At 35.5% G+C, this 69,619-nt stretch overlaps 6 protein-coding genes across 6 annotated transcripts; 2 read left to right on the top strand and 4 right to left on the bottom strand.

Moving 5' to 3' along the window:
- Positions 1-9,554: 9,554 nt before the first annotated feature.
- Positions 9,555-13,942, bottom strand: LOC125188822 (peptide methionine sulfoxide reductase A1-like). Its single transcript, XM_048085880.1, has 2 exons — positions 13,401-13,942; positions 9,555-10,012 (listed from the first exon to the last, which is right to left on the bottom strand). The coding sequence occupies exons 1-2, from the start codon at positions 13,905-13,907 to the stop codon at positions 9,761-9,763; spliced, it is 759 nt and encodes a 252-aa protein (XP_047941837.1). The 5' UTR covers positions 13,908-13,942; the 3' UTR covers positions 9,555-9,760.
- Positions 13,943-17,790: 3,848 nt separating this feature from the next.
- On the bottom strand, positions 17,791-20,323 carry LOC125190708 (protein mago nashi homolog). Its single transcript, XM_048088078.1, has 3 exons — positions 20,058-20,323; positions 19,785-19,961; positions 17,791-18,093 (listed from the first exon to the last, which is right to left on the bottom strand). Exons 1-3 carry the CDS (start codon positions 20,274-20,276, stop codon positions 18,034-18,036), a joined length of 456 nt encoding a protein of 151 aa, XP_047944035.1. The 5' UTR covers positions 20,277-20,323; the 3' UTR covers positions 17,791-18,033.
- A 3,832-nt stretch (positions 20,324-24,155) lies between these two features.
- On the top strand, positions 24,156-25,916 carry LOC125186507. The gene is made up of 2 exons (XM_048082878.1): positions 24,156-24,489; positions 25,581-25,916. The coding sequence occupies exons 1-2, from the start codon at positions 24,231-24,233 to the stop codon at positions 25,709-25,711; spliced, it is 390 nt and encodes a 129-aa protein (XP_047938835.1). The 5' UTR covers positions 24,156-24,230; the 3' UTR covers positions 25,712-25,916.
- Positions 25,917-27,310: 1,394 nt separating this feature from the next.
- On the top strand, positions 27,311-31,338 carry LOC125187782 (ras-related protein RABD2a). The gene is made up of 8 exons (XM_048084415.1): positions 27,311-27,471; positions 28,183-28,255; positions 29,288-29,335; positions 29,410-29,457; positions 30,281-30,352; positions 30,440-30,595; positions 30,678-30,781; positions 30,914-31,338. Exons 1-8 carry the CDS (start codon positions 27,458-27,460, stop codon positions 31,008-31,010), a joined length of 612 nt encoding a protein of 203 aa, XP_047940372.1. The 5' UTR covers positions 27,311-27,457; the 3' UTR covers positions 31,011-31,338.
- A 15,231-nt stretch (positions 31,339-46,569) lies between these two features.
- LOC125186379 (probable transcription factor At5g61620) lies at positions 46,570-48,659 on the bottom strand. Its single transcript, XM_048082738.1, has 5 exons — positions 48,371-48,659; positions 48,080-48,282; positions 47,960-48,010; positions 47,821-47,877; positions 46,570-47,735 (listed from the first exon to the last, which is right to left on the bottom strand). The coding sequence occupies exons 1-5, from the start codon at positions 48,612-48,614 to the stop codon at positions 47,592-47,594; spliced, it is 699 nt and encodes a 232-aa protein (XP_047938695.1). The 5' UTR covers positions 48,615-48,659; the 3' UTR covers positions 46,570-47,591.
- A 16,703-nt stretch (positions 48,660-65,362) lies between these two features.
- On the bottom strand, positions 65,363-66,029 carry LOC125186720 (oleosin L-like). Its single transcript, XM_048083152.1, has one exon. The coding sequence runs from the start codon at positions 65,990-65,992 to the stop codon at positions 65,564-65,566; it is 429 nt and encodes a 142-aa protein (XP_047939109.1). The 5' UTR covers positions 65,993-66,029; the 3' UTR covers positions 65,363-65,563.
- Between the last annotated feature and the right edge of the window lie 3,590 nt (positions 66,030-69,619).

The raw sequence follows: 69,619 nt of genomic DNA, 5'->3' as shown, positions 1-69,619 counted from the left end.
TTATTAATTCCAAGAGTGGACTTAGCATGAAACGCTTATTTATTATTCATAGAGTAATCACACTCCAACTAGCTAGGTTCCGAATAATAAAACCTTGTTTCGCGCTCCTCTTGAGGACATTATCAAACGAGACTTAGCTCGCGCACGATTCAATATAATAGCAATCCTAGCACCGCTAGATATTGATCACCACTACCCAATATATCGGGATAATTGGGTTATGAAAAACCCGCACCATTTGATAAGTCAAAGCAATGCATAATCAATACCGTATGCTCAATGCTAACCTACATTGATTAAGAAATAAATATTTATCAAGACCTCGCCTTTCGGTAGATAGCCTAAGGCAAGTCTTGCTGTTAGATCCGTTCAGTGCTATACCACACCAATGTCATCTTATTTCAGTAAGGCTTAGAAATATGCGGACTGACATTGCAACCTTTCTCGTTGGATAGTCAAATTCCAACTAGGTTGTGAAATTCATCTTTTTCTTTGTTTAGAACTGACCGTATTACCTTAAAGTGGACGACGCCCACAACCGGTCTACTAAAACAAAGACTTAGACTTTGTTAAGTTAACTTATACATTTAAACATGCATTAACATCCATTAAATGTAAAATATAACAACATTATGACAAAAAATAATCTGTTTTATTTATTGGAAAATAAAATAAGAGTTTTACAGTATTCAATCACTCGAAACGTGATTTCTAGTATACAAACTCTAACAATAACGTACCAAAGCCGAGAAGGGGACTTCACAATGTTGAATTGGCCTTGAAGGACACCAAAAGCTCTTTCGACGTCTTTCCGAGCAGACTCTTGACGCTGCGCAAAAAGAATCCGTCTTTGCTCTTGTGGATTGCTGAACGACTTCACGAAAGTCGACCACCTTATGTAGATACCATCGACGAGATAGTAACCCATGTGGTATGCATTTCCATTGACGGTGAAGTCGATCGCCGGTGCTACACCATTTAAAACATCATCGAACAGTGGTGAAGAATATAACACGTTCAAGTCGTTGTTGGATCCGGCAACACCGAAATATGCATGCCAAATCCATAGGCGGTAGTCGGCGACCGCTTCAAGGATAAGTGTTGGGCCGCCGCCTTTGTGGCCGCTTAAGTATTGCCCCCTCCAAGCAGTCGGGCAATTCTTCCACTTCCAATGCATGCAGTCAATGCTGCCTAGCATACCGGGAAAATCGTGGACTGTTTCGTGAAGACGAAGCAACCGTTGACAATCGTCGGTGGTGGGTGCCCGAAGGAATTCCTCGCCGAAAGCAGAACGAACGTCGTCGCAAAAACTCTTGAGGCATAGGATTCCAGTTGACTCACCGACATGCAAATACTCGTCGAAAAGGTCAGCCGTTTGCCCAGTAGCAAGTTGTCGGATGGCACAAGTACACTTTTGCAACGCCGAGAGACATTACCGACCGGTTGCGTCTGCACCTTCTTGAAAGTATTCAACACGGGTGGACGTTGACAATACGCATAAACAACCGTCTTGACATGCGAAAACGGCGCCGAAAGTAATCTTCTGGATACCGCGGCTGGTCGAAAAAATAGTCGACAACGAGCCTTTCGTGGGCTCCCTCTCGATCACGAGGGATGTAGCGACGTTTTGCTCTAGTTGGTTGAGGAGGAGGGGCGGGGGTATTGGCGGTGATATAGGCTTCATAGGCGGCACGATATTGTTCATAATATTCTTGTTCTTCGCGCTCCGCTTCCGCAATGAGATTGGTGAAATCCATTTTTGAATTTTTTAGAGAGGGTTTGGGTGAGAGAGGAAGATGTAGATGATTTAGTATGAAAAAGTATGAATGAGAGATAATTTTATGTGAAAAGTGGATGATGAATGTGTGTATTTATAGATGATTTTGGGATTTAAAAAAAAATCACAAAAATCCAAAAAAAAGTCCATAAACGGATCTATTTTTTGGGAATCCAAATTTTTTTTAAAATTTTTGGTATTATATCGAATTATTTATGATTTTTTTTTTTTTTTTTAAATCGAATTTTCCAACGGCTAAGCCGTTGGCCAATCAGGATGTGCCACATAGGGCTGCTCAGCGGCACGGACGTGCTCTTATCTAAGAGCAGCGTCGTGCCGCTGGCACGGACAGACGAGCTCCAGCGGCTGTTTAGCGGCACGGACAAACGGACGGCGACATTTCAACCGCTGCGGATGCTCTAAAAGTGGGTCCGGGCCCACTTCCGTGCTCTTAGCTAAGAGCACGGATGGGGATGTTCTTATATGTTACTTAACGTATGAACGGTTAGCCTTTATCGACATTGTGTTCGGCTTTGACCGATAAAAATGAGTTTTGTTTAAAATATGTTTACAAGAAAAATGAAACTTTGAAAGTTATATCAAGCCAGGATTTGTTTTGAACTTTGCATATCTGATTGATTGTCTAGCAAGGGTGATGTCCCTACTAGACCAGGAGTTAGTGAATTAGGTTCACCAGGAGTTTTGTGAATTAGTTTCACCGAGAGTTTTGTGAATTTATTTCACCAGGAGTTTCGTGAATTCGTTTCAAGGAGTTTTGTGAATTCGTTTTACCAGGAGTTTTGTGAATTCATTTCACCAGGAGTTTCATGAATTCATATCACCAGGAGTTTTGCAAATTCATTTCACCATGAGTTTCGTGAATTCGGTTCACCAGGTGTTTCGTGAATTCATTTTACCAGGAGTTTTTTGAATTCGTTTCACCAGGAGTTTCGTGAATTTATTTCACCAAGAGTTAGTTCACATACGACATATGTTCTAGGAAAATAGATCAGCAGATCGCCTGTTATAAAGGAAAATAAAAAATGTTTTAATGTTCTCGGATCTTTTACTTAAAATCCCGAGTTCAATCAGGAGTGGCTTGACATAAACCAATTTTTATGAAAATAAAATATATTTCGGGACGTGTCCACTATGTACACCAAGTACTCAACCCTGCATATGTTTTAAAAATGTGCAGGTTGAGCATTGATGACGGTGGACGGTGTTGAGCACAGATAAATGAAGATCCTTCGATAGAATAGTACTTGGATGCGTCGTGTCTCCATACACGATGTCATCTACTCTTGACTCTTCCGCTGCAATGTAATGTCGAGTTTACATTCGTTGTATCATGCACTCTGATATATTACTCGAGTTATTCAGGTTATGTTTAGTTGTGCCATAGTTTTCCCCTTTCTTCCCCGCTTCTTTCATCCTCCCCTAATCGCGATCAACCGAGATTTCTATCCTTAGAAAGTGTGGTCGTGACATAATAATTAATCAATAAATCGTAGTGAAATTTTAAATTATAAAATTTATTTAATTATAATATCCATTAGTATTATATTTATTATTATTATTATTATTATTATTATTATTATTATTATTATTATTTATGATTATAATGCTCCATGTAACTATAATAATAATTATATTATGATGGATGATTCATATTTAAATTATGCATCGTAATAATAATATAATAATATAATTATTATCATTGGTACGTTATAATTAATAATATATTAAAAAATTTATATTATTTTTTTATAAATGAAAAAAATAATAAGTATATTTTTAGATTGTTGTTTAAATCAAAAATAAAAATTAAAATCTTGATATTTTTCAAACACATGAAAGTGAAGTTATTAGGAATCATATTCCTGAGATTTATTTTCCAAGGAATCATTTTCCTTACTAATTTTACTTTCCTGTCAACCAAACATAGCCTAAACTCAAACCTATTTTAGTGTAAATGTCACATCAAATATGATTTTACTCCAACCATTTACACTAAACTCAAATTTAAAAGAATATTCTCCATATTATGCCATTTTACTCACAAAATTTGAAAAATTTTATGGTTTTGGTTTAGTGTTAACCTAAATATAGGTATTTGTTACTCAAAAACTAAAAATGAGATTGGGTTTTGAGTACCATTGGAGCTAGTTACAATCTCATTTTGGGTTCTAGTGTACCATTGGAGATGGTCTTAAACGTCAATCTTGGATGCACTAAGAAGCACTTTTAAATTAGTACTCCCACCGTCTACCATTCAATGTTTCATTTTTACTTTTTCGTCCGTCCGCTAATAAATATCTCATTTCATTTTTACTACATTTAATAAGTGGACCCTACATTTCATTAACTCATTCCACTCACATTTTATTATAAAATCAATAGATAAAAGTAGGACTCTGACAGGACTAGAGTAGACGTGCAGTGCGTGTTGTGTGTGATATATGTCACTCGATCTAACAGGTCCAGAGGATTCGACTAGACTTCAGAGGCTAGAAGATCATGAAACTATCAGAAAGGGGTCGTTGGATGCACTTTATTCCTTCAAAAACCTCAACCCACTATACTACAACTTAGCACATGGAAGTAAAGGATCGATCCCACGAGGACGAAGGTGTTACGAAACTGCATTTGAGGATGTTTTGGGAAAAGGGGTTGGCTGCTGCCACGCAATTTTGTGGGTCGAGAACTTAAAACTACTGGGTCTGAGAGATAAGAAAACTTTATTCTACCTACTGGGTCTAAGAAACGAGAGCGTATGGAACATGCATGACTTAGAGAAATGAGATATTTTAAAGTTCTAAGACGACTGGAGTAAACTTAACTAGACGGACTTTCCTAATTTGGACAGACAAGCATAAAGCGAAAAGTAAAGACAAATTTCCTTAAACTACCAGGGTCTGGAAAAGCATGCAGAAAAGTAAAAAGACAAAGCAGATCGTACTGACAGGGTCTAGGGGACAATGCAGAAAAGTAAAGTACATGCTGAAAAGTGCTGACATAAAGCAGATCTGGTTCTAACTACCAACAACTTCATCTTCTTCGGGAATCAAACGAGAATAGCAGATAAAACAGAGTATTAAACACCATGAAAACAGAGCAAACTTTAGATCTAAACTTAAAACGAGAAATTAAAGCCTAAACTAACAGATCTACGCTACTGGACCTAAAGGATGCAGAAACAAAAAGTAAACGGCCATAATCATGCACAACGTAAACAGCAAACTCCATATACGCGAAACTCCAACTCAAATACACCATGATTCAACAACTCCAGACATCTCCATATGCACATCCCCAACCTCAAACAACAAACCAACAGATCTCAGCTCCAAACATCCAACAATAAACAAGAACGAAAGTAAAAAGCAAGAAATAAACGTCAACTCAGCGAGATCCAACAAAAGCAAACATAAACTTCCATAATAACTAGAAATAGGTCTGAATCCAGTAGATCAAAGTAAGAACTAGAGTTATGAAACTTAAAACCAACAAGTTCTAAACGAAAGCAAGTAAAGATTGTTTCTTCGCCTTCACAAGGCGGTGTTACACAGCAAAATAACAACGATGAGAACCACGGTGGCCAGAATCCTCCATCTCCAAGTGCGCAGCAGACGAAATGAGAAATTTGAAGTGTGGAACTAAAGCATGGAACGAAAGCTAGAGCTAAGAAAGTGTAGAAGTCTTCGTCTTGTTCTTCAAGGTTGAGCTCCTTATATATGTGAGGCTCCGATCCCTAGGGTATCCCTCTGGTGATTTGACGCTCTTGCCCTTGAGTAAGACTCTTTAAAATAATCTGCTCTCGCTCCATTCTGCTCATGTCGCCAACTTTTGATTCTCCCAGGTCCGAACGATGACTTCTGATTTTTGCTTCAATTTCATCTCTTTTGCATCTACCAGGTCAGGTAACAGCAACTCCTAGGCTCCAGCAGATTTACTACGCACCTGAACTCATAAACGCACATTAGCGCCCCAAATGCACAGAATTTTAACCCTAAACCAATGCATGAAATGAGCCTTATCAGACTCATATTCCACTAACTTTTTGTATCCACTTTACTTTATAAAGTCAAACAATTTATTAAACTCATGTTGGTCATGGGACATTCAATCATGGACGAGGGGAGTATTATATTTTGATACCCAATGTTTTTAGATGCCAGACCAGATGAGTTAATTCATTCGATTATGGAAATACTCTGTCAAGTTATTCAAGCTTAAAATTTTCTCAACTAAAGTTCATAATCTCTAAATTTTCAGCTTTCGGGCTAACCTCGGAATAATCAGATTAAAAAAATATGCTAATGTTAAGTGATATTCCCTCCGTCCTATAAAAATAGAGACTTTGGAGATGGCACGTGCCAAAAATAGAGAGGGGCTATTTTTGTGGGATGGACTAAAATAGCAAAAAAAAAACTATTTCTTATGGGACGAAGGAGGCAGTACTATATTCTCTTGATGATTGTATATTTGTAAGAAATAATCGATTACATCAATAAATGAGTGTCATTTTAATATCAACTTACATCCATCTATTGACTAGACTGAAATGTCCTTCAAAGACTTAAAGATATTTTTCCAAAAAAAAACAAAACAGTAAATACGTAGTTCAAATGATATTAAATTGAAGTTAAAGAACATCAGGTGATATTTTTAAACGTTATGAATTAAAATCGATACCTTGGCAAAGTTTACCGACTAAAAAATGTCCCTTCTTTACAATAATGTCAACAAGCATTTATTATAGAGTTATTTGACGTATAATATTAAGTAACTTTTCAATATTTTAATTTTTCCAAGAAATTCAAGCTTGATAAATAATATCACAAACTTTGATCTTGGTGTCAGTTTCCCACTAACAGTAGATTCTCGCTTAATAAAAATGATATGGAAGACGAGTTGGCCTTTAATTGATGACATGGAAGATCACTTAATATTTTTTTAAAATAACAAATGACATGGCCTACTTCTTTTCTATCTCATTCTCTTTAATCTTCATCTCAGTCATTCTCTTTCTCTCTCTTCAATATAGTTATCCATAGTCCACGTCAACTTTCCAACAAGTCCGACAACCCACCAACACAAAATTTTTCCACATCAGCTAACGGGTGGAAAATTGATACATTGGTCAAACTCTTGATATTATTAGCCAGTTTGAAGTTCATGTAATATTAGGTGTCAATAACCCTTTACTACATCCGTTTTTTAAAAATAAAATTTTTTGAAACGATATGATTTTTAATGCACAATTAGTAAAGTAAAAGGAAGATAGAAAAAAACGTGATTGAAGTTGTAAGTGACATTTGGGAAATAGATTCCACTTCATTTGAGAGAATTTTTTCTTCCTAAAATAGAAAGTTTCTAATTTTAAGAGGTAGACTTAAATGTAAATAGTTTCTATTTTTAAAGAACAAAGATGATACTCTCTCTGTCTCTTAACATACTCGGATAATGACACGAGATTTTAGAATATATTATTTTGTGTTTTGGGTAGAGAGAGAAAATAATATAAAGAAGATGATAAAAAAAACAAGACATATTTTGAAGTAAGGATCGATCCCAAGAATATGGCTCATGACCAGCGCGAAATGCCCGACAACTAAGGTAAAAGACTCGCCTGCTTATGCTCTTATATTATCATATCATATTTCTCAAAATCAAGTACTCCTTCCTTCTGCCATTAAATGTCTTATTTTTTCTTTTTCGTCTGTCCGCCAATTGATGTCTCATTTCATTTTTACTATATTTGATAAGTGGATCATACATTCCACTAACTCAATTCATTCACATTTTTTATATAAGCTATAGATAAAAATAGGCCACACATTCCACTAGCTTTTTTACCCATTGTATGTTATAATGTCAAACAATTTCTTAAGACCTTGTCAGTTAAATATGAGACACTTAATTTGATAAAAAAATATATAAATATAAAATAGGTAGTACTCCTCTGTTCCATAAAAATAAAGACACTTTCCTTTTTTGTCTGTCCCATAAAAGTGTCTAAGAGTATATTTTTATTTATGGAAAGTTCTCCTAGACTTATTATATATATACATCAATTTATTTACAATTTATATGATTATATCACTAGGGTCCACCATTAAATACTAATAATAATGTGTGTCAAACTCTCCATTAATGCTATTTTAACTATCATTCTCTTCATCTTTCTTGCTTCACCAATTACGCATTAATTCTCAAATCGTCTCAAATATCATTTTTTTGGGTTGGTGGGAGTATCAAATGCTCCATCCGTCCCATAAGAGTATGCATTATTGGTTGAGCACGTGTTTTAATGTATAATTGATAAAGTAAGAGAGAAGTATAAAGAAAAAATAATTCAAGTATTATTATTGAAGAATGAATTTACTTTATACAAAAAAAAATTCAAACCTAGAAAGTGCACAATTTTATGAGTCAAACTAAAAATAAAATAGTGCTATCGCTCATTGAACAGAGGGAGTAAACAATTAAGTTACAGCCACAATGAATTAGGACACGAAGATGTACAATATCAATTCTTATATGTCAAAATAATTAATTATTTATAATACTCTTCCCGTTCCTAAGAATAAAACAATTTTGAAGTAGGGCTGGGGAAAAATACCGAAAAAATGATATATTGCTCGTATCGTATTAAAAAATATCGAAAAATTATCGAATTTTCGATATATCGTAATTTTCGATACGATACGATATCGTAAGTTTTCGATATGATAACGATATGAATTTTCTTATATCGCGATATATCGTTTTATATCGAAAATACGATATATATCGAAAATTTTCGATATATCGATATTTTATTTTCGATAAATATCGATATTTAACGATATATCGAATTTCGGTACGATATATCGTATCGAAAGTTCGATATATCGAACTTTCGATACAATAACGATATGAAATTCTTTCATATCGATATTTTTGATACGATACACGATACAACGTTTTCGATACGATATATCGTATCGACCCACCCCTATTTTGAAGTGACACTAATTTTAGTGCCTAATTGATAAAATAAAATAGAGATAGAAAGAAAAAATAACTCATCAATGGAGATTAAAATCCGCCTTATGAAAGAGAAAAAAAATTACTCCATTGATTCCATAATAGATGACACACTTAGAGAATGTCATGAGATTTTAGGAGATGATTTTTATGTGTTGAGTGAAGTGAGAAAATAGTATATTTATATTAATGTGGGAGAGAACTTTTAAAAAAAAAAAAAAGGAAACATGACATCTTTTGCGTGACAAACGAAAAAAAAAAGTGTTACATCTATTACTCCATCTGTCCCGCTTTAGGAGTCCCGGTTGATCAATTTTGGGTGTCCCGTTTTAGAAGTCTCAGTTGAGATAAATTAATAAAAAATGTCTACAAAGTGTTAAAAGTGGATCCCAACATCCACTGCAATTAATAAAAAAGTGTTAAAAGTGGATCCCAACATCCACTATAACATTTATTTATTGGACACTCAATTAAAAGTGGGTCCCAACATCCACTACAATATTTATTTATTACACACTCAAACATTTTTTTCTTAAAACATGTGCCCGACTCAACTGGGACTCCTAAAGCGGGACGGAGGGAGTATAAGACTGGAGGGATATTTAAAATTGATCCAATTTTAAAGAACCTGCTCACAATGATAAAATATAATCTATTATAAAATAAAATCTATTAGTATTAAATAATACTCCTTTAATCTACAAGTCTTTATAGAACATGATTAGCTGATAACACAACTCGATAACCACACATATTACCAACCTCATAATTAATTGCGTCTTTCATCACATGAACTTACACAACGGTAATTTAAGAACATATACAACAAATGACACCGAAATTGGTAGTTGACAGAGTGTTCAGATTCTTTTAAGAACAAAAGCAAAAGAGACAAATTATATAACCAGTAGGACCTTGAAACAATACACAATTTACATCTTTCGCACCTCACCCGTAGCAACGAATTGGATCGTTGCAGCCTTTCTCAGATGATTGCCTGAAACCGAATCGGCCACCCTTTGCAAGGTATTGCTGGTGATACTCTTCAGCTCTGTAAAACTTCTTGGCAGGCAATATCTCACTCACTATCTTCCTGTTCAGAAGCTTTTGTTGCCTGTCCCTCGATTCCAATGCTGCTTTCTCTTGTTCCGGTGTGTAGAAGTAAATCCCAGATCTGTATTGAGTTCCTACGTCGTTCCCCTGAATTTTTACACCATAATGTAAGAAATCAATCATTTTCAAACAAAAATTAAGATAGCTTAAACAAGCAAAACCAGCAAGGGTGTGTTTGGATAGAATAATTCGAGAATGGATTTGTACAGTTGATTAGGAATCCACAGTTAAAACCATGGGTTCAAATTGAGTTTTAGTAATGCAAACAAATAAACACTACACAACAACAAATGCATTGCACACGATGTACATACACACTGCACAAATTGTACCCGCACACATTTACATACAAAACACATCACGTATAACATATACAAATACACAGACCATCACAATAGACACAATACACGTACACACATTGCAAACCCTATGCACATAGGGCATATAAACTATGCACTACATACATAAAAGATTGCCGAATTGTATAATCATGTTATGCTCATATTTAATTATTAATGGAGTATTAAATAGAGTCCTTATCATTTCGTATTGAAATCAACATCATCATGTTTTTTATCAGGTCAACAAAACAATTACATAAAAGATAATTCTAAACATTAACCCTACACCATTTCTGGTGTATCAGGGAACGCGTCAATGTTTAAAGCATTAACACATTTATGTATGGAATTCTATGACCAAAAATCTCATTTTTTGTCATAGAATTCCATACATAGACCCTACCAAACATACCCTTAGGGGGGGGTAAGGGCTTGGCTAAAATGTACACTAATAAATTGGGCTTGTTGGGCTAGGACTAGAATCTATTTTAGACTGAAAGTTAGGGCTCGCCCCAGCAACCCGCCACCTAGCCAGCGCCCCTTGAATCTCGGTCTCCCCAGCCACCTTGGGACGATTCAAGCCTGCATCAGAGAGACCTGCGCCCTAGGCGTAAACTGCTGAAACTTAATTAAACTGGACAATGCGACCAACAAGAATAAACTGAACTCCTGGAATAGTCAAATGGAAAATAAATACAAACGTAATGCCACCTCTGAAGAAGGCCACACCTCCGCATAGGGCCTTAACAGCTACTAGTTGGATTCAACTATTACTTTCGACGTCCCCATTCCAACCTCCAGGGAACAGCTTATATAGACTCCAAAATCTAATGACAATAGGATTCCTAAAGATAAACATGATCCAATTTTAAATAAAAGATAAATTCTAACTAACTACCACTAAGATAGATGTATCAAGATGGTAAACATGCCACAACTCCTTTAGATTTGATCGATATCAATTCCTCCCATTCCGAAAACAGCCAAGTCCGGGAGTCAGAATCGTCCTTGGAGGGTCAAACTCAATGCTCACCGGCATGAGCCAATATATAAGCACCACAAAATAATAAGAGGGATAAAAGAAAACACATGCAAGCCAAATGGATCTGTAAACCCATAGTTGCAAAGCCGTGCGACGATCCAAAGAACTTGTATGTATCCCTTGGAGAAAACCGTTGCACCAGAAGGAGCATGGATTGGGACGGCAACGGTTGAACAGCGGCCAGCTGTAGTAGGTATAGGGGCTGGGATTGTGTGGGCGGATCATCAGGGCTGGATGAAAGCATGTGCGATGTCGCGGCAGACTTAGAATTTGTAACAGTAGGGTGGGCTGATGGCATAGACACAGGAGGCACCGACATAGCAGGCTTAATGGACAAAAAGGTTATACTCTTTGGTTAGATTCAGCCGAAGAGGCAGCTACGGTCTGGTTGGCTGGTGGATTGAACAGCGGTAAAGATGATGAGGGACTTGAAGGAAACTGAGGAGCTGTCGGAAGCAGGGGCGTGGCCTCGGGCTGGGTAGGAGCAGGGGTTCTATTCGCTGTGAGAATAGCTCGAAGGCTGCCCTAAATACCTGCATCTCCAAGAACAATTCTCTGCATCGGTGCTATTGATGCCTTCTCTGAGTCAAGGTTCGTTCGTTCACACACCAAATTGTTACAGATAAAAGGCGGGCTGTTGGAAATTGATTGAACAGAACAGAGAATGCGAATAACAAAACTAAATTGTACTACTTGAGTAATCAAGCAGAAAATAAATACAATCATAACGCCACATCAGTAGAGGGTCTTAACAGCTACTCGGTGAACTCAACTATCATTCTCGACGCCCATTTCAAACCTCCAGGGAACAACTTATATAGACCCCTACACCTAATCACAATAGGATTCCTAAAGATAAACGTGATCCCAAAGATAAACAAGACTCAATTTAAAGATAAACATGACCCCCACAGATAACCATGCAACAACTCGTTTATATTTGATCGATATCACTCTACCTCTCTCCTAGTTGACCAATTTTGCATTAAAACCAATGTCATCCACTACCAAGACTATTCGTAATGGACAGAGGGAGTATCTAATTAAAAATGCAACTTGCCCCCAAAGTATTTTCTAGATGGATCAGTTTCTTCATTCATCAAGGAGTTCCAAGCAGGAAAATGTTTTTATTTTATGGTTGACATGCAATTTATGATGAACTAGACACTTATGATGTTCAATTTCATAATACTAAAGATTGATGCATACAAGTCACGTATGACACTAAACTTCACAGTTACTCCCTCTGTCCCAAGAAAGTTGAGTCATTTCTTTTTTGCACTCCTTTTGAAAAAATTGTATAACAAATAGTTAAAGTGAATATATATTAAAGTAAAAACGAGAATAATGTAGCTAAGACTCTCCTTTATATTATTCTCGCTTTTACTTTACTATGTATCCACTTCAACTATTTATTACGTTTTTTTTCAAAACGAGTGCAAGAAAAGAAGTGACTCAACTTTCTTGGGCCAAAGGGAGTATGATATTTCTTTAATACTTGCATATGACTTAAAAATGAGAATAGCAATTTATATAGGTCAAACTGTACCATATAGCTTATTTGTTAGCTACAATGCCATATAAGGATTTAACATTTGAGGAACCAAACACATTTTTGGTGATTTAGATAAAATAAATTGGCTTGATTTCTATCAGAGGATGTATTCTTTGTGATTCATTATGGCCTATTACGTTTCATGGAAGTTCTGGGACTAGAATGGAATATTGATGGAGAAGTGGGAGCCAGAGTATGTTCAAGGTGACAAGAGATGATTCGTATCTTCAGTATGCAGCTATAATGCACAAGATCTTCCTCCAAGTCCCAATCCAAACATTGTAAACAAGATCTCACACACACACCTAAACATCACCACACAGCTCTCTCCCTCTTGTTGTGAAAGTAGCGAACACAGGCCACTCTCCTAACCCGTTGTAGGCCCGTTTATTAGAGTTGGATTAGGTTTAAATTGTTAACACAAATGGACATCATGTAATTGGATTTGTAACTAAACTCAAACCCAATTCCACATAAACTCAATGAAGAATTGAAACTGAATTCAGCAATTAAACGGAGAAGAAAGTGAAAAGGAACCTGGCGATTGGGAGTAGTGGGATCATGCCTTTCCCAAAAAACATCAAGCAGCGTATCATAGCTGCACTCCTTGGGGTCGTACTGAACGCGGACGACCTCGGAGTGATTGGTGGTGCCGGAGCATATATCCTCGTAGGTCGGATTATGCAAATAGCCCTGCGTGTAACCAACCTCCGTCTTGGTCACACCTGGCACCCTCTGATAGGCAAGCTCTGGCCCCCAGAAGCAGCCCAATCCGAATTGGGCGAACTGCTGGCCAGGAGCGGGGATGTCGTCGTCGGGGCCCTGCGCGATGGCGGAGGAGGAGGAGGAATCGGCGGCGGAGCGGAGGCCGAAGCCGAGCTTGCTGAGCCAGCTCATTCTGAGAGGAGAGGGTTTGAAGGTGTGAAATTTGGGAGGCGAATTGAAGGGTTTGAGATTGGGGAAGGAGAAAGGAGGTTTGAAGAGGGAGGAGAGTGGGGGTGTGGCTATGCTCATGGTGGCTGTAGCTGTCGTTTTGAGCACCATTTTTTTTTTTGTGAGATGGCGTGTTGTTGTACGCGTCGATTTTGATTGAATTGCTTTTTTTGTTGACATCACAAATTTTTGTTTTCTCTTTTATCTCTTTATTTGTTTTTTTCTTATATTTGGGTGTTTTCTTTTTTTTTTTCTAGACAATTATTTTATTCACCATTTTCTTTTATTACAAAAGTTCACCGCCAATAAAAGTTACTCTTTCAATCCCTCACTAAGTTAGGCATTGCTTTCTCAGTCTCAAATAATTCGTCATCATTTAATTCAGCACGGATTTTCAAAAATGTAATAAAAAGTGGATTGAAAAAGTTAATAACATGTGGATCTTATTTTTTATATATTAATTTTAAATAAAATGTGAATGTAAATAAATTAGCGGAATGTTGTGTTAACTACTAAAATTGGTAAAAATGAAAAGTGATAAATTTTTACTGATGGAAGAAGTACTTTTTTAGCATGGATTTTAAAAAAGTGGAGTTTTGTTAATTAAGTGAAAATAATAAAGTAACATAACAAAAAATTAAAAGCAAAAAATAAGAGCCTGTGTGAAAAAAAAAGAAAAAAAAGGAATAACCTAATTAACTCGGGATATAAAAAATAATATGAATCACTTGACAATAGATATAGATTTTATAATAAAAACGAAGAAGGGGAAAAAAATACATATTGTATTTAAAGTTATGTTCATTCTTCTATGTAAAGCAAAGAAGAAACTAGAGTAGTCTACATACTTAGCTGCAAACGTGGACATAAGTTATCCAGCAATTTCTATAACTCTGTCCAAATTAATAAGAGAATTAGGTGGCGTTAACAATGGTGGCCCCAAATCTAAGATTTTCAGGTGCCAAAAATAATTAGGGCATCCACGATGGATGCCCTAGTGGAAGCCCTAGTGATTGCCACGTCAGCATGCTCTATCTTTCTGCAATGGTGGAGTCCTAGTGCATGCTCTATCTCTTATCCACTTTTCATTTCAATTTTAAATCATTGTTTTTTAATTTTATTTTTATTTAAACTAAAATATCAAAATATATTATATTAAACACCACAAATGCAAAAAATAAAAAACTACATTACTTAATTTAAGTGAAACTACATCATATACTTAGCTTAAAAAAAACTACATTAAAACTAAAATACTAAATTAAAAAAAATCAAACTAGTCATCTAAATTTGGTGTGTGAAAAGTGAAGAAAAATGGAGTATTTATAGTGTTTTTAATTAGGATTTATATAATTTATAAAAATTAAAAAATTAAAAAAAAAAAAGGAAAATGATAGGGCTCGGGCTCGGGCATCGGCCTGCAATGGGCGCCCGATCTCACGCCCGATCGATCGGGCTCGGGATCGGGCGCGATCGAACTATCGGTCGCGCTCGGGCGTGACCGAGGGCTGCAATGGATGCCCGACCACGCCCGAGCCCGATCTCGGCCGATCGGGCGCGCGATCGGGCATCCATTGTGGATGCTCTTATAATGATGGAAAGCTTCAAAAATCGACTAATCCTCTCTTCATACCGTTTTCTCAAATATAATCTCTTATTTTTAATAAAAAGTTTCATTTTAAACAAAAATAAATGATTCCCTCCGTCCCACATAATTTTTCCCAATTTTCCATTTTAGTCTGTCCCACATAATTTTACCCATTTCACTTTTACCAATTTTGGTAGAGGACCTTATATTCCACTAACTCATTCCTATTCACATTTTATTATAAAACCTATACTTTAAAAGTAGGACCCACATCCCACCAACTTTTTCAACTCACCTTGTATTACATTTCTTAAAACTCGTGTCAAGTCAAATTGTGTAAAATTATATAGGACGGAGGGAGTATGTTATAGTATAGATGTTCTGTTAGTTAGGAATATACATAAGGTTAATTTTATAAATTATTACTAATAATACTTAATTAGTCATATCTATTAAAGCAAGTAATTACCAAAAAATTGAATATAAAGGAAAAATAAATTACATTTAAAAAGAGCATGTCAGTCTGTATTGAATTAATACTACAAGATTCAAGGAAATGGTGGGATAAGTGCATGGAAAATATATACTCCACCATATATCGAATAAAAATAAAGTACTCCGTAACTAACAAAAATTAACTGAGTTGGGCAAAATTAATACAAAATTCTTGGAAATAGTGGGAGAAATGTATGGAAAAATATCTAATAATAATAAAGTACTCCGTAGCTAACAAAAATTAAATAGGAATGAAAACAAACTGGGAACTGAGTTGCATAAGAGAATGTCCTGTGTATTGAAATACTAATATTCTCTCGATCCTATTAAAGATAACTCACTTTTCTTTCTATATTATCTCAACCAAAATAATTCATTATTAAAAATAAAAACATTTTTTATCTCTACTTAACACATAAAATAAAACTGCATAAAATTCCGTGACGCCCAACCAATAGGTCATCTTCCTTGTGCCGAGGGAATACATAATTCTAGAAGCGGGAGACATCAGACACGCATCAAGAGGAACAATCCCAAGCCTCCACACAAACGAAGTGCATTTTGATCATTGAGCTATTGATAAATTTTATTTATAGAAGCATAAATATAGCATTAAGGATCACACGTTTGGGGGTATGGTTTGTATGTAAACACACCGTTGTCGTTAAGTTGCTCGCTATTTTGGAGGAAGAAGCTGACGTCTCGAGCCCCGTGCAAGGCTCGTTGGCCATTATCTAATGTGTAATTTAGAGTGTGTATTTCAATGCACATAAATTATCAAGTTTGATCTATTACTCCATAAATTACTTATGTATTATTGTTCGGTTGCTATGAATTATTATTAGATGATTATCTATATAGGTTTAAGTTGTGAGATTGTTTTAATTGTAAGGGTGACTATAACTCATTATCATAGGTTCATCTAGCTTAATTTGTGAGATTAAATCTCTTTAACTAAACATAACACATATTCAATCATGAGATATAATCTTTCAAATCGAACTAGCCCTTGGTGTAATTTAATGCATGAAAATGGCAACAAATGAATAAAAAGATCTTTAACATTCGAATTGTAATATAGCTTGAGGATTAGGTATGATACATATAGGAAGGACTATATAAAACTAGATTAAGTACTAAATTCATCCTATACAACATCATCAACAATTATGGTATTATTCAAAGTCTTTACACCCCAATTAGATTACCCTCAAACTTGATGGAGTACAATTTTATTAGACAATAGAAAATCATTTTCTTCTTTTCTTTCGATTTAAGTCATCATGACTTTCTACATTATTGGTCACTTTTTGCACATTATGATTTTCATTCTTTTTAAATATCTCTCATTCAGATTTTCTTTCTATATTACAACACGCCAACTCACTAAACCAAATACCATCACAATTAAAATATCTACTTAGGAATTGTTTAGTTGAGGACCAAAAATATTGTTAAAGCAAAGAGTTACGACACAGTGACCAATTCTCTAAAATCATAAACTTTGGTCAAATTTTAATATTTTCCATTAACTTTAAAATTGATCTAAAATATCACAAACTTTAAATTTTATTTGTTACTTTGCATAACTAGTCAATCACCATATCCAACCAACTTCCGTGCATTTTTTATCCTACTTGAAACTACTACTAAATCAACGTGATTTTGTACATAGTTTTTTATCCTACTTGTCACAAACTTAAAAGGTCATCAAAAGAAATGCCTCAACTACTTTGGGACCGAGGGAATAATAAATTATCACAATAATAACACAAGAGGGCTTAAATTCAATATATAAAGATTAATCTCAAAGCAATATCCTGGAAACTGTGTGCACTCGAAAGTACCATATCAAAATATACACGCACAGTTGACAATTATCTCTAGAGCATTGTGTCAATACAAAGCCAATTGCAAAATGGTTTCCACAGATCAATCATCAGAAACATGATATATATAATCATGTCACTCACTTCAAACATCCAAAACAAGTCTAATGATAAGGGTGAAAATTAGGAGTATTAGTTGTAATAGACACCACCAAATACAGCATACTAAAATGCTACTTAACTTTCCCCTAACTTTTGAGAACTGGAAAATAATCACTCAAGATAGTTAAGAGCTTGAAGCAAACAGCAAGTTCTTGTCTGGTCTTCATATGGGCTTGATCTTAAAATGTAGTGAGATAAGCGAGAAGACAAAACATTTAAGGTCCTGCAATAGAAGAAAGACAACAAACGGAACATCAATTAATGAAAACCCATCAAATTTTATATACAGCACATGAGAAAAGTGACGAACATAATCATTTAGAGCAATATTTCATTGGAGTTGTTAATTGATACTCCCTCCATCTGTCACTAAATGTCTCATTTTTGCCATTTTGTGATGTCCATCATAACATGTCCCATTTCGCTTTAACTATGTTTAGTAAGTAGGTCTCACCTTCCACTAACACATTACACTCACATTTTGTTATAAAACTAATACTATATACAAGTGAAACTCACCCTCAACTCACTAACCTTTTCCACTCACATTTCTTAAAATTCATGTCAATCCCGAATGAGACAATTAATGAAAAACATAGAGATTATTTGATACTTCAGAATATATAATATAAATAATAGGAACAGAACATCTTGCAAGCTGCACCATAAATACAATTTTACACACAATGATATATATCAGGCCCAAATCAAGCTTAGACGAAACTTCACCAAACTCATATTCTAATACAGCACTGTTCAACCACAGTTAAATTCAGCATCGGTCAAGAGTATCAAGCTAGCCTTGAGCTTTTAATCAAGCTTTTCGTGGGCCCATTCTATCAAGTAACACTCAACCGTGAGCAAGCTATTTATGAGCCTATTACGAAGCAAGTACATGTCTGCTTGACTAAGCTCAATAGTACATGCCATTATTCAAATCATTATTTTCATTTAGCATGTTGCTAGCATACTCTATGAACTATGATTATGATAAACAGAGCAAAGATTATAAATGAGAATAGATGCTTAGTATTTACAAAGTCTTAATGTAAATCAGATTACATTTAGATAGATGACTATAGTTCATGTAATTGTTTTAAAATATAGTTGTGTTTAAAGATGTAACTTTAGAAATAATTTTAGATATAGAAAAATGATTTAATACGTTAATTCAAAATATATATGTAATGTTCAGTTAGTAAGTGTATTGCACTATGATAACAAACATTAGAATAGAAATTACCATAAATGAGATTCCACAAAATAAAAAGAAGACCCTAAGATTGATGACACTAAACGAGCCAAAAAAACTAGTAAATGATAGTTAACCAACCTCAAGCTAAGCTAAACTAAATGATACCAGCATAGTTATTAGTGTCCCTATGAACTGACACTAATGGTTACAATTGTCTCGTGACTCCATCTTCTGAACATATGAAAATAAAACTACAAGCATTACTAGATATAGTATATCCTGTAGAGCCTCCTATTTTACATGCTTCTACCTACTAACAACTTAGCACTGATAATCCAAAATCTTGCCCAGCAATCTATATATTATCACAAGCTAACCCACAACATATCCAATACAATATATAATTATATATATCTACAACAACGGGTATCACATTTCCAAATTTTCCCCACCCACAAGTCCTGAACTGCAAAAACGATACCTTATCTAAAGTCCAAATAAGACTGTACTTGAATGAAGATATGGCTATCTACAAACCTCCACAAGTTAATTGTCAACCATTTCCCACCTATATTCCAGTAGTTGATAGTAAAGCAATCCTTTTCAATAAATTATCCTAAAATGTCCCTATGGTAACATGCCTGAAGACTTACAACCATGAAGCATCTTCTCAGGTCCAACTAAGACTCAATAAACGAAAAATGTAGAGGAGATAATACCTGAACAAGATAGTAAAAGATCCTCAAACCCTCGGGATCCTTACTAGTCTGAACGTCCATCAGAGATCCAATCTTGGATGTAGTGAAAGAGATATGTTCATTCCCCATCACAATTTCCAGCTCTTGCCTTCCCACGCGGTCAGGCTCCGGCCAATTGTTGTCATCTTCCTTCATTATCTGCAAAGGGAAATAATCCCCAATTAACTCCCCAACCAAAACCCTAGCAGCGTGTAAACACAATTGGAGAAGAAATAATCATAAATACGCCTCCACCTCGGAATCGGCAACAATGCGGCGGCACTCCTTGAGCACCGCGGGGGTGAGGAAGATCTCCTTGCGAATCATGGTATCGTTCTTGTAGTTGGAGTTGTTGGCATAGCGAAGCTTGCCGTCGGGACGGAACTCGAATTCGAGGAACTCGTGGCCGAATTTTCCTTTGTGTCCAACGTAGTAACGCAGGTAGAACTCTCCGTCGTCGACGCCGTCGGCCATTGCAGATGCTTCAGGAAAGGGGAGGGTTTTTCTGGATGTGAGACGTGCTGAATGGTATTTTTTCAAGTTTTATGTTAAAGATAAGCGGGCTTACCATTGGGCCGGGCGGCCCAGGACAACACTTTTAGGGTGGGGTTTGTGGACCGGCAGCCTAGCTGTTTATTTTAATTTAATTATTTTTAGCGCTTAAGATAGTAATATCTGTTAAAAAAATTTGTTTACTATCTGAATTTAATTAATTAACATATTCATCGAAAAGTAATTTAGTTCAAGAACGTAATTTATTATTCAAATTGGTCGGGTTTTATTTGAATAAGAAAAATATTTTCTAAACACATTTTCAGAATATTATCAAATTGGTCTCCCCTGGGACACGATTCAATGCAATAAAAATCCTATCATAGCAAGACATTAAACACCAATATCCAAGATTATCAGAATTCTTATGTTACAAAAAATCTGCACCTTTTAATAAATCAAAGCAATGCATAATTAATTTCGCATGTTCAATGTTATATAACAAGATTGAGAAATAATAATAATAATAATAATAATAATCAAGACCTCATCTTTCAGTGTTATACCCCCACACAAGTATGATTAGTTTTCCAAGGAAATGAAACTTTTGAACACTCACTTGAACCTTTACTGTTATGTAGCCAAAGTTTATCTAGATCGTGAAATAATGTTTTACTTCTATTAAATATCGACTAAATTACCTTCTATGACGACTTGTTCCACCACCCAATCTACAATTCAAAAGACTAAGACTCGTTGGCTTTTTAGACATTAGATGCTAATAAAGCATATCTTAAATGAATAAGAACATACAATAGGATAAAATTACTTTTTTTCATAATGGATAAAAAGTGAGTTTTGGAGTTTATCACATACAAACAACCATTTAGTTCTAAACATGCTTTTCCATATATTAACTATAATAGTACAAGTGATCTTCAACAGTAAAGTTGTCAACAGTTAGCCATCCTAGTCCCGGAAGGTAACTTCAATTCGATGACATTTTATGTATTATGGTTCTTGATACGATACTCCCTCCGTCTACGAAATGTTGTCCAATTTTGACTCGGCATGGATTTTAAGAAATGTGAAGAAAAGTCATTTAAAAAAGTTAGTGGAATGAGGGTCTCATATTTATATATTAGTTTTATAATAGAATGTGATCGTAAAGAGTTAGTGAAAAGTGATGTTCATTTACCACAAATAGAAAAAAATAAAGTGGACAACTTTTTACGGACGGACCAAAATGACAAAAAAATATGAAGGTGCATCTTCCTTTGTCGGATCTTTCAAAGAAATCCAACGTTCATCAGCTTCTACCAATCGACCATATGTCCCCTCGTCGGCATAACGTGGATGACACCATCTGAAATAATGAGCAACCCCCTATTTTTCCTTTCTTATCTCAAATGAAATACTCCCCAGCCACTTAAAAAAATAAATTATTTCCATTTTATTCTGTCCCTAATAATTATGAACTTTATATTTTAGGAAATTTTTTTCTTTTTAATGAAGTGAGACGCATATTTCACTAACAATACTCCAATCACTTTTTTATTTCTATTGCTCTCTTACTTAATCAATGTACATTAAAACTCATGTCATTTCAAAAGTCATATTTATAAAGGAACAGATGGAGTATAACATTCAATATAAATCCCTTCTCGAATCGCACACAATCTTCAGAGACGTCGTCACACCACCTCACCAAATTCAAACCTTAGGTCCTCAACCACCTGCAACCATTTACACCCCACTTTAAGAGTGGATGGAATGGGTCGACATTTTAAGTATGAGAAAAGAGAGAAATGAAAATACAGAAGAGAATATTGAGAGTCTACATTCATAAATATAAGAGTAAACTACAAAAATGGTCCTTGGACTATGGGGTTATCTCATAGATGGTCATTGGACTTTAAAAATATCACCACAAGTCCCTGGACTAAGGGTTAATATCAAAAACGGTCCTTTTGCACTGTTTTGAGACGAAAATGCCTTTGAGGGGTTTTGGAGGGTTTGGACAATTTGGTCTTTTTACACTTTTAACATTTTAAATCTGATATTATTTCAGTTATGTACTAAATCTGATATTATTTCAAAATTATCATTCTTCTTCCCTTTTGTCACCCTTCACTTTGTTCTTTATTTCAATATTAGATTTAATTTATAAAATTAAATTTTAAATTTTAATTTTTAAATATCAATAAATTTTTTTAATTAAAACTATTAATTCATGGACGCTATAAATATTGATTAAAACTATTAATTTTTTTTTATTTAATATAATATTCAACTGAATTGAAGAAGTACAAAAAATAATATTAATCTAGATGAAAAAATAAGAGTTATTCTATTTAGCCTTCGTTCGGTTGTTATAATTGCTTGTGATAGAATATTATGAAGTTGACTAAAATTTTATATAGGAGTATTTTTGTTGAAATTTTCTAGTAATTTTGATTGTTTTCAAATTAATATACGAAAATTATATTAGTCTTACATTAGATGCATATTTATTTCAAAATAAATCGTGTTATTTCAAAATAAATCGTGTTATATGATCTATTTATGATTAAAGCTATTAAATATTGATTAAAACTAAGACGTTGTCATATCTTATTGATTAAATATTAGACACTATCAAATATTGATTATGCTATTAATTTTTGTTATTTAATAATTTTTATAATTAAAATTTTTTATTGATATTTAAAAACTGAAATTTAAAATTTAATTTTGTAAAAAATCTAATATTGAAATAAAGAAACAAAAGTGAAAGATGACAAAAGGGAGAAGAATGATAATTTTAAAATAATATCAAATTTAGTACGTAACTGAAATAATATCATATTTAAAATGTTAAAAGTGTAAAAAGACCAAATTGCCCAAACCCCCAAAAATCCCTCCAAAGGGCATTTCGTCTCGAAAGCAAAAGGACCGTTTTTTATATTAATCCTTAGTCCAGGGACTGTCAGTGATATTTTTAAAGTACAAGAACCATTTATGAGATAACCCTATAGTCCAGGGACATTTTTGTAGTTCACTCTAAATATAAAGGAAAGGAAAGAAAAGAAAAACATATAGAAATGCAAAAACTCGTGAATAATTTACTGCAACACACCAAAATTATTGTATGTTAGATATCTTTGTTAGCCATAAAAGTCATCACGAAAGCAGAGAATTAAATAAAAAAGACGAAAGTAGCCATTAGGTCTAAAATATTTGAAAAAGCAAAAAAAAAAAAATTAAAAAAAATGTTTAGAAGGTCCAAAAACGTGATTACCTTCTATATCAAGTGTCGGTGTTAATAGAATTTACTTGCTAGCACGAATATGCAATTGTAATTGTCCACGAACTTTTTATGTTGTTCGTGATCATTTTTCATTTTATAGAGACATGTGTAATTATATTTTTTTAATTAGAGGATCCAAAATGTGAAAACCTCATTTCCCATGAATCAAATTTGTAGTTCATTCTTTTTAAAAATACTATTTGAAAGAATATAATTTTAACAGAATTAAGGCGATGCGACGTCAAAGCTATGCCACATTATTCAATATAGTCCTGAATTAAATCATTATAATTATACAATAGTTTTTAAATTTGTAAAATTGTTAAATAGGAGTATAACATAATTTTAGAAAAAGAAACCAATATAATATGTTCCCGTATTATTCTCCATATGATTTCAATAAACACCAAAAGAATCATAGCAAAAGTCAAAATCTATATCTGGACCCGATTTCAATGTCCAAACCACACATACCCCGCTAAGATTCATAGTCCTTTTACTTTTTCCACAACTAAGTCGTTATAAAATTGTTTTGATCTTATACATATAATGATAAAATTGTTATCTTTTTACAAGCATTTAATTTTCAAAGCAAGAAATCTCTCCGATCAACATTACTTTAATTGATCTTTAGTTTGTAGCAAAAGATGTATCGATCGGCAAGTATGAATAGGTTTTCCGACGACCATTACAGCTATTATGGCTCGTCGTCGCCATCTTCAAAAGTCCCAACAGCCCTGAGGGCGTTGTCCGACGATAGTGGCAATGAGCTGCCAATGTACGAGCCGCTATCGGATGCAGCTAAGAAGGAAAGATCAAGAGCCAAGTTTGCGGAGAAGGCCGTTCATGCCATCCCTTTAGTGCTTCTTTTCTGCGCTTTCATTCTGTGGATTTTTTCTAATCCGGGTTATTCATTCTACATCTCTACTAATTTACTATGTTTTGTTAGTCTCATTCTTTAATTCTAATTTGAATTTTGATCATGTGGTGAATTTTCTGCTATAATTATGTTAATATATAGCTTGCTAATCTGACTTATAATTTTGGAAGCCAATTTCGGCTTGAGAGATTGAATGCGAGTACATCTATTGAAAAGAATAACACTATTGTCAAATTAGCTTTTGGTGATACACGTTAGCTTTAGTTGACTGTAAATTTATATTCGACCAACTAATTGAATAACTTATGCAAGTATAAGCAATACTCTATTGTTATATTTCTGTATTGGACTAGCAAAGGTATCTAAAGATCCAAGTTAGGACTATAATTTTAACACTATTTTAATTTATTACTATGGCTGTCTTTTATACCATATCTTCTGTTTCATTTCATATGTACAAGTTAAAATGATACCATCAACAAATGAAGATAAGAAGATATTTATTAATTAAATAAATACTTTGGCGTTGACACAAATTTTAATGTTAAATTGGTAAAGTAGAAGAGGGAAAGAAAGAAAAAAGTGATCGGAGTATTGTTAATAGATAATGAGGAGGCTCACTCATGAAAGAGAAACTTACCAAAAATACAAGTCCACTAATTTTGTGGGACGGACCATAATGTAAAAAGAAGACGATTTTAATGGAACATCTATATAGATGAACACCGAACATTTTTTGTTTATTCTCCATACCCAAATGCATGAATTCATCCTCTGACCATTTGGTTAAAGATGAACGAGTCTCATGCCATTCAACCACACCCTTTATGTTAACACCGAACATTTTTAGTTGCTAATTGTTTTTAGAACGATCAGTTTATTAATAACATGCGGAAAAAAAGTATTAGACATCATTTTCATCCTTCCTGTTTAGAATTTACGAAAGATGATATGAATGAATTGGTGAAGTTAGAAACCCACAAATGAAAAATGTGAATTTGGAAGCTATCAACATTCTACGAACAAAATGTTCAATTTTGGATAACACAGGAAATTAAAGTATTATTTTAGTGTATTCTGAAGTCAACATGATATTTAGATATTTATTGATTTGCAGATATCAACTTAAGAGGTACAATTGCAGAAGAAATCAAAGGAATGGCAAGCGATGATACAGGACATTTACCTCTGCACCTTGGCGATTTGCCGGGAAATGCCAATATTATTTTCTCACGGAATAGACCATGAAAAAATCGAGAAATCAATGAGCATTTATTCGAAGGTTTTATAAAAATTAGGCATAGTAATCAGCTTTATTCTTTATATTAGTTTCAAAAATTGGGGATGTACTTTTTTCAAGATTATACCAAAACTACGTATCATCTTGGATGGAGTCAATTATATAAATTCCCAAAAACCAAAAACACCATTTTAAGTTGATGGATCCACTATTGTGTCGTGTGTTTACTTATTGAAATTTTATTTTCTTAGTATATTTGTGTTGGAAATAACATACACATACACAAATACAAAAGAAACAAAGCTGGAGATCAAACAAAAATAAAATTATAACGGATTACTTCAAATACAAAATGACTTCTCTTCTTTTGAGTAGAATCACTTCAATCTCGTAGGCATTGGCAAGCTTGGCGTCAAGTCGAGTACCTAACAATGCAATGCTTCCAAATTGCAAACTAAGATGCTAGAGACCAAAAGAGATAGTAGAATGGAAAAATGCTTTGAGTTTTGATGTGAGATCCTTCTACGACTTCATGCCTTTTTATAGGCACAAAATGGGGACTTGAAGGATAATAACACTAAGACACCATGAACTAAAATAATAAGGTAGTGGATGTTACATGAGGTAAAAGCCAAAGGCCTCCCCATGATCACCCTCCACTACCTCACGCCATTACCCACAATACCCACATTGTTAGCCCTACAAGCTTAACCAACATAAGAAACATATTGATAAGGATCCTTATTATAGGGCCGAGCACCGCACGATGACCGCCGTGGTATTGGCGCCCCTCCCCTCCCACGGCTGAACGCCTTCAATAGGGCCATCCCAGGACGGCAGTCGCACGGGCGGCGGGACAGATGAATGCTCTAATGGTATATGTTGTACTCCCTTCGTCGCTAATAATTTGTCACCATTTGATTCGGCACGAGTTTTAAGAAATGTAATAGAAAGTGAGTTGAAAAAATTAGTGACATGTGAGTCCTACTTTTATATGTTTATAGTTTTATGATAATATGTGAGTGAGAATGAGTTAGTGTAGTGTGAGTCAACTACCAAAAATGATAAAAGTAAAATGTGACAAATTTTTAGGGACGAATGAAAATGGAAATAATTGACAAATATTTAAGGACGTAGGGATTAAATAAATTGATGTATATAGGCTATGAGTTGGGAGAACTTTCCAAAAATGAAAATGAGTTATTTTTATAGGACGAAAGGAAAACAAAAGTGCCCTTATTTTTATAGGACGATTGAAGTATGAGTTTTGTAATAAAATGTAAGAAAATAAGTTAGGGGAATGTGAGATCCAATACTAAAATAGGACAGATGAGAGAAAAAAACTACTTCCTTCGTCTCACTTAAGAGACACACTTTCTCTTTTAAGTTGTTCCAATCAAAATGACACATTTTTATTTGTGCTAACTTTTTCTTTCTAATTAACACGCCATATAATTTTTTTTTTTTGGTATTTGATTATTTAGAATACGTGTAAGTGTATATGCGCAGCGCGTGAGATTCGATAAATGCAGGCAGCCCTTTCCTCGAAGTCTTCACCAATCTTACGCTGTCGGTGTTTGTATAAATAATTTACATAAATTTCCCATTCTGACTCCCCCTAATTCATTTCCTTCCACTACTTTTTTTTCTCTCTATTCCATTAATCACACCCAAAACCCCCCAATCCGGTCAACTTCAATCCTTCTCGCGAGCGATCTTCGAGAAGGACCATCTCCGGCCACTCTTCCTCGACCATGAATCCCGAATAGTAAGTCTCTCTTTACCGATTGTTCCCAAAATCTAAGGTGCTTTTCTATTCCGGTTTGTTTGTCTTCAATTAGGTAGATCCACAAGTGTTTTCATCGGGAATTCTGTTTAATTTTTCTTATTTTGAAGCGTGATTGTAGATCCGTGACTTTTTTTATGCTTGGATTTCGATGCATCTGTTGTTGATGGATCTTTCCTCTCGAGCTGATTTTTTGTTGTGTGATTTGGTAATTTTATTTTTTTGCTTGGGATCTTTCTGAATTTCGGCAGCTATTGATCAGTCTGAAAATTCACGTGATTTTCGATGGTTTTTGAATTTTTCGCTGATTATTGTGATGGTTATCACAATTTTGTATTTGTATGGGGCTACCGAATTGGGAGGTTTAGAGTTGTGTCTGCTTAAGGATCTGAAGCCGCTTGGATGTAGATTGAACTTCAAGCTAATAAGGAGTATGTGATTGTGGAATATAACTTTTTATGTGATTACAAGACAGTGGTACATCTTACAAATTGTTCATCTCCTTTGTTTTTCTGCTTGAAAGAAATCATATGATTCTACTATTACAACTGGGGGATAATAACTGTCACGTTCTCCTGTAGGGGTCTGACATTTATAAGATTAAGGTTCACTGATTGTTGAAATTTGGTTCCATTGATTCCTGCCATTCTGAATGATGTATCATCTAATTTTTCCCTTATTTGCGTCTTTCAGCGACTACTTGTTCAAGCTTCTTTTGATCGGAGACTCTGGTGTTGGCAAGTCATGTCTTCTACTAAGATTTGCTGTAAGTGTAACTGAATGTAGTATTCTTAATGTAAATTTCACTGTATGTTGGTTGTGTATGTGATATGGGGTGAAAAGGAGAGAACGGAAGAGGCATGAAACCTGTTAACAAAATGCATGAGCCAGAAAAACCATACACAACTTAACAAGATGCATGCTGAATTATTAACTGGAAAAAATAGATCCTCTCATGAGAATGGATTTCTTCTGTTCTTCTCCAAAAGATATCCCTACCTATAGAGAGTCCCATAACATATAGACATTCACATGAACAGTTCTACTCAAACTTAACAAATAAAAGATATGAAATCCTAACTTATTAATAGAAGATACAAATTCAAACTGATACTCCTAATCTGCTACATCATATCTTCCAAACCATATCTCGCTATATACGTTCACCAACAGTTGATATCAGTATATTTCTTTACCTCTATAGATTTTAATAAAACTGGGTTCTATTGCTGTAAGATGGCTGCGAGTTACTTTAACAAGAAAAATTTAAAAAGTGTAGCATGTCTATCTTGTGGTTATGGCATTGCACTTTCTAAAGTTGTTCTGCACACCCATCTCTGAGTATCATGTCAATTTTTCCCTGTGCCAATATACTGTCAAAGTGAGGCATGTGTTGAAAAGAAACATTACTTTCCTTATTAAATAAGGTTTTCAGCTAATTGCGTAAAGAATGATATTCTTTTAAACATCATTTTACTCCTGTGTACCGGCTTTATAGGTGCTGAAATAGAACTGCTACTATATATCTTATGGTTGTGGTGATCTCTCCTTCAAGTGCTCAACATGTTAATTTAAAATTTTGAATATTGCTTTGATTGCAACTAGTTTTAGAATACTCTCTTTTTATTAATCTCTGTAATGCCTATAGCTTATTGTAGTATTCAACAAGTGTTCTGTCCTTGTCTGCTATATTATGCACGCCTTTTTACTTTTTTCATAAAGAATTTCTCTCTTTTGCCTAAAAATAAGATTTCTCAATGACCATCACTGACTGACCTGTATTTGATTTTATATACAGGATGATTCTTACCTTGATAGCTACATCAGCACAATCGGTGTTGACTTTGTAAGGGCTTAGCCTTTTGCTTTATATATTTACGTGGTTTAGTTACAATTCTAATCACATATCACTTACTACAGAAAATTCGTACTGTGGAGCAAGATGGAAAGACTATCAAGCTTCAGATTGTAAGTTTTTCTCCTTGGTTATATATTATGGTGAACACTAAACTTAGTGTGTTTACTTGTTGATAGTCATTCATCATTGTGGAAAATTTTGAAACTTCATATGCCTGGGGGATTGTTTTGTCTGTATCTTGCTAGTTCTACTTCTACTGTAGATCAATCTGATTATATGCAAGGCTATTGAGGAACACAGATATGTTTATTGTATTCACTCTGTGTTTACTTGTATTCATTCATCATTGTAGCTCATTTTGTAACTTAATATGTTTGAGGGCTTATTTTGGTCTTCCACTGAAACTTAATAATTTCCAAACAAATTAACATGTTTGAAGGCTAGTTCTGATATTGTTCAATCTGATTAGATGTAAGCATTCTGATATTGTTCACTCTGTATTGTGTTGTGTGTATGGTTCCCTTTTGAAATCAATAAGACAATGGAATGTAAATATTTGGAAAACCAGTGTTCTTTGTTGTGTAGTGCTGTTCTTTGTCTGATAGAGAGATTAAGTTGGGATACGTTTTAATACTGTTGCTGATCAATTTCCCAGTAAAATTATCTAGTTCATCAACGGAAGAAAATTTAAGCTAATCTTCAAGTGTGTCAAGTATGACTAACATAGCTTTCAACTTTGTGCAAAGGCTATAATTTATTCTTCGATGAGAAACTTGATATCCTGAGTAATTAGCATATGGTTGCATACTAATTTGGGCTTCGTTTGCTACGTTGTAATTGCATATGATCCTTGTGTATCCTTCCTTCCAATACGAGTGTATGTTGAAAGTAAAGCTTCATTTGTCTTTCCTCTTATTTCACCTTTTCTTGCAGTGGGATACTGCTGGGCAGGAACGTTTCAGAACTATAACTAGTAGCTACTACCGTGGTGCACATGGAATTATAGTTAGTCTCTTTCTTCTCGATTTACTGCAAATGAGAAACATTGTGTTTTCAGTTTCTAATGCATCCCCAACTTGAAATTTCTCGCAGATAGTATATGATGTAACTGACCAAGAAAGCTTCAACAATGTGAAGCAATGGTTGAATGAGATTGACCGATATGCAAGTGAGAATGTGAACAAGCTCCTTGTTGGAAACAAGTGTGATCTTGCTGATAATAGGGCTGTGCCTTATGAAACAGCAAAGGTAAACATTTTGTAGGGTTGCTCAAGCACTATTCCATTAGACTAATAAATCTTTGCTGAAATTAATTGCTTTCTTTGTGAAGGCATTTGCTGATGAAATTGGCATCCCCTTTATGGAGACTAGTGCCAAAAATGCAACGAATGTTGAGCAGGCTTTCATGGCTATGTCCGCTGACATTAAAAATAGGTTTGCTTTATCTCATCTTCTTCTTGAAAGTTCATTTTGAACCAGTTTGCTTTGTCTTGTTTTAATATCTCATCGTCGTCTCGAGTCTCAGTGACATGTCTCCTCACTGAATCTGTTCTTAACCAAACGCAGGATGGCAAGTCAGCCTGCATCAAACAGTGCAAGGCCACCTACTGTGCAGATCCGTGGACAGCCTGTTGCCCAGAAGAGCGGCTGCTGCTCATCTTAGTGGGAATGGTGTGGATACTCGTGGGGGTTGGCGGTCAGCTGCAGCCTTGGAAGTGACTTTATATTAGTTCTATTCTTTCAAATATATTTTGATTGCTAAAGTGGCTGTACAAATTATGGGGGACTTGGACAACCTGTTACTCTTAATAGTTTCCGTTTGTTATTTTGTTTTATTTCCAAGTAGTTCAGTCCACAGGTAGCAGTGTCCTAGTGCTTGCAAACATCTGGTCAGAAGTCTGTGACTTATTTTGGAATAGAATTCTGTAATATGTGATCTGTGTTGGTTTAATTGGGCTATATTCTTTTAATAAATTGTTTTCACTTGTGAATTTGATATGGTATCATAATCTATAAATTGAATCGGTGTTGATAATGGCTTCATATGTATTACAGTCTAAAAAACAAAAATCTTTGGAATGGTTTCCGGCTCAAACGCCTGCTTCCACCTGTTTAAAATGGCAATTGGTTTATAGGGTGTATCCGACCGAACAAGCTATCGATTTGCGGCTAAACTGGTCAAATTCCCCGATCCGGTCTGATTTTGAAACATTGATGGTAAGTGATATTTGAGGTACAGAACTTCAACGTTACACATTACAGATGAGAGAATTGACATCCAAGAGAGTCAAATGAGGAGAGAGACTATATAGGCTGAGGAGCTTGGAACCTTCTTTGTTGTTGACTCTATCGAAAGAAGGAGAGAGAAAGAAACTGAGGAGCATCCCGTTCCTTAATTATTTACATTCTCGTAGAGGATGGATGCAATTGACAAGAGTTGGGGGACTAAATAACAAATAAGAAGAGTGGCAGTTGAAACGGTTGGAGTAGAAGGGATCAAGAGAGAACCGATGTCATTCGAGCTGGTGCAAATATGTTGAAGCTCGCATCAGCTGGAGTTAGTTAGTTTACTTTATACACACACTTTCTTTGAGAAGTTTCTTCTTCTACAATTGAGCGTTTACATTGTACATTAGATAGAGAGCTTGAGTGTGAGTGAAATTGTAATCTTCTTGATCCTATCTTTGGAAGCAATAAAGAGTGTGAATCTTGTTCCTCCGTCGATGTAGGCTACGACCGAACCACGTAAGTCAGTGTGTCATTTCAATTTGAGTTTTGTTCTGATTCAATCTGCCATCAATCGTCTTAATCGTCTTCGTGCTTGAGATTTCACATTCCTTATTAAAGATACAATACTTGCAACCATACATCTCTTAACCATCCCTTCCCTTCACTATTTAAGGTTCTTCTACTTCATTTCTACCATTTTAAAATGCAATCAATAAAACAAATTTCGTTAATTAAATTTTATTAAAAAATAAAAAGTTATATAATTAAATTTCTAAAAATGAAAAATTACATAGTTGAAATCCTAAAAATAAAAAACTACATAATTAAATTTCCAAAAATTAAAAAATTACTCCTCGGCAGCGCAACATGTTCCGTAGGCCTAATTTTTGTTGGAGGCTCGTAACAAGCTGAGAATGTGCAAATAACTGTTGCGCATTCATATTGCCAGTGACAACTTTAATGACGTTCAAGAAATATCTATATAAAATATCCGGATTGGAAGGGGGAAGCTTGAGGCTCTGTCCTTTTCAGCTAGCTTTTGCCCCCTTCGTCCCAATTGGAGGATGTCGCGACCAGCTCATGACCTACTCGTACCGGCGTCGTACCCACCCAAATAGGCTCCAACAAGCTCGCTTGCGACCTCATCCATTTGGAGCTCGAGCCCGGGGAGGACAGGGTGCGCCCACCCAATTATCGAGAACCCGGACCTTCTTCAAAGTATTGACACACTTGAAAGCCCCACCGCCGGTGTCCTGTTGGAAGAACGTCATGGCCGAAGTCATAATATCGGCTTCTCTCGATCCACTGCCGCACTGTCTTTCTTCATTGCTGAAGATGTCACTGAACTTTTGGATATCAAAACTCACTTGACCGAAATGATTCTGAAGCATCTTCGAATTGCGGCTGGCAGATCCTTCCAGATGCATACAATTGTAGGTTGCTGTCACCCGACCCCAAAAATTCGTCGCGTGTTGGTTGGTCCCACAATCGTATCTTCCGGAGTGACAACCCACACTTCGAACAATTTCTCTGTGTTTCACGGAGTAGGCATGTTGGGCACTGCCTTTTTGAGTTTGCTCTGAAGATTGCTGCGGAATTCACTCCGGAGATTGGGGGTTGTCCTCTTCGATATGGGACAACGATTACGTAAAGTTGAATTCCAGCGTCGACCAGAATGGCATCCCACTGTACTGCATGTCCACCGGGTAAGGTCGGTAGAAAAACTAGTGTGGACTCCACGCTCCGGACATGTTGGGTGTCGCCGAGCCTTGGGTACCCGAAGTTGGGTTATCCGGTGATGTCGTGTTCCATCCATAGCAGCCAGTCTATGGTTGTTGGTTGGACATATTTGCACAGTTGATGATGAAAATTTGGAGAGATAAAATGATTGAGGGAATGAAAATATAGAGAGTTTGGTATGAATTAATTAGTTTTTGACTAATGAGGTAATTATAGATCATTTTGCGACAAATTTGGAGGATAAAAATAAATGAAAAAATAGGTAAAAAATAGTAATCCCTTGTTCCATAGTGTTGGCAAAGTTCTTTTTCACACTCATTTTGGAAAAATTATACTACAGTGAATAGATAGTAAATTAAGAGAGAAAATAATGTGGAGAAGGGCCTTAACGACATTATTATATCTCTTACTTCACTTTCTCTCCACTCTAACTATTTATTACTCCCTCCGTCCCAAGATATTAGACCCACTTCTTTTGGGCACATGAATTTAGGAGGTGTTGTTTAGTGGTGTAAGTGTAGTTGGTAGTAAAATAAATTTTTATCATAAATAGAAATTGGTCAAATATGTTGGGACACCCCAAAGTGGTATACGAGTCTAATATCTTGGGACGGAGGGAGTATCATTTTTTCAAAATGAGTGCGAGAAAGAAACGTGACAACACTAATGGAACAAAGAGAGTAATATTTGGAGAAGAGGATTTTTTTTTGCCGATTAAAAAAAAATAAAAAATTCAAATGGCTAAAAAGGAGCCCATATACAGGGCGACATGTGGCGTCAGTGCGTGCCTAGGTGCCACTAAATAGACCTGGTGCATTGTCCCCAAAAATTGGGTTCAGCCCCTCAGATCAGGCGGCCTGTTGGGACGGGTGCGTTGAACCGACAACCCGACGTTATCCCCTCACAGCGGGATAACAAAAGCTCCTAGATTCATGGAGATATAGAACATCATACTCCCTCCGTCCCAAAATAAGTGACTTGTATTCCTTTTTGAGATGTTCCACTATAAGTGACCTATTTCCATTTTTAGCAAAAAAGTCATCTCTCTTACTTTATTCTCCACCTACTTTATTCTCTCTTCTCTACTCTACTTTTCCCTCTCTCATACTTTACTCTCTCCACTTTAACTTATTTAAATATCATTCCTTAAATCCCGTGCCCAAAAGAAGTAGGTCACTTATCTTGGGACGGAGGGAGTATAAGTTATCATGCTTGCATATCCATGATTTGAGTCTCCAATAATTACATATCCAATTTGACATATGGATGAATATGCAAGCATACATTCCATGCTTATTTGAGTAATAGCAATGATATTTCCCTAAATCATGCTAAGAATAGCTAGGCTTTCCATAAGAATGATTACATTCATTCGATGAGAAATAAAAAGTAATAACGAGAGAATAAGGTAAGGTGAAAATGGTTTAGTGACAAAACCAGTGTTTTAAAAATCGGACCGGACCGGCCGGTTCAACCGGTTCAACCGCGAACCGGCAGGTAGTCCGGTCCGGTTTACCCCTAAAAACCGCTAGTACATTGAATCGCCGTGAACCGGTGGAACCGGCCGGTCGGACCGGTCCGACCGTGAACCGGAAACCGGTTTTTCACCTTTTCAAAATATTTTTTTTAAAATTTGTTGTTGTTAGGGCTTGAACACATGACCTCCTCTCTAAATACCAACTCCTTTACCACTCCACCACATCATCATTTTGTAATATTATGAACATTAATTATTCTTATACATTAAATCTGAAATTCTTTTTCCACTAAAACTAATAATTCATTTTAATTTTATATTATTTTAAGAGAATATTAATTATAATATATTTCTTATATTTTAATTATACTTTTACAATCACTAATATTTTACAATATATGAGTTTATAATTATACATAGAGTTTAATATTAGTTTTTAATATTGTGTATTATAATTTATTATTGTATTTAAACATATGGTCATTAAAATTATAATATACTAATACAAGACTTGTTTTCTATAATAATACTATTAAATATATAACACTATAATATTTATTGATAAAATATTTAATTAAATCTTATTATTTACTACTACTAAATAAACAAATATATATATATATATATATAAACAGTATTCCGGTTCAACCAATGGTTCGACCAGTGAACCGGTTGAACCAGTGAACCAGTAACGACGCCGGTTCGCCGGCCGATCCGATTTTTAAAACATTGGACAAAACTAAATGGTTTGTGCTAAGTTTAAGATTCCATTTTTCAGAAAATTTCATATGATTGCTCTAAGATGTATGATAATGAAAAAAAATTGAATCGGCAAACCAAATATTATGCCTTACTAAATAAATACATTGGATTTTCGGTAGGAATCACCTAGTATATCATATTACTCCATCCGTACCACATTAGGAGTCTCGTTAATTTTTCTGCACTCGTTTTATAAAAATGATAATAAATAGTTAAAGTGGAGGAATGAAAAAGTAAGAGAGAGAATTATGTAGAGAAGAGTCTTCTCTACATCTCCTACTATAAAAATAATACAAAAAATAGAGAAATGGTAAAGTAAACGAGTACAGAAAAGTCAACGAGACTCCTAATGTGGGACGGAGGAGTATAATACATCTCCTACCAGGGGCGGAGGGAGGGTAGGGCCAGGGGGGCCCATGGTCCCCCACCAATTCTAATAAAACCTAGGGGTATTTTAGTAATTTTGCACAAATTATAGTTTATAATACATATATTATTAAAGATAGGTTTCAGCAAAAATTATATGAATTGTTTCCTCTCAGCAAAATTTATATGAATCATTTCCTTTTAATTTAGCTTTCTCCTTTTGCCGTTTTATAAGTGTAATCTGAATTCTCTTTCTGCCATTCTGTAAGTCTGTAATCTGAAATCTGGTTATCCAGAACTAGGTATATTTCAAAACTTAAATATAATTCAATTAATTTTTCTACATATGTTGTTTCTTTGTTTGGCGGCAATAATTATGTAAATTGAGGCCTAAATAATCACATTTAAAGCTCTAAATCGGTACACATAAAATTCAAAGGGGGAGAGAGAAGATAAGTGACAAGTCGTATTCTAAGCCTTGGTTACTGATCAGTATGCCATGAAATGCATGTATTATCTGCAAAACAGTTGCTTAAGTGTGCAGGATTAAAGGATCCAAGTCAGTAGGAGACGATTCAGGTGACGCAAGTGAAAAGAGCGCTAGAAAGGGTGCAATACTGACCAGGATGCATGCCAGAGAAAAGGCTCGAGATGGAGAAGAAGGATAGCTTGGGTGATCATTAACAAGGGCAGAAAAGTCAAATCGTGAAGGAAGTCTACCCTAAAAACAAGGGCAAGCCTCCCTATAAAAAGAGCCACTTGGAGAGAGAGAAGGAGTTCGGTTCGGAGTTCGCAAGCTCTCGGTTCTCATACACACGTAGTAGAATTCTCTCTAGAAGATCAGTCCTTCAGCATTATCCAATCTCTCGTTCCTCGCCACAGCTATGGTCACTTGACGTCCAAGAGTTTGCCGGAAAAATCATCGTTCTAACGTTCCAGCCAGTTTGTCGCAGTAGTATAGCAGTATCACCGCCCGAAGTGGCAAAACAATCGTTATTTGCTTTTTAGTTTAATCTTAACATGTTTTCTTCGTTGGATCTGTTGCAAACATTTATCTTCGTTGCCTTTTGAAGTACTTAGTGAAAATCCAAACGTTTAAGTTATGAAATTTCTATTCCGAATGTCTCTTTGGTTTGAGTTTGCTTCATTTTGCCTAGGAAAGTTAGATTTAGTTATCGCTTTTAATTTTTAAGTGCGTGCATGTATTTTCTTTCGAGTAAGCTAGATCTGTGGTTGTTGATCGAATTTTATAGTTATGTTTCAGTCTGAGTTTTCGTGCATGAATTTTCTGTTCTGCGCTGTGATCACCACCTTGCATGTTAGTCAGTAGAGGTAGTTTATAATTTCAGCTGTTCATCTTAAGTTAAACATTTTAATCGATGGATCTTAAGTTTGAAGTTATGAATCTGAGTTTAGTTATGAAGTTTGTGTTCATATGATTTCTGTTAATGCTTGGTGAATAAGAAAACGTCAAAATCAACTTTAGCCTTGGACCACTTTTACTTTTTAAGTTACTTTTGCTTTTGTCTCCCACTTTTCAGTTGTACCTTCCAAACCTGTCAGAATGCCAACCAGTCACCAGATATGACTTGTTGTCTAAATTTCCTCTTTTAGTAACTGTCTACTTTTCACATGCCCTTGAGATACCTCGTCCCCTATTTTCACGAACACATCCACATGCCTGTTACTTTCACGCCTACTAGTCAGTAGAGTACCGTCTTTATTTCTCGCCTAGGTAAAATCCCAACCCCAAAAGCGTGGTAGCTAACCAAAAACACCCAGGAATATCACCACAGTTATCCGAACGTGTCCATCCTTGTGGGATTCGACCCTTACCTCCATTATACTAACCAAGTAGAAGTGGGTTGAGGAAATTTGTTTGATACCAGGTTCCGATTGTCGTGCCAACGACTCAGCTAGGTCGGGAATCTCATCCTGATCAGTTGGATACACCCCTGCATTTACACACGTTGACCGAGAAAACCTGCACTTTCAATAAGCTTATGTAATTCAATGGCTATGGCGGTTCTGTCGATGGAATTCTTTAACCCCAATTCTTTATTTGATGTGTATGTGTTATTAGTTTTATACTATTTTTATTAATTATTGTTTGTAACTGCAACTTTTTAGATTTGAGCAGATTGTATATTTTGGTTACTCTTTATAGTTGTGGAGTATATAATATGAACTTTATCCTTTTTGTGTATAATTTATATTTTGCTATTCTTAGTATAGAAAATATCAAAACTTTTCTCTACATTATTCTCTCTCTTACTTTACCATTTCTCCACTTTAACTATTTATTATCATTTTCATAAAACGGGTGCAAAAACGGAAGTGTGACTCCTAATGGGGGACGAAGGGAGTATTTTTCAATGGTTTATTTATTAGTTAAGTTGTCATTGATCTTATCTGTTGCTAGGCCTGTCAAAATGGATATCAGGTATCCAATACCCGATATCCAAACCCGAAAAAGTCGGGTAATTGGATACCCAAAACCCGATTTTTCGGGTATCGGATCGGGATCGGGTAGTGAGAATTTTGGATGATCGGGTATCGGGTTACCCGATACCCAATCGGGTATACCCGAATATCCTATTTGTTTTTAAAATTAATAAAAAATATATATATTTTTTATAATTAAGTGTAATTTAATTTCTTAATTATATGTGGATGGATGAAAGATGTTAATATGTAATTTAATTTTTTATCGTGGATTAATGAAAGATGTTATTTTTATTTAATTTCTTAATTTAATTTTTTATTTTGGATGGATGAAAAATGAAAATATAATTTAACTTCTTAATTATACGTGGATAGATGAAAGATATTAATATGTAATTTAATTTCTTACATGTGGATGGATGAAAGATATTAATATGTAATTTAATTTCTTAATGTAATTTAACTTATAAATTTTGTATTTCTCAAAGTTTGTAATTATTTTCTCTAAAATTCGATCTATTACACGAATTTTGTATTTCTAAAAATTTGTAGTGATTTTCTCTAAAATTGAAACTACTACAACAATTTTGTAAATCTAAAAGTTTGAAGTTATTTTCCCTTGAATACTACTTCAACTTTGTATTAAATTCGAACAAATAGTAGTATTAAATAAACTCTAAAAATTGTAGTAGTTAATTTTCTAAAAAATCAAAAATCAAAATCACAATCGGGACTGGATACCCGATTTTTCGGGACTGGATACCCGAGTCGGGTATTTGGGTATCCGAAATCAAATTCGGATCGGGTATCGGGTATTGAATTATGGGAATTTCGGGATCGGGTACCCAAAAATTTCGGATCGGGTATCCACGGGTACCCAATTTGACAGGCCTACCTGTTGCCACTGCATTAGTAGAAAGAGCCTTTTCAACAATGAAGATCATGAAGACTTCTCTACGTAATAGCATGAGACCAACTATTGAATGATTCCTTAGTTCCTTACATCGAAAAAGATGTGTCTGTTAAAGTTAATTACTAATGAAACTATTATGCAACAATTTCAGAAGATAAAGAATAGAAGACAAATGTTATGATGCGATTACATTTAACTTTTACATTCTGAACCTTAAAATTTAATTTATGTATTTTTTTTAAGTTTAATTTTGAACCCCCATGATAAAATTTCTGGCTCCGCCACTGTCTCCTACTATACATGGACACTCTTTCAAAAAAATAAAGAAATGACTAAAATTCTAACTTTGCTTATACATATTCTACTATAAATAAAAAAAAAAGACGTGGATACTCTTTCTAAAAATAAAGATATAAACTAAAATTCTAACTTTACTAATTCATATTCTACGTACTAATATAAAATAGACATATTATTATTGAATGAATTAAAATAGAACAAATTATAAAAAGATTTCTCATCCAGCTTATAATCCTCATCAAATTTCTCAATCTTTAACCGATTACTTTTCATTGCACGCCCCGGTTCCTCTCAAGTCCTCTCGTTGTGATTGTGTATTTTTGGTTGGATTATTCAAAATATAGATCAAGACTTTGCCCAAAAAGTTTTTTCTACTAGAAAAGTGCGGCTGCATAGCATATTCACACATGAAAGATGTACTAACAAGTTTTTAAACACTACTTCAATTTTGTCCGTTGACATTGATCATTTCAAGCTTAACACGATCACAAGTGTGCTTATCTTTGTTGAATATTTGTGGACCATTGAGTATTGGACTTACATATTAATTAATTGGGCTGACCCTAATCCAATTAATGTCTGAGCCCAAGTTAAGTGTAACCGGCCCAATGCATTGCTGGCCCGTTACTTACCTGGTTGCCCCGATGGCCGCCACGTAAGCAGCTCCACGCGGATCAGGAGTCTCAGCCGTTGGATCTGGAGTGTGTTTGTTAAGTGAGAGGCTGACCTCTCACTTTCCTCATTCGATTGAAACTCTAGACTTTCTCTCTCTCTCTCTCTCCCTCTCTCTCCGAACGCGCTCCGACTTCACTCTAGGTTTCAGGTAACATCCCGGATTTTTTGAACCCTAATTTTTGAGCCCTAGAATTAATTGTTGATGACGTGGCATCGAGAATGCTTTTATTTCATGAGTTGATATGGTCAATTTGAGTTAGGGTTTGTGTTGAAAGTTTGAAAAGTCAAACCTATTTAATTTAATGATGTGGCATGTGATATATTAAGATATGAGACTATGTGGCAATTTAATTGTTTATGGGTGAGTGAGAATATTAGAGAAAATTTCTATAAATACTTGTCACCCTAATTCTCATAATTTTCGAACCCTAGACCCCCTTGGAGAAAGAATTTCTATTTTTCCGGAATTTATTTAATCCTTGGGATAATTATCCAAATTTAATTCCAAGAGCCAATTATTTCCTTGTTTAGAGATGGAAAAATCGAGCCCCCTTATTTTTCTAGTGATTTTCGAAAATCACTATATTTGGGAAGGAAGGAATTGTTTTATCTTATTTGATTCCTTACTTGATTTCCTTCCATACCTAGAATTTAATTATTCTACCAAATCTTTCCATACTTCAAGAGATCTTGCCTTACTTTATTTTAGTCAATATTCAAGAAATCCATGCCTTATTTAAAAGGGCATAGAAATCGCCCCTTACCTTGTTCCATGGAGGATTTTCCTTATTTTTATTCTACCCCATGATATTTTATTCTACTTGGAAAATATACCAAAAACAAAACCATGGCTAATTACCTAGCCTAATTTTCGAAAATTAGGAGATATTGCCATCTTCTATTTTTGTTAATTCTTCTTCCCTACTTCACCATATTATCTTATTCTATTTATTTATAAGGCAAAAGATCTTACCAAATATTCTATTCTAATTACCAAAAGATCTTGTTGAGCACTATAAATAAGAGAACACCCCAACCCTAGACCCCAAATTTTCGGCCCCCTCACTCACATTCACTCTCTCAATTTTTCTCCTACATTACTCCATTAATCCTTCATCCTTTGAGAAGAAATTGAAGTTTAATCCAAGAACTTTGAAGAATCAAGGCTAATACTTGTTTTCTACCGATTGTTTTTCGCTAAAGAGGTATTTTTGTTTAAGAGTTATGTTTGTTCTTCTTCTACCTCTTCTTTTTCTTCTTCTAACCGATTAATCGGTCTTCTTGAACCCTCATGCATCTTAGTAGAGTGAAAGAGGGATAAAAAGGGATGTGGGAACATGTGTATGTGTGTGTGCCGAGTGTGTGTGTGTACCGTGTGTATGTGTGTGTTGTTGTGTGGTGTAGCGTGTGTTTGATAGTTAAATAATATGATGTGATAAACATGATCTTGATTAATTAGTAATGATAAGATAAATCGTTGGGAAGAAGGAAAAGTAATGAGACATGCATGAGTAAGAGTAGTATTGAACCTAATTTGTGATATGTGCCTATGTGATTAAAAGGTGAAACTTTGGTTGCGAAGCCGGATAACGGAAAAGCGAAACTACTTGAAAACTAAGCAATCGAGGTGGGCTTTACTCTTAAAACTCTCTTTTATTTTGTCAAAATGTTATTCGGTGTTATAAGGGTGGTTTAACTGTTATGCCATGCCTATGTTTGTTTTAATGTGATTGTTGGATATGCTTATACGAATTCGGGTCTGAGTATGGGCCGCAAGCCCTACCAGGCTGTGTACACAATGGGATCGAGAGCCGTCCTTGCTAGTCGGCCGGTCTCGTGGGCGAAAAGTGTGGCCACACTTTCGTCGCACCATGGAATGATTGTTAATTGATGAGAAAATGGGAGGTTATTTTGACTGGCCAGTCTATGGAAATATATTTTGTGATACTCGTGATATTCCTTTTATAACTGCTTAAAACTCGAGTTCACTTGGTAAGGGTGGCATAACTTATAAAATGTTTTGGCAACGAGCTCACTGAGTATTTCAAAATACTCAGCCCTGCATGTGTTTTCCTTATGTGCAGGTTGAATGACGACGAGTGGTGGCGGGTGTTGAGCAGATTAATGAATTAAAAAGGATATGTTGAACTTCAAGCGTAGTTGTGTCTTCATACATAGCTATACTTTCTCTTGGTCGTTTTCCGCTGAATTTTTGATACACTTTAGAATTTCTTTTTGGAATATTGCACATTGCCTTCGGTTTGAAGCCTTAGTCTTTTCTTGTGATTTTTCGTCTGGGATAATGAGCCATGCTCTTAAGATATTTTGATTCTCATTTATGATATCTATCTTCCTTTAATCTTCTAGGTTAAGTTGTGACATTTAATACTCTGATATCTCTTTCAATTCTTTTGGTCAATGCTCTTTAAATGAAACCCTAGCCTATGTTTACTTCTTGGGAGTCGGTTTTGGGTAGCAGCCGCCGCATTTATTGTACCCTAGGAGGGCGGGCTGTTACATTTTCGGTGATTCTAGCCGTAGTTTTCCTTCAAGCTTGTGTTTCCACCGATGATTCTCAGTTTCTAAGAGATCTATCGGTTTAGTTTGAGTGTTAGGCAACTTCTTCGGTTTCCTTCTCAAACCCTATGGTTCGGTCTTCTTTCTGTGACCGGTCTCCTGAGCTTGGAGGTGGTGTGCGAGGGTTTCTTGAGTGCGTGACTGTGTTCTGAGAGACTTGTGGTGATTCGCGTGTTGAGGAGGCTTACTGTGGTGGTAACCGGTGAAACCTAGGGTTTCTGGTGTCCTTGTTTAGCGGTGTCTCACTTGTAACGGTTGGTCGAAGCTGTGGGGAGGTCCTTGGCCCGGTGTAGTCGCCTGTTGCAACCTGAGCCATATTCCAGTGCTTCTATCTTGTTTTGTGAATCTCTTCCGTGTTTTAGATCCTTCGGGATCATTTCTTGTGTTACTAACAACGCTATTTCAAGTGTGCAGGATATTGAAGACGATGAAGACTCAAGTTCCAGAGTGTACTTGATCTTAGTCTGGGGTTCTTCAATTGTTATCTCTTGTACTAGATTATTGTGTAATCTTAGTATCACATTTGTATTGGCTTGTACCTCTGAGATTAGCCATCTCAGACCCAATCAATAAAAGAGGTCCCGATAATTAGTGAATCCTAAGTGATCTGATCCCTACAATCTCCATGAAAACAAATTAAAAGCTCGAATCATCCTTAAATTGTCAGGCTAGAGAATTCCTCTCACGGTCGCAAACTTCAATGGAGAATATAGAGGAAATGTGGAAGACAAGTTGCAAGAGCTCAAGGATTCTCTATGAGAATTAGGCTCTGATGTACCTGATGCACTTTTGAGGAGATAAGCCGAAGCTCGGAGCTGGAATGTACAAAGTGCAGGGAAGATGTTGGATAAGTCACTGCTATGATGGAGATTAAGCTATAAACCCGGATCAAATATGAAACAATATAAATATGAAAAGCTACTTATTTTGTATTTCTCTGTTCGATCATCACAACACACTAATATTGTCACAACCGCACTTTCTAAGGATAGAAAGCCTGGTTGATCGCGACTTGGGGATGATGAAAGAAGCGGGGAAGAAAGGGGAAAACTGTGCAGCACAACTGAGCTTGAACTGAAACAACTTAGATAAAATATAAATCAGAGTGCATGAAATCTCGACTTTTACATTGCAGCGGAAGAGTCAAGAGTAGATGACATCGTGCATGAAGACACGACACATCCAAGTACTATTCTATTGAAGGATCTTCATTTGTCTGTGCTCAACACCACCTGCCGTCATCACTGCTCAACATGCACATTTATAAAACATATGCAGGGCTGAGTACTTGGTGTACTCAGTGGACACGTGCCGAAATATATTTTCTATTTTAAAAACTAGTTTTGTCAAGTCATTCCTGAGTAAACTCGGGGTTTTAAGTAAAAGATCTGAGAACAATAAATCATTTTTCTTTCCATTTATCAAAAGCGATATGCCAATCTATTTTTCCTAGAACATATACCATATCTGAACTAACTCCTGGTGAAATGAATTCACGAAACTCCTGGTCTAGTAAGGACATCGCCCTTGCTAGACAATCAAATAGGCAAAGTTCAAAACAAAACCTGGCTTGACATAACTTTCAAAACTTCATTTTCTAGTATACATATTTGAAACAAAACTTATTTTTCTATCGGTCAAAGCCGAACACATAACTTCAAAGCCTAACAGCTCATAAGCACTCGTTAATTAACACATAATGTCACATAACATAAATAACACCACTTTCACTTTATGAAAATAACACTTTTCATAAATGTGCACATTAAATAACAAGCTCGCACTTAACATCATATCTTAAATAGAAAGCCCATAAAATACTTTTAGTAAAAACTGTATAGTAACTAGAAAGCTCACCTCGTTCGCTTAAAACTCCTTAACTTGATTTTTCCTCACTCCGCCTTTACTCGCAGAGATAGCCTTAGCTTGGATGAATCCTTGGGGCTGTTCTCTTCCTCTAGCTGCCACTGCCTCTCCTTGCTCCCCTCTCCACTCTTGCTAACTTTCGAAACTTTGAGGGTGTTGGAGTGTGGTGGAAGAAGGGGTGAGGTTCCTTTATATAGCCACTAGCTTTGGCCTCTTGTGGCAGCCCCTTGGAGTTCACACCTTCTATTTTAAGCTAGAGCTTCTCCTTACTTTTGTGCTTACTCACAAGGCTCCTTATGCCAAATTTGTGAAGATTTTTTGGGATGGTGCACTTGGCTACTAGATTTTGACACACTTGAAAGCCCCATTACTTTTGTGCTTACTCACAAGGCTCCTTTTGACACACTTGGCTACTAGATTTTGTTTGGTTCCTAAAGGGAGGGTATGTATCACCATTTTGAGATTGCAAAGTGAGCTCATCATCCTATGCCACTTTGTTTCTATTTCGATTTGGAAGATTTATGAGGATTTATGTGGCAGGGGCCTGCTGCCTCCTTCTCTTTTCCTCACTACTAGATACTTTACTTTTTATTCTTGAGTTTTGCTATATTTCCTCACTAATTGTGGTACGTGCAAAATCTTTTCCTTGCATGCTTAGGAAAGATTCTTGGCAAGTGAGGCTGATCTCCTTGGGATGTGGTTGCAGGAATCAAAAGAAGGGGTGGATGAGAAGAAAAGGAAGATCCTTATCAAACATCACTTTATCCATTTCTACTTTTAGTGGACTTCTAAATCTTGAATTTTGGACTATTGTAAAGTTGGAGCAGCACTTTCTTTTCCTATGTAAAAAGGATGATGCAAGATTTGTTTGTATATGTAGGGCTTAGTATGGAGTAGACATTTACTTCCATTAGCTTATATATATTTTTCATCCCAAAAGTAACACGTGTATTTTCCTCTTCAATTGCAAGCTATGGGTATTTTTTTCCCCAAACTAGGTACTCATAATATTCAAAGTTAATGATCACAACGAGAGTCTAACGATCACAAAACGACATGGCTTCTAATAGAGATTAATTGTACTAATTAAATTCGATCTAATTCGAAAGAAGGGAACGAAAATTCGGGGCATCACAAATATGCTATATTAATCAGGATAGTAATAAGAGCTGACCATCCATATAGCATCTCACATTGGCATCGAAGTTACCTAATCCGGTGAAAGTGGTCAACAAAGTAGTCCGGTGAAAGTTGGTCAACAAAGTGGTTTGGGGTTTAGTTGGATGAGCCGTCAAACATATTCTTAGTATTTAAAATGCATGTATTATGCATGCAAGTTCGACATCCCAGGCTTTGAACGAGCACATATTCATGGCAAGGAGAGTGACATTGATATTTTTGTAAACAATATTTGTGTTACAAATATGTTACCTGCTGTTATTGAAGTCATGAATAAAAGACCCCGTCTGTAGAATCTTTCATCATTGAATGCAAAATAGTTGCACGTGAAAACACTAACTATAATGTTAGTATACATATCACGGACCTTCTCTATCTAAATGGGGAATCTCTTCTGATGGAACAACTGCAATCTCGAATCCAGTTTTTTCGCACATCATTTGCAATTCAGACAGGTCTATTTGAGCTAGCCAATTTGAAGACATCCACAGACCTTGACTTAATATTGAAGAGATGGAATACAAATGCAACTTACGAGCCATCAAACCAATCACGTGATTGGCTCATCTTGGAGCATGATTTATTTGACAGCATTTTGTATAACCTACATCTTGTTCCTATTGCTGCCATTCGAGAAAAAGGTGGAGAATGTCGAGATGAACGTACTAATGTCTATTCTTTTTTTCTCTTGGCCTGTTATGACAATGTGAAAGATGAATTTCAAGCTATATGTTACATTGGTATTTTCTCTATTTGACGTCATCCTTTATGTTACATTGGTATTTCTCTATTTGACGTCATCGCTCTTAACATTGATTCAATTTTGGATATTTTTACCCGCATCAAAAAGAGACTATACAAAGATTTGATCGATTAAAAAAAAACAGCATCCATATCATTATCAATCCAACTGCATCTCAACGTTTTCCTGATTCTTTGATCTCTCATCATCTTCATCACGCTAATAGCCTCGTCTCACCTGTCCTTGGAGCGATAAATGTCGTTGATGCTGAAAAGGAGCTCGTAAACAACATCATCATCGGGATCCAGTTCAAGCACCTTCTCCCCTGCCACTTCAGCTACTTCACCTATTCTTTGTGTTGTCCATTCCAAAAATATGTTACAAAACTGATTTTACATGTAGTATTTAAAAGCCCACTGTATTGATATTGATTGGAAATTGCAATTTTTTACGTTTGAAACTGGGCAATTTTCAAATAACTGGGCAGTTCATTAAAACGTTTGAAAAAATAATTGTATGAGTGGGATATTCACAAAGTTGTTCAATTTCTGTAAAATACCTAAATGATGTTGCATTAGTGGAGGAATAACCTTAGAAAGCATAAGATCGGTTTGACAAGTTTAGTTAGCCAGGAAAAAAAAAATTAAAAATGGAGAAATTTAATGAATGTTGTGATCTAGAAAAATTAAAATGAAGAGTTTATTTTGCTTTAGATGTTTGTGGCTAATGAAAGTCAACATATTAATTTGATGTTAGAAGTTGATTTTGCAGGTCTGCCAATCTAGATGTGATTATCTTCATAAGTGTGGTTGGTCTAAAGTTTATTTTAAACTTCATTTTATCACCAATCTCTGATTATTGTTACATCAAAAACCTCAAAGTTATGATGCATCAGAAATTATTGTCTTTCAAGAAACTTAATAAAAAAAAATGTGTGAGATCATGGCAGTTTTAATTAATTAAGTCCCTAATGCTAAGTGCAATTTTTGATAATTAGTGGTTGAAGGCACAATGTGGAAAAATTATTGGGCAGAAAAGTAGTAGTCTGGCTCTGGCATGGTAAATACACCACTTGCGCCCATGGCATTACAACTGCTTCTGATGCTGCAATTCTTGGCTAATTCACATCAAAATATGGTATATATGTTAGCCAACATTATCAAATATTTCTTAATTTAACAATAAGAAATTGCTCTATGCACCTGAAGATCGGGTCGCCATGAATAGGGTTGCACGGGCGGCGGCCTTTTAACATGGGGCTGTAATTGTAAATCAAGCTATATTTCATGTTTATTGTTGAATGTTGATACAATTTGTGCAAGAAAATGGATTAGATCTAACCATTTCTTTGTGCTCCCTTGTATCCTTTGAAGCTCCAGCTGAACTACTAGCCTACATCATCACAAATTAATGAATTAATCACCAAATTAAGAATAAAGCTAGCTAGTGCAACTTACTTACCATGTCGAAAACGCTGGCACGACGTCGTTTCTTGTTGGAAATTGTCAATTTCAATCGATTAAAATATTTTTGAGCATGACTAGCAACTTGGGAGGATTTTCTTGTGGGAACAAATTCGGTTGCAATTCCTTTCCAATTACCTCTTCCCAATTTCTCCAAACCTTTCAAGAATGATCGATGCTCCTCCTCACTCCATGGATTCCCTTTCATTACACACATTTATTTTTGAATGAAATATTCAAGAAATTAAAAAAATTGGAGTTTAGATAATTAAATAAAATACATATATACCTCGCTTTCTTTTGTGAGATCCATGTTGATGAACAAATCCATCCGACAGATATCCCGGCTCGTCGAGGGCAGGGTCGGCCGCCTCTAAATCTTCCATGCTCCTACACTTTCGGATGGAAGATGGATCGGCTTTCGCAACACTAATCCGAACACCAAATAGCTTAATTTTGTTGCATTCATTTTCGCATGTTTCGGTGTATGCATTGTCTTCGTGCCCACAATGCACACACTTACTCACACTCATATTTGTAATTACAAAATATATTGACCAAGTATAAGTACAAACACACACACTTCAAGCTTACAAAAAAACATGTGCGTGGTAATGGTATTTATAGTGGGAGAGAGATAGAAGTAACAATAAGAGAGTGAAACAGACTCGATTTTAAAGGAAAATGCTTTGAGGACGAGGTTGCTTCTGAATTAACGTCACAACTAATTAGAGAGATCTCGTTCTAAGATGTATTGGAACCTCATTAATTAAGCTTGGCTAATTCGTTTCCACCGATATGTCGTGCCAATATATACTATGTCTTTGTCACATACTTATTTAATATTTGTAAAGTAAAAAGTCTAACAATCCGCAAAATTTGTTTCTTTATCGCTTAATTTTGGCACTATCATTTTTATATTTATAATGTATAAAAGCCCACTTTAGTTATGCATTTTTTTAATTTCCAAAAGTATACTAGTACTCATAAATTAGATTATGACGCGGTTGATTTTAATTATTAGAGTTTGTGCAACCCGAAACTTGTAGGGCAGTCCGAATAGCACGATAACTATTTTTAATCAAAATTATTAATTTATGTATTCTTTCTCGTCTCATAGCTATATATATAGAAATAAAAATATGCAACCAACTCACACAAAACTCTTTTATAATAAATACATAAATTAATAATTTTAATTAAAAATAATTTATTGGTATTTAAAAATCTATATTTAAATTTAATTTTATAAAATTAAATCTAATATTGTAACAAAAAAACAAAGGGATGGCAAAGGGAAAAAGAATATAATTTGAAATAATATAAGATTTAGTACATCATTGACATAATATTGTCACACCCTAACCCATTTGACATATATTCTTAAAATAAATAAATCCAAGAAATTTATAAAGCTATTAATCCGCATGTCAAATAAAACACTCCTATTAAATACATTCACAGTCCAACATCTATTGTATCGATACCTATGAGCCATCAATCCAATATATATAAATTTCACCCTTAATTTCATATTACAATTATCAGACATATGCTCCAACCAATACATATATTCGTAAGCATTAATAATCATAAATAATTTCACATCTATATGCCTCTCTGTCCAGTTTATTATTCTGTGACAAATCATGCCTGGTATGTAACGCCCCACTTTTTCAAACCCTAATTTTCGGGTTATAAAATTTTTGCATTAAATGCCTTAAATGCTATGATATGCGAATTAATTGATGAGCGATTAATTACATGGTGTCTTTGTGACCTAATTGCGTATGAGAATTGAGATTGAGTTGAATAGTCAACATGTTGAAATTATGACGTGGCTATTGAATAGTCAAAGATGTGGAAAATATGACGTGGCCGTTGAAAGGTCAATGCGTTGAGAAAAAGAAGAGGAAGTAAAGAAATGATTGATTTGGTGTGAATATTTGATGCGGAGTAATATAATTGTGGTGGATTATTTTCCTAAGAAATGAGTGAGAATTAAATAGGAGCATTATTTAAGCATGTGGAATTTTCGGTCTCTCCTATTTTTTATTTGGAGAAGAAATCCTATTTTTCTTGGATTTAATTATTTGTTTGGGATGATTATCCAAATTAAATCCAAAGTCCAATTATACGTTAATTCCATCATGGGATTTTCGAAAACACCACCTTTGATATCCATGAGATTTTCGAAAATCTCATCTAGAAGGGAGGGAGAAACTATTTATTATATTATTTGATCTCTTATTTATTCTATTCCATGAATAAATATAAATATGCTAGAATATCCTACCATATCTTGCTATATCTAAGAAGATATTGCCATATCCTAATTTAATTAGGATTTATATTAAATTCCTTCTAAGGAATCAAAAGTCACGCCACTTTTCCTATTATTTGGGGAGATTTAATTATATATTCTTGCTCCGTGATATAATATTCTACTCCGTGAAATATTTGAATTTAATTATAGGCTAATTAAATAGCCTATAATTTTCGAATCCCCCTTATTTCTCTCTACTTCACGCCAACATCCAACCAACAAATCTTTCAAATCTTGATTTATTTAATTATTGGATATTATTTTGGCACTCTATAAATAAGAGAGAAGACCAAAACCCTAGATCATAAATCACGCCTCCTCCCACTATCAAAAACCGTCTCTCACTCTCTCCCCACTCTCTTCAAATTTTCTTCATCTTTTCTCCAAGATTTCTTCATCAATTGAGAAGAATTCAAGTTGAAATTCAAGAGTTTATTGAAGAATCAAGGCTATAACTTGTTTCTACCGATTGTCTTTTGGAAAAAGGTACTTTAATTTTGATCTCCTCTTCTTCTACCGATTAATCGGTGTTCTTGAGTCCACATGCATTTAGATTGAGTGAAGGGGAAATAAATTGATGAATTTTGGGATGCATGGATGTGTGTGTGGCCGTGTATGCGTGTGCGTGCACGCCTCGGCGTGCGTGCATGTGTGCGGTGTGTGCGTGTGTTGTGTGTGTGGAACACTCACGCGTGACACGATTTAATGGTGAATTTGGAGTTGTTATTTGAATAAAAACGATATGCTAATCATACCTTGATTTTGGATGATGATATTAAAGATTTATCGATGGGAAAAAAAGGGAAACATGAGAACATGCATGATTTTGAAATCAATGATTGAAACTGATTTGTGATACGCCTAATTTAAAGGTGATACTTCGCGCTCTCAGCGTGATAAACGAGGAGAAGAGAATACTTTCGAGCTAAGCCGACGAGGTGGGCTTTCTTTTAAAATAAGGACATTGTCCTAAACTGATATTGATGAGAATGAGATATGTGTTATCATGCCTTGATTTGTTTTGTCGTGCCTATCCCTCGTGGCTATGCCACTATTGATTTAATCGAATTCGGATCCTTGTAGAGCCGCAAACTCTACTTGGATTAGTGTACACCAATGTTAGACCGAGTGCTGGCGTACGGGTCGGCCGGTCTAGTGACCTGGATTGCGGCCGCATTCCTTGTCATGTAGAATGAGGATATGGTAAACGTCGATGTGAAAAATGGTTGCGCGACCGTGATATTTGATAAAGAATATATTTTGGTGCCTCGGGTCTTTCTAAAGTTAAAACCCCGATGGACACTTGAAAATGGCATGATAACTAAAATTGTGATAAAACTGTTTTCGGCAATGAGCCCACTGAGTATGATTATAAGTACTCAGCCCTGCATGTGTTTTCCCTATGTGCAGGTTGAGCGGTGGCGAGCGGGCGGCGGTGTTGAGTAGGAAATAATAAGATGATCTGTTGGAACTCTAAGTGTCGTTGTGTCTCCATACATAGCCTCACTTCTTTCTTGGTCGCTTCCGCTATATTATGAAAACTTGTGATCTATTGGTTGGGTTTAAACTCTTTTATTTCGTGGGAATATTTTGGATATGGAACAGTTGAGAATATTTTGGAATCTTTGATAAGCATTTATTGCGATAGCCTTTTATTGGATTTCTTTGCTAAGGCATTATTCTTCTTCTACTTAATTGTTCATTAAATGCTTTGGTTAAATCCCTTTTTTAAATGGAACCCTAGCCTATGATCTTTGATGCATTTAAGCCCGCTTAGTTAACGATCGCCGCATTTACTATATCCTAGATGGGCGGGTCGTTACAGTTGGTATCAGAGCCTCAGTTCTTTCCGCTCTGGACCCAAGAGTCTTGTTGAATTAAAAATCTGAAATTTGTGTAAATTGATTAATGGATAATCGTCGAAGGCTCAACACCGCAACTCGTCTCCGCTCAACCACGATGAATGAGGTAACAAGTATCTCTTGAATATTGATTTGAATTATGAAATATTGGAAGTTGAAGCGAATGGGAGTTGTTGTGATATTTGGAAATTTGTGATGGAGTATAAAATGATGATTATGCATGCAATTGAAATTTGCGGATTATGATTATGCAAAATAAAAGATGAATGCTGTTATGCAAGTGATTTGCGACTAAGATCGCTACGAATCGAATAAATGAGATTCTATATGATTTGTGATTTTCGTGATGAACGACATCTATGAGTATTGATTTGAATTGTGAGATGTTGGAAATTGCGATGGGAATATTACTCTGGTGAAAATGAAAATATTTCAATGGTAATCGAAGTTAATATGACGTCTTTGAAAAAAAGATATTGCTTGGGAGTGTGAAATGATGTATATGCATGGATATGAAATTGCTAAGTGCGATTATGCCAAGAATGATGAATGATGTTGTGCAAGTGAACTTGTATTTTACTCGATAAAGAAAATCGGCAAATACGTGTTAGACTTCTATGTGCTTGGATGAATGAAATCCTATATGACTGTGATTTCTTGATTGTATGTGAAACAACACCTATGGGAAATGTGAAGTAAATACTATGGCTTTTGGAAAATGTTGTGAAGATATGAAATGGGAGACATTATGAGAATATACAAATTGTTTTTAACAATGAGGCATGAATGCGTTGAATGTGATGGATATTGAAGTATGATTGTGAACTTGTATTGGTTGATGTTGAGATTTGTTATCACTTCTGCGAAACTAAAGAATTAACTTGAAGGAAATACATGTTGCTTCCATGAACGACAAAACTTTGTGCCTATGTGGTTGAAATTTCATGACTATGAAACTGTGAAAGGCAAAGCATGATACGCGTGTGGTTGCGAGTTGTGATTGTGATGTAGATGCGCATGAACTGCATGATTTATGAAATGCGATTCCATGAATGATTGATTGACTGAGTGTTGCTATTCACATATATCGATTTACGATGCTTGTTATGAAACACCAAATGGGTTATAGGAAAAACATGTTTGGTTGTGCAATATATGAATGAAGTTTCATGTGGTGATAATCTATGACCAATGAAGTACAAGGTATCGTATAGAATCACTACGAGAGTGAGAAATTTGCCATATGGAGCTTGAGTTAGGTAATGATCGAATATACGTTGAAGTGTGAGACTTCAAGCTATGCTTGAAATTATAGAGTGCCTAAGAAGTAGGCCAGACTGAACGTGCTAGAACTCAGTTGCAAGATGAAAACTGCAATATCACTTTCCTGAGTGACAAAACCAACGAAAATATATATATGTTGAACTTGGTGTATCCTTACAATGGTGAGATCATACCTAAGAGCTAATAAAACTATGCGGTCTTGCATACCCTGCCAAAGTGGCGACGCGACACAAATACGACGACGTTTATGACACATTAAGATCGCGTGTATAATGGCAATCGAAAATGACCATGTGGCATGGCAAGAAGAAGACTTTGAAGATGCGACCATCAAAAATAGTTATTAATTTCGATGATACGATGAATCTCAATTTGGAATCCACGGTTTCATAGAACGATGTTACCATGTCCATGCTCGCGAAAAATGTGCGAGAGAGTGCGACCTTCGTAGCTTGAATGACCGATTTTTTTTAAATCAACAGTACTTACTTGGATCTTAAGTTCTCTTCGGGACGTTTTGAATAACCGTGAGCCATTGTCTATTTAAACGCCTTGGTTGATTCACAATTTGCAAGTGATATCCATTATTTCTTTTCCTATAACGAGTCATGACTCACTTGGCTTGAAAATTTGGTGTTTGCCCTTGTAACTTTGGACATCTGGATTGAGTAGTCTTCTTTAATTCGTCATTCATAAGGACGATATTTGATTTTACGAGCCTCCGTCATTGAACTTTGACCCTAAAGTTGTTTGCGGTTATGACATTTAGTATGATCACATCTCCAGACCTGATTTATTCAAATGATGGAATATTCTACTTGGAATTTTGTTCACCTCTTCATTTCGCCAGTTCGTTCTTGCAGAAGTGAAATTCTTTGTAGCTCAATGATTTTTCTTTCGCCAACACCAAGTTGAGGCTATGATGTTCTCTTCTTCGTTAACGGGTTTGATCGTGTTAATTTTCTGAAAAGTTCCAATCACTTTGAGTTGCCCTCAACAAACTCGTGAATCCATTGATGTGATTTCATTTTTCAATAACATGATGTCATTGAACCATTGATAGTGCTACTTCATGACATTTGTCTATGTTTCTAAATTCTGCCGCGACTGATTGTTTTAGGCTTTGACATGTTTGAACGATATCATTCATTGCTGTCCAGAATTTTTGCAAATTTTTGATCGGGCAGTCTGCTATGGAATTTGAGATTTATTGCAGTTTCATCCTGTTTCCATGACCTACCTCATGTTCTTTCGAACTCTCGTCAGAAGTAAATTCTTAAGCTCTATGGGTTTTACTTGATCCCTCTAAAACCATTTAAAATTCTCAAAATGGATGAGTTAAGTTCAATGGAACTTAGTCCTTGCTTTGTTTCAAACCAATTGTCAATGATGAGATTTGAAAGTGTCGAGCTAGAAATATTATTCTTGCTTCCTTGATTAAGTTTGGAGCCTTCCGATGAAAGACATTTTGTGGTGCTTTTTCGAGTTGAAATCAGTTTCTATCCAAGTAAGACTGTTTGATCAATTTATGAATTATTGATACTAGACTCAAGGAAATGTTAGAGTTGTGCTTTTCGGATACACACGAGGAATAAGTTCCTATGGCCAATCACACGTGGAAATGATACACCAACAAGAGGTGTAGACATGACCAATAGAACGAGACGAGAAATATTTCGCATTTACGAACTGTTTATAACGAGCTGCTGAGAAATTGAATGTCGTGTTAGGTACATAGATAATAGAAATCTCTCGAACATGCTCGAACGTAGAAATTGTTATGGGAGAACTTAAGTTAACCGCTCACGATATGCAAGTTATGACGATGGAGGATATCGATATAATCTTGGGAATGGACTGGCTGACAATGAACTTTGCGACGATTCGTTATAAGGAGAGGCAGATATCTCTACAAGCTCCGGGAAGCGAACCCACCATATACCATGGAATCTCGATGAATCGGCGAACCGCCATCATATCCGCGCTTCAAGCGACCGCAATGATGAAAAAAGGGCGAACTGCCTATCTCGTCTACCTCCATGGAGAGGAGAAGGACGAGAAGAAGATGGAAGATGTTGCTGTTGTGCAAGAATTTCCCGACGTTTTTCCAGAAGTGTTACCTGGACCACCGCCAGATCGACAATTGGAGTTCACGATTGACCTTGAACCGGGAGCTGCACCCGTATCAAAGGCACCATACCGAATGGCGCCAAAAGAGTTGGAGGAATTAAAGATACAACTCCAGGAACTCATGGACCTAGGTTTCATTAGGCCTAGTGTCTCGCCATGGGGCGCACCAGTACTATTCGTAAAGAAGAAGGATGGATCAATGAGGATGTGCATCGATTATAGGGAGCTAAACAAGTTGACCCTAAAGAACAAGTATCCACTACCGAGGATAGATGACTTGTTTGATCAACTTCGAGGAGCAGGCGTGTTTTCAAAGATGGACTTGAGGTCCGGATATCACCAGCTACGAGTTCGAAGGGAGGATATACCCAAGACTGCGTTTCGCACAAGATATGGCCACTACGAGTTTGTGGTGATGCCGTTTGGATTGACGAATGCCCCAGCGGTATTCATGGATTTGATGAATCGAATATTCCATCCGTACTTGGATAAATTCGTTTTAGTCTTCATAGATGACGTGCTAGTCTACTCAAAGAACGAGAAGGAGCATGAGGAGCACCTACGAATCACGTTGGAGACGTTGAGGACCGAGAAGTTGTACGCCAAATTCAGCAAGTGTGAATTCTGGCTGAAGGAAGTGAATTTTCTAGGACACATTGTGTCGGCAGAAGGAATCCGAGTGGACCCCGCCAAGGTTGAGGCGGTACAACGATGGAAGTCGCCTTCAACACCAAACGAAATTCGGAGTTTCCTAGGATTGGCAGGATACTACCGAAGATTCATTGAAGGATTCTCCAAGATAGCGAGACCAATGACGCAACAACTTAAGAAGGGAGTCAAGGTGAATTGGACCCCAGAGTGTGAAGCAAGCTTTCAACTCTTGAAGGAGAAGTTGACAACCGCGCCAGTGTTAGCTGTGCCCGAGTCTGGAGTGAACTACGTAGTCTACACCGATGCTTCGAAGGTTGGACTAGGATGCGTATTGATGCAAAATAATAAAGTGATCGCCTACGCGTCACGACAATTAAGACCACACGAGTTGAATTACCCAACGCACGATTTGGAGTTAGCAGCAGTGGTACATGCCCTAAAGATTTGGAGGCATCATCTCTACGGAGTTAGATGTGAAATCTTTACGGACCACAAGAGCTTAAAGTATTTCTTCGAGCAGAGAGACTTGAATATGCGACAACGAAGATGGCTCGAACTAGTGAAGGACTACGATTGTGGCATCAACTACCACCCCGGCAAAGCAAATGTAGTGGCAGATGCTTTGAGCCGTAGAGATCATTCGCAAATAGCTACCTTTCTAACGGAAGAAGAAAGCTTGATACGAGAATTTAGCAAAATGCGATTAGAAGTGATAAGAGCACCCGAAACAGTGGAAGAGCGAATTGCCACTTTGGTGGTTAAACCAGATCTGAAAACGAGAATCGTTGCAGCGCAACGGATGGATGCGGAACTAGAGGAAATCCGAATTGAAGTGAGAACCGGTGAATCCGGAAAATTTAGTGAGGAGTCCGACAATGCCCTCACCTTTGAAGGAAGGTTGTGCGTGCCAAACAACGAAGAACTTAAGAACGAGATCATGAGCGAAGCTCATGAAACTCCATACACTGCCCACCCTGGAAGCACGAAGATGTACCAAGACTTGAAAAAGTCCTTTTGGTGGAATGGCATGAAGAGAGATATCGCGGCATTTGTGGAACGTTGCTTAGCCTGCCAACAGGTGAAGGCATTACATCAACGACCACATGGAAAATTACAACCATTGGAGATACCCGAGTGGAAATGGGAGCACATCGCCATGGATTTTGTGACGGCCTTGCCAAAGACCCTAAATGGGAACACCGCAATTTGGGTGATTATAGATCGACTTACCAAGAGTGCGCATTTCATACCGATTCCGGTAACTCATGGATCGAGCAAGCTGGCTCGGATCTACATAAAGGAGATCGTGCGATTGCACGGAGTTCCAGTGACAATTACGTCCGATCGTGACCCGAAGTTCACATCGAAATTTTGGATTAGTCTACAGCGCGAGCTTGGAACACGATTGAATTTTAGCACGGCATTTCACCCGCAATCCGATGGGCAATCCGAGAGGACGATCCAAACTCTCGAGGATATGTTGAGAGCCGTGATACTCGACCGCGGTGGAAGTTGGGAATCCGTACTACCGCTAATTGAATTTGCTTACAATAACAGCTTCCAAGCAACAATCAACATGGCGCCATATGAAGCCTTATACGGAAGAAAATGTAGATCGCCGCTCTATTGGGATGAAGTTGGAGAGCGACGGGTGCTAGGACCCGATGCGGTCGAAGAGATGGTTGAAGTCGTTCGACAAATTCGTGTGAGAATAAAGGAAGCCCAGGACAGACAAAAGTCATACGCTGACGTCCGACGAACTGACTTACAATTTCAAGTCGGTGATAAAGTTTTTCTTAAAGTGTCCCCGTCGAAAGGGATAACACGTTTTGGTGTTAAAGGGAAATTGAAACCACGTTTTATCGGGCCTTACGAAATTCTAGAAGGAATAGGACCCGTAGCCTATCGATTGGCGCTACCGCCAAGTCTTGGAAACGTGCACAACGTCTTTCACGTATCGCAGTTGCGAAAATATGTGTTCGATCCGAAACATGTGATTCACTACGAAGAAGTCGCGTTGAATTCCGACTTGAGCTACGAAGAGAGACCCCAAATGATCTTGGACCGAAAGGTTCAGAATTTGAGAAATAAATCCATTGCTAGTGTGAAAGTACTATGGAGGAACCACGAATATGAAGAAGCCACATGGGAGCTTGAAGACAAGATGATGGAACTGTACCCGGAACTTTTCCCATGAGGTACCAAATTTCGGGACGAAATTTCTTTTAAGGGTGGTGGAATGTAACGCCCCACTTTTTCAAACCCTAATTTTCGGGTTATAAAATTTTTGCATTAAATGCCTTAAATGCTATGATATGCGAATTAATTGATGAGTGATTAATTACATGGTGTCTTTGTGACCTAATTGCGTATGAGAATTGAGATTGAGTTGAATAGTCAACATGTTGAAATTATGACGTGGCTATTGAATAGTCAAAGATGTGGAAAATATGACGTGGCCGTTGAAAGGTCAATGCGTTGAGAAAAAGAAGAGGAAGTAAAGAAATGATTGATTTGGTGTGAATATTTGATGCGGAGTAATATAATTGTGGTGGATTATTTTCCTAAGGGATGAGTGAGAATTAAATAGGAGCATTATTTAAGCATGTGGAATTTTCGGTCTCTCCTATTTTTATTTGGAGAAGAAATCCTATTTTTCTTGGATTTAATTATTTGTTTGGGATGATTATCCAAATTAAATCCAAAGTCCAATTATACGTTAATTCCATCATGGGATTTTCGAAAACACCACCTTTGATATCCATGAGATTTTCGAAAATCTCATCTAGAAGGGAGGGAGAAATTATTTATTATATTATTTGATCTCTTATTTATTCTATTCCATGAATAAATATAAATATGCTAGAATATCCTACCATATCTTGCCATATCTAAGAAGATATTGCCATATCCTAATTTAATTAGGATTTATATTAAATTCCTTCTAAGGAATCAAAAGTCACGCCACTTTTCCTATTATTTGGGGAGATTTAATTATATATTCTTGCTCCGTGATATAATATTCTACTCCGTGAAATATTTGAATTTAATTATAGGCTAATTAAATAGCCTATAATTTTCGAATCCCCCTTATTTCTCTCTACTTCACGCCAACATCCAACCAACAAATCTTCCAAATCTTGATTTATTTAATTATTGGATATTATTTTGGCACTCTATAAATAAGAGAGAAGACCAAAACCCTAGATCATAAATCACGCCTCCTCCCACTATCAAAAACCGTCTCTCACTCTCTCCCCACTCTCTCCAAATTTTCTTCATCTTTTCTCCAAGATTTCTTCATCAATTGAGAAGAATTCAAGTTGAAATTCAAGAGTTTATTGAAGAATCAAGGCTATAACTTGTTTCTACCGATTGTCTTTTGGAAAAAGGTACTTTAATTTTGATCTCCTCTTCTTCTACCGATTAATCGGTGTTCTTGAGTCCACATGCATTTAGATTGAGTGAAGGGGAAATAAATTGATGAATTTTGGGATGCATGGATGTGTGTGTGTGTGTGGCCGTGTGTGTGTGGCCGTGTATGCGTGTGCGTGCACGCCTCGGCGTGCGTGCATGTGTGCGGTGTGTGCGTGTGTTGTGTGTGTGGAACACTCACGCGTGGCACGATTTAATGGTGAATTTGGAGTTGTTATTTGAATAAAAACGATATGCTAATCATACCTTGATTTTGGATGATGATATTAAAGATTTATCGATGGGAAAAAAAAGGGAAACATGGGAACATGCATGATTTTGAAATCAATGATTGAAACTGATTTGTGATACGCCTAATTTAAAGGTGATACTTCGCGCTCTCAGCGTGATAAACGAGGAGAAGAGAATACTTTCGAGCTAAGCCGACGAGGTGGGCTTTCTTTTAAAATAAGGACATTGTCCTAAACTGATATTGATGAGAATGAGATATGTGTTATCATGCCTTGATTTGTTTTGTCGTGCCTATCCCTCGTGGCTATGCCACTATTGATTTAATCGAATTCGGATCCTTGTAGAGCCGCAAACTCTACTTGGATTAGTGTACACCAATGTTAGACCGAGTGCTGGCGTACGGGTCGGCCGGTCTAGTGACCTGGATTGCGGCCGCATTCCTTGTCATGTAGAATGAGGATATGGTAAACGTCGATGTGAAAAAATGGTTGCGCGACCGTGATATTTGATAAAGAATATATTTTGGTGCCTCGGGTCTTTCTAAAGTTAAAACCCCGATGGACACTTGAAAATGGCATGATAACTAAAATTGTGATAAAACTGTTTTCGGCAATGAGCCCACTGAGTATGATTATAAGTACTCAGCCCTGCATGTGTTTTCCCTATGTGCAGGTTGAGCGGTGGCGAGCGGGCGGCGATGTTGAGTAGGAAATAATAAGATGATCTGTTGGAACTCTAAGTGTCGTTGTGTCTCCATACATAGCCTCACTTCTTTCTTGGTCGCTTCCGCTATATTATGAAAACTTGTGATCTATTGGTTGGGTTTAAACTCTTTTATTTCGTGGGAATATTTTGGATATGGAACAGTTGAGAATATTTTGGAATCTTTGATAAGCATTTATTGCGATAGCCTTTTGTTGGATTTCTTTGCTAAGGCATTATTCTTCTTCTACTTAATTGTTCGTTAAATGCTTTGGTTAAATCTTTTTTTTAAATGGAACCCTAGCCTATGATCTTTGATGCATTTAAGCCCGCTTAGTTAACGATCGCCGCATTTACTATACCCTAGATGGGCGGGTCGTTACATGATATCTGCCCGGAATTTCCAATATGCCAATATGATTTGACTTGTAGGTCCCATTGTGATTTGACCTGTAGGTCCCAATATGTCCACTGTGATTTCAGATCCAGGGCAAGACTGTCACAGATCCTCTTTAATCAAATGATTCGAATGATTCCAATACCATGCATTAAACATATCCATTGCACCAATTACATATCCATATATCCATCAATTAACTCCAATACTATAGATAAATATATCCATTACACTAATACATATCCACATCATATTACACTATCAATATTAAATAACACATAACTATTTTAAGCTCATATCATATAATTCATATATTCACTCCAATTTAACATATATCAATCAATCATATAAAATATGTAAAATTAAAAGTGTGATTTATACACGTTAGATGGGTTGATATTCTAGCTAGCACATGTTCTTGCTTTTCCAATTTGCAACGCACTAGATTCCTCCCATTTATCTGACCCATACTATAAATTTGAACTTGGAAACTTCAATAAACTATCCAAAATTGATGAACTCTAGTCGCGCCGCAGTCGAGTTCTTCGTAGATTTATGCAAATATTATGTGCGCCTAATGCAATTGCTAAAAACATTATACGTGTCTTTTCCCTTTGACAATGAATGGTGATATATTTATATTGCAAATTAAGTAGCTTTGTTGAATCAACAACTAGGCTAACTTTATAGGATATTAGGGTGTCTCACTATAACTTTGTCTCACTATAGCTAGAACTTTATAAGGTGTCTCACTATAACTTTGTCTCACTATAGCTAGAACTTTATAAGACATTAGGGTATCTCACTATAGCTTGAATCAACAACTAGGCTATAATATATTACACGTAGTCTAACTTCTAATTACATTAAATTGGATAAATTATATTCATTTCCTATAAGATATGCATTTACTTAATACACAAATAAAATAGTGGCATTCTAAAACTAGACGTATATTTCCAAGAATCTAACTTACACTATATACATACATTTACTACTTTATCTTATATATTCACATGCACATGTACATATGTATCCATTATACTAATTAACTTCTTTAATCATTAGTTTACTATTTTACACATACACAATATTATTAATACAAAAACACAAATATAAATATTTATTTTGGCATTTCACTATACGTATTTGAATATCACTATATTCTTTATTATATAAGAAAATAAATTTTTTTTTCTAAATATATTAATTATTATAATAAAAGAATATTTATATTAGGTCAGAGATGTTACAAATATCATATTGAAACAGTTAAAATATGAAAAAACGAAATTGCCCAAATGCTCAAAAGGACATTTGCGGATAAAAAATAGTCAAAATGACCAATTTTGAAATAAACTCTCAGTCAAGGAATGTCTGACGATATTTTTAAAATTCAGGGACTATAACGAGATAAACTCATAATTCATAGACCATTTTTATAGTTCACTCGAAATTTTATAACCTAATAAAATTACAACTACATTAATTCACAACCCAAAATCTGTATCAGACCATTTCCATTATATACGGATATCTGAGTTTAGTGATGCATAAAATATGTAACTTGCATATATTCATTATATTTTCTATGACCGATGATTTAGGCTATGATTTTGGTATATAATTGCACTGCGTATAAGAAAATGAAATGACTAAAAGGGCATTTTACAAAATGATTAATACATAATGAATTTCACGTGTCACCATTAGATACTATAGATATAGTGGCCAGTAATTGGTAGTAGTTAGTACTAATAATTTCCTTCACCCCATTAAATATCTCATATTTAACAGTTGCGAATTTAAAAAATTGTTTCAATTCTATTAAGAAATATGAGTGGAAAAAGTTAGTGAAAAATAAATTCCACTTTTATATATTATTCCCCATGTTCCATAGTAATGAAGTCATTTCGTCATTTTAGTACGTTCCATAGTAGCGGAGTCATTTCATTTTTTAATAAAAGTAACACATTTATTCTCATTTACTTTATTATCTCTTATCTCTCTACTTTTTTAATTTCCTACTTTATTTTTTCTTTACTTAACTCACTTTACATAACTTTTTCCGCGTGCCGAAAAGGAACACCTCCACTACCACGGAACTGAGAGGGCTAGTTTAGAATAATAATGAGTAGAATGAGTTAGTGGAATATGAGATCCACTTACTAAAAATAATAAAAGTAAAATAAAATATTTATTGAGCACCGTTCAAGTAAAAATATGAGAAATTAATAAAGACTGATGGATTAGCAAATAATTATCGATGAATCACACTCATATATACTAAGATGCCATCTGTTGTTACAATTAAACTCATTATAATATAATTATTTATCTAAAATTAAGTAGTTGAATTATTTTAGTTAGAGAAAGATGACTATGGCTAATTATCATAAGATTACACATCTAAAATTATTTAATCTTATGAACCAACATAATACATATTAATCATAATATGCAATCTTACATACACCGAACTACCCTGAAGATAAATATTTAAATCCTTCCACAAGATGAGTAACATGATTATAATAAATAAAAGAGTTAGTATATTCATATTAATAAAAACTACTCCCTCCGTCCCATTAAAGATGACCCAATTTTCTTTTTGATTTGTCCCAACAAAGATGACCCATTACTTAAAATGGAAACATCTTTATCTCTAATTTATTACCTCTCTCTTACTTTACTCTCCCCACTTAACACACAAAATAAAACTACATAAAATTCCATACCGCCCAAGAAAGGGGTCATCTTCTATTAGAAATGGGTCACTCACCCCTTAAAAGGCCTCATAAGGGAGAGGGTTATCCACACTTATATAGAGGAGCTAGGATAATCACCAAGCCGATGTGAGACAAGATTTGGAGAATTTAACATCTTCCTTGGAACGGAGAGAGTACAAAACTAACTTAAAATTTAATTTTGGTAATAGTATTTCTTCTGACCGAACTTTCTCAAAATCAAAACGGGAAGAAGTACTATTGCCATATGCACTCTTGAAGAAGAGAATGCAAAAGCTTTGCGAAACAATGTTGAAAAACTTCCCGTCTCTTTTCTTCTTACATATTTGTTCTTTTGTGCATTGTATAACCATGAATTTAATCTTCCACATTAGCATAAACCATCAATATAGTTTCAGACTGAAAGCAATGCGTGAAAATTAAGAGGGAAAAGAGATTTAATGGTTGTTGCGAATTCATGAGGGAAGGGAGAGATTTAATGGTAGAATGTACAGTAAGGGTGTTTGGAATGAGTAAATCTGGACTGGCAGTATTTTTATAATTTTTTAAATAATATTCACATGTCAATTTCTTGTTGATGTATCATGTGATGTTTTATAAAATGTTGGAAGTGATGCCCTCCGGCTTGCGACACATTTTTCCTGGTAGGAACGGAAAATTCGGGCACCATTCTTTAATCCATGAACTATTCGGGCACCATTCTTTAATCCATGAAGTTCAGACACCACTCTTTAATCCATGAGCCGAGTATCCACAAAATGAGTCTTCTTTCACTATCCCAATTTGGTTTAAACTTTTGGAAAAACACTTCATATAGACCATAAAATCACATGTGCATATCTTTTTATCAAACTTGTAGAAAGGTGCATCCATCAATGTGAGAAAGCACAATATCGGAACTTCGGAACAAGTTCCGAAGGCGAGATTTCATTAGTTACAAACTTACACCCAAACATGATACGATTGATAGTCTCTTGCTCCTCTTTGCAAAAAATGTCTCTTGCTCCTCTTTGCAAAAAGCAAAGATAATTAACATGATACGATTGATAGTCTCTTGCTCCTCTTTGCAAAAATGTCTCTTGCTCCTCTTTGCAAAAAGCAAAGATATTATCTGCAATTCCTGCTCCTCTTTGCAAAAATGTCTCTTGCTCCTCTTTGCAAAAAGCAAAGATATTATCTGCAATTCCGAAACTCCAAATCTGAAAAATCTTTTCCTAGCCGAAAAAAACAAATCAAAAGTTGGGCATAAATTTTAAGAATGGAGAATGACAAATAATAGAAAGTTTAGTAGGTACTACTATTTTCTTATATTAGTTTTATAAGAGTAGAATGCTCAAAAAAAGGAGAGAAATCAAATTCCTTCCGAAATAGCCATTGAGACATTATTTTATAGATGGAGAGAGTAGATAATAAATTCAAAAATAAATTTAACAGCACAATTTCAAGTCCAAAATGAGAGTATCCACACAATTTACTCTAGAATTAAATGGCAGCTTTGTAAATTGCATCAACACAATTAAAGCCGTAATTATTCTCATTGCAAGTAACTTCTTTATTTTCTCACCGGACTACAAATGATAATCAACACTGAAAATGTACTCAAACGGAAAACATCAAATCAATAGAGAAACACAGAAGAAAACACACCATACAAATCCGATCATCCACATAGAATACTAATGCAACAAGTACAACACACACACTATCGAATATCGAATCAAGAGCTTTGCGCAACGGAGACATTATGGTCCACCCTGTCCTTCATGTCCCTTGCCTTGCCCGCGAGCTTCGTGCGCGCAGTGTCGAGCTGGTCAGCCCCGACCGGGTGCTTCCCGGTCATGTACTTGTAGATCCACGACAGCACGCTGAGGGCGGCCACCCCGAACCCGCCCGACGCGAGGAACCCTCCAGCCAGGGCGAACACGGCCAGGGCCGCGGGCACGAGCACGGGGCTGAAGATGACGAGGAGCGGGGTGGCGATGGTGAGGGCGATGACGGTGGCGGCGAGGGTGAGGCCGGAGAGGACGAGGAGGGAGCCGCCGGCGGTGACTGCGGTGGCAGCCTTGACCATCTGGTGGCTCCGCGGGTGGTGCTGCTGGAGATGGTGGGGCCTGGATTGGAATTGACCGTAGTGTTGATCAGCCATGGTTAATTTGGGAAGGGATGAGAGGAAGAGGCGAGGGAGAAGGCATATATATAAAGGGGAGGTGAGAGGGTGAGACGTGTCATTGAGCTTGACATGCAAAGGCCGCATGTGTGTTGAGGTCCTTGCTTTTAGACACGTCTGTTTTGGTGCTGGCTATGTTTTCATTTACATTTATTCATATTAATGTAGGGTTCATTCAATATGGGTTCATTCTAACTTCTTACTATCCAAATCAAATACCCCCCTCATCCTAACAAAGTATCAACCTTTTATTTTTTATTTGATATGGATTTTAATGTATAATATAAACAGTATTAATGGAAAGTGATTCAATATGGGTTGATTCTAACTTCTTAGTATCCAAATCAAATACCCATCTCATCCTAAGAAAGTACGAACCTTTTATTTTTGATTTGACATGGATTCTAATGTATAATGTAAATAATATTAATGGAAAGTGAGCTTAGCGTATTCAGAATATAGTTAATGGTATAAATTGTAAATAAAAATGAGGTTCGAGGATAATGTATTATTTAACTATTGCAATATTAGAAAGTTCGAACTCCCTCCGTCACAACTAAGTTAAGTCATTTCCTTTTTGATAAAATATAAAACATTTAATCAGTATACTTTACTCCATCACCTACTTTATTCTTTTGTATCTCTCCAACTTTTTTTCTCTCTCTCATATTTATTTAATTACTCCTTCCATTTCATAGTAATGGAGACGTTTCTTTTCGGCACGAAGATTAAGAAAAATTGTGTTAGTCGAGTTTTGTAAAAGAGAATAAAGTGGAAAATGAAAAAGGTAGAGAGATGAAGAGATAAAAAAGTAAAAGAGAGTAAAGTAGGTGTGGAAAAATGTGTTGACTTTTACTAAAAAGGGAAATGACTCTATTACTATGGAACATACCAAAATGGGAAAATGACTCTATTACTATGGAACGGAGAGAGTATCATTTAAGTCATTCAACACTATTTCTTAATCTTCGTGTGCAAAAGATGTGTGACTCAACTTAGTTGGAACGGAGTGAGTACTTTTTAGGGATGGACTAATAAGGAAATAAGACTTGACCAAACAACTTTTTGTGTCTTCTTGTTGTATCATATTGAAAATTTCAGCCATATTGTTAAGAATACGATACAATTTAAGTTGACGTGACACGACCACGAGCCAAAAAAAAAAAAGAAAAAAAAAGACACAATTACGAGCCGAACTTGAAATTACATAATTAAAACTTGATATTTTACAACTAAAACATGGTATAACACGATTAAAATTTTATCACAGTTTAAACATAAATAATAAAATTAAGGTACAGGAATAATATTTTTTAAAATAATAAAAATTTTATCGTCATTAACTGTCACACTTTGTATCGACACATGTTTTAAGAAATATAACGGAAAGTGGGTTGCAAAAGTTAATGGAATGTGAGTCCTACTTTTATATACGTCCACCGTTCCGGCTAAGATTATTAATTGGAGAGAGAAAATACAGGTGTAATTGTTAAATGGATAGAGAAAGATAGTTCATTTTTTTAGTTAGAGAGAGAAAAAGTGGCTTGATGTATTAATTGTAGAGAAACAATTTATTATATTGTTTTTAAAAATTGAAATGTGTCATCTTATTTGGGACAAACTAAAGAGGAAATTATGTCATCTTAATTGAGACGGAATGGTAGGTTTATAATAAAATGTGAATGTGAATGAGTTATTGGAATGTAAGGTCAATGACCAAAATTAGCAAAAAGTAAGTATAACAAGTATTGATGATTGGACCAGAAAAGAAACTAGTGATAAGAAATGGCGGACAGAGAGAGTATTACTTCAAGACTTAAGTCAGTATACTTTACCCAATTATGAAATCAGCGGATTCTTATTAGATCAATCCATTAAGAACTCATTACTAATAAAACTTGACACAAGCTCATTAATTTTGTGCGTGTCCTAAATTTAATTTATGATTATTGATATTACGCAAGAGACGAGAAATCCATCCCTCCAATTGATTACTCGAGATTCGTTTATATAACCATCCTTATTGTTTCTAAATTAGAGGTTACACTATAGACATGTGTTTCTATATAGTAGATTGTGAATAAAATAACACTCGTCCAACTCCGACCCATCTACCATTTTAATGTTACAGTGCTGAAAGACCAATCCCTTCGGCCCAAAGCATACCAAGTCCAAACATTTTGGCCCATTAAGAAATAAACAACACAGCCCCTATCTCCTTTTACGAAGAGCCCTGATAATTTAAGTTTAATTTATAGCCTTTAATTATAACTTTATTAATAGTGATCTTAATTTATACTTCCTCCGTTTCCTAAAAGTGAAAACTTTATAAAGTAAACGGCACGAGTTTTAATGTTTGGTAAGTTTGAAAGAGGAAGAGGAAAAATGGGTAAAATAAGAGAGAGGAAGAGAAAAAATAATGCAATTAGTGTTAATAGATTGTTGGGTTTATTTCCTAAAAGGGAGGGTTTCTTTTTTATTAACAGACTAAAAAAAGAAGGAATTTCTATTTTTAGGAAATAGAGGGAATAGCATAGAAGATAAATTGAATGGATTATTGATAAGGTTAAAGCGCAAAGTTGCATTGTACTCCGTAATTATTAATACTCCTCCCTCCGTGCCATAAATAGGTCATATTTTATTTTTAGTTTGTTCCATAGAAATAGTCTATATACATTTGTGATAATATTTTTCTACTCTTTTACTTTATTATTTGTGAGCTCTACCATCCACTAGAAAATTTCAATTTTTACCGTCATCATATTTTGATTTTGCAATTTTTTCTTTTTTCTTCTTTTTAGGAGTGAATTTGATTTACATGAGTATATTAACAATGTCATCAATGAAAGTTCTTTTGCATAAATTTCCATGGAGCATAAATACGAGCCATGGTCAATTCCACATTGTGACAGGATAGATTGACTTTAAATATAACTTTGACTCTCAATATGTATGTATGAAGTATGAACACATTTTTTTTTCAAATATCCTGTACATTAGTCGTGCGAATTTGTCAAGTTTCATTCCTTCCAACGATAAAAATTTAATTCATCACATCACCTATTAACACGAAGTGTGAACTTATATTTGAAAGTTATTTTTCAACATATTATATTTTGGATTTTCTATCGTAGTACAATATATATATACAGTTACCAAGTACCACGGACTGATGGCCCCAGATCACCTTTCTTTAGAAATGAATTTTACATATTCTCTTGCCTATTAGAATAAATATGAGATGAAATATAATATTATAAGTTTTTTGGAAATGTTTTTTAATTATTGAAAATGTCAGGCCTGACAACACTTCAGATGAGTGTTATTGTTACTAACAAATCTAGAAAATGACATTCGTGGAATCAGACATAGTGAAAAATATCACTACTATATATGTTTCAACTCTTTTGTCATCCTCTTCGTCGCTTCCTTAGCAAATCACCTCAGACAATGTATCATATTTTGCTTTCACAGGTTACATGGATAAGAAATTTTGTGGATAAAGATTGATGAGTTTAGCAAATTTATTGACTGCCAAAGTTAAAATTTAATTACGAAATCAATTTTCAGTCATGTAAAAAATTTGATTATCAACCTTTGATAAGA

The sequence above is a fragment of the Salvia hispanica genome, chromosome 5 (genome assembly GCF_023119035.1).
Source record: "Salvia hispanica cultivar TCC Black 2014 chromosome 5, UniMelb_Shisp_WGS_1.0, whole genome shotgun sequence".
Lineage (NCBI taxonomy): Eukaryota > Viridiplantae > Streptophyta > Magnoliopsida > Lamiales > Lamiaceae > Salvia > Salvia hispanica.
Note: the sequence above shows the minus strand (reverse complement) of the source record. Positions and strands in the feature narration are given on the sequence as shown.

Coding starts and splice junctions, on each gene's coding strand:
- LOC125186507 (XM_048082878.1), top strand. CDS start 24,231: ATGTATCGATCGGCAAGTATGAATAGGTTTTCCGACGACCATTACAGC. Junction 24,490..25,580: donor GTGGATTTTTTCTAATCCGG/GTTATTCATTCT, acceptor ATTGATTTGCAG/ATATCAACTTAAGAGGTACA.
- LOC125186379 (XM_048082738.1), bottom strand. CDS start 48,614: ATGAGTGTGAGTAAGTGTGTGCATTGTGGGCACGAAGACAATGCATAC. Junction 48,011..48,079: donor GTGCCAGCGTTTTCGACATG/GTAAGTAAGTTG, acceptor GTGATGATGTAG/GCTAGTAGTTCAGCTGGAGC. Junction 47,878..47,959: donor CAAGGGAGCACAAAGAAATG/GTTAGATCTAAT, acceptor TTACAATTACAG/CCCCATGTTAAAAGGCCGCC.
- LOC125187782 (XM_048084415.1), top strand. Junction 29,458..30,280: donor AGACTATCAAGCTTCAGATT/GTAAGTTTTTCT, acceptor CTTTTCTTGCAG/TGGGATACTGCTGGGCAGGA. Junction 30,596..30,677: donor TGCCTTATGAAACAGCAAAG/GTAAACATTTTG, acceptor TTCTTTGTGAAG/GCATTTGCTGATGAAATTGG.
- LOC125190708 (XM_048088078.1), bottom strand. CDS start 20,276: ATGGCCGACGGCGTCGACGACGGAGAGTTCTACCTGCGTTACTACGTT. Junction 19,962..20,057: donor GCATTGTTGCCGATTCCGAG/GTGGAGGCGTAT, acceptor TTCCCTTTGCAG/ATAATGAAGGAAGATGACAA. Junction 18,094..19,784: donor TCTTTTACTATCTTGTTCAG/GTATTATCTCCT, acceptor CTTCTATTGCAG/GACCTTAAATGTTTTGTCTT.
- LOC125186720 (XM_048083152.1), bottom strand. CDS start 65,992: ATGGCTGATCAACACTACGGTCAATTCCAATCCAGGCCCCACCATCTC.
- LOC125188822 (XM_048085880.1), bottom strand. CDS start 13,907: ATGGTGCTCAAAACGACAGCTACAGCCACCATGAGCATAGCCACACCC. Junction 10,013..13,400: donor CCACTACTCCCAATCGCCAG/GTTCCTTTTCAC, acceptor GTAAAAATTCAG/GGGAACGACGTAGGAACTCA.